Source organism: Sturnira hondurensis, unplaced genomic scaffold (assembly GCF_014824575.4).
Source record: "Sturnira hondurensis isolate 20B ecotype Veracruz unplaced genomic scaffold, ASM1482457v3 Scaffold0023817, whole genome shotgun sequence".
NCBI classification, from domain to species: Eukaryota; Metazoa; Chordata; class Mammalia; order Chiroptera; family Phyllostomidae; genus Sturnira; species Sturnira hondurensis.
In genome coordinates, this window is record NW_028096448.1 from 231,899 (window position 1) to 303,987 (window position 72,089).

Sequence of the window (72,089 nt, forward strand, 5' to 3'; positions counted from 1 at the left end):
CCTGCCAAAAAGCAATCAAGTCTAAACTACAAGAGGAGGATGTACTCAGTCCACACAGAGGGTGCACCTTGACTGCCTAGTTTGGGTGATAGAGAGGGCTGTGCCAATGGAACCTATAGGACACCTATTACATTTGGCCATGCTACCCAGGCACAGAGTCATAGCAGCTCTACCTAACACATAGAAATAAACACAGGGAAGCTGCCAAAATGAGGAGACAAAGAAACATGGTCCAAACGAAAAAACAGAACAAAACTCCAGGAAAAGAACTGAACAAAATAGAGATAAGCAATCTATCCAGTGCAGAGTTGGAAATGGTGGTTATGAGGATGTTCAAGGAACTTGGTGAGGACCTCAAAAGCATAAAAAAGATCCAGTCAGAAATGAAGGATAAACCAAGTGGAATTGAGAAAAATTTACAGGGAGACAGCAGTAGAGCAGATGAAGCCAAGAAGCAAAACACAACCAATCAAAAGAACAAGAAGAAAAAAGAATCCCAAGAAATGAGGATAGTGTAAGCAGCCTCTGGGACAACTTCAAGCATTCCAACATTCGCATCATAGGGATGCCAGAAGGAGAAAAGAAACAGCGAGAAATGGGAAATCTACTTAAAAACTAATGAAAGAAAAGTTCCTTAATTTGGTGAAGGAAGAAGACATGCAAATCCAGGAAGCACAGAACAAGATGGATACAAAGAGGGCCACACCAAGACACACCATAATTAAATGCCAACGGTTAAAATAAAGGGAGAATCTTAAAAGCAGCAGGAGAAAAACAGAGAGTTACCTACAAAGGAGTTCCCATAAGACTGTCAGCAGATTTCTCAAAAGAAACTTTGCAGGCTAGAAGGGTCTGGCATGAAGTGCTCAAAGTCATGAAAAGCAGGGGCCTACAGCCAAGATTGCTCTACCCAGCAAAGCTATCATTTAGAATTGGAAGGCAGAGCTTCCCAGACAGGAAAAAACTAAAGGAGTTCATCATCACCAAACCATTATTATGTGAAATGTTAAGGGGACTTATTTAAGAAAAAGAAGAAGATCAAAACTACGAATAATAAAATGGCAATAAATACATATCTACCGACAATTGAACCTGGGAAACAAAACTGAGCAAACAAGAAGAACAGACACAGAATCATGGATACAGGCAGAGTTTTGTACTAAAGGGTAAAGCACTATGTGATGGTGCCAGATGGGAGGTGTTGTGGGGAACGGGTGAAGAGGAGAGGGGATCGAGAAGTACAAATATTAGTTACAGAATGGCCATGGGGATGTAAAGTACAGTCTAGGAAATGGAGTAGCCAAAGAACCTATGCATGAACCGTGGACATGGGTTATGGTGTGGGGATTGCCTGAAGGAGCTGGGGTGCTGGGTGGAGTGGGGCAAGGAAGAAAATTGGGACAACTGTAATAGCATAATCAATAAAATATAGTAAATTTAAAGAAAGCTTAAAAGAGCTCAGGAAGATTTAGTGTAAAATGGATGTAACTTAGAGTACTAGGTATGATTTGGAAGGGTATTTTGGGGGGTCTGGGAACACTCAACATTTTTTCCATATAAATTCATGGTAATTGCTTCTTTAGTTTTCACTTATGAAAGATTTCATGGGAACATTGTAATTTCAGATAGTTGGGGGGAATCTGAAATTAGTGAATTTAATGACTGATAATCTTATAAAAAGAGAATGTAGTGGCAATGAAGGAGGACAGCTATGTGAAGAGGAGGCAAAGATTGGATTTATGCTCCTAAAGGACCTGCATTCCCAGGATCATCAGAAACTAAAAGAGCTAAGGAGAGATCCTCCCCTCCAGACTTTACAGAAGTCATGGCCCTGCTATCACTTTGATTTTGTACGTCCAGCCTCCAGGCCTGTGAGAGAATACATTTCTGTCATATTTTAAAGGTTTTATTTCTTTATTTTTAGAGAGAAGGGAAGGGAAGGAGAAACAGAGGGAGAGAAACATCAGTTCGTGAGCATTGATCATTGTTTCTTGCACATTCCCTGTAGACCAGGGACCTGGCCCACAACCCAGGAATGTGCCCTGACCAGGAATTGAATCCATGACCTTTTGGTTCACAGGAAGATGCCCAACCCACTGAGCCACACCTGTCAGGGGTTTTTCTGTCATGTTAAGTTACCCAGTTTGTGGTATTTTGTTACATTGGCAAACTAAACATTGATATTAAAATTGTTGTCTACCACTAAAAAGAAAAACCTAAATACTTTATTTCATTTCTACCTCTTTATAAGCAAAAAAAAAATCTCCACAAAAACGTGTATTAAATGTGTGCTTAAGAAATGTTTTTAACAAGAATGACGAGCAATAAAAAAGTTTGCATTTTTGCTGAAAATTACTTTTGAAAGGTTAGTTGTGGAAATCATTTGAGACCTAGGATGTTAAGCTTCTTCATTTGTTTCTGCCAGACCTTGGAGCCATTGTAATCTAGTGTCCCCTTAATCCAATTTCAGGATTTAAACTTTTTGGGGTCAACTAGATCAGGTAAAGCTGACTCAGGCTGCAGGTTTATTTTTGGTTCCCCCTTCCTCCTGTGGTGCAGCCCCTTGGTGTTTCAGTCCTATGTGCCTGGTGGTCTTCAGGCACCCTGAGCCTGGAGCCAGCTTCGGGGCAGAGTCCATAGAGTTGCTCAGTATCTCTTCAGGACCTTCTGATGCTCCCCTGGGTGAAAGAGCCCCCAAATGCCTGGTTCACATTGATGGATTTTTATTTCTGTCTGTTCCCTAGTTATTGCTCATTATTTTATTAGTTTTTTTCACACATATTTTCTTTTCAGGTTTTTACGTTGTATTGAGCCAGCGAGTTGGCCCCATGTATTTAGTCTACCATTACCAAAAGCACAATCAAAAAAGTTTAGAGGCCACTATCCGGGACTATGCCAATAATCTCTTAATGTCTCTCATCTTTCCTTACCTCTATTCCCACCTCTACTCTGCTGCAAATCAATGTTTTTAAAACATTCTATTAAGTCATTTTGTTGCTCAAAAAAAGAAAATAAAAAGTCAGCCCTGGCTGGTGTGACTGGGTGGATTGAGTGCCGCCGGCCTGAAAATAAGGTGGGTGCCAGTTCAATTCCCAGTCAGGGCACATGCCTGTATTGTAGGCCAAGTCCCCAGTTGGGGGTGTGCGAGAGACAACCACACAAGGATGTTTCTCTACCTCCCTTCCCCTCCCTCTAAAAATAGAATAAGTATAATCTTTAAAAAAAGTCCTCAGTGACTTTCATTGTGTAATGGCTTTGTTACTATAGCAACTTGGGTAACCTGGAATTTCCCAGAATTTTCTTTCCTATTTGTTTCTGGACCAGTATTGGCCAAAAGAGGTATTTTGGGTGCTACTTGGGGGGTAGAAATGAAGCAAGTACCAATTATTGTTTTTATTGTTTTTAATGGCTGGTGGCAGATGCCAGGTACATTGTCTCCAAGCGGCAGCTAGCTCACCAGTTGCCAAGGGGAAGCACCCATCTGAAGTTTATCCATCTATGAGATTGAATGGTGTTGTCCCCTCCCCACTCCCAGATTTATGTCCACCTGGAGTTTCATGGTGTAACCTAATTTGGAAACAGGTTCTTTGCAAATGTAGTTAGTTATTTATGTTAAGATGGGGTTTACTAGATCAGGGTGGGCCTAAATCCAATGGCTAGTATCTTTATAAGAAGGCCACATGAAGACACAGAGATACAAACACTAAGGGAGAACGTCAGAGATTGGAGACATGCCACTGTAGGCAAAGGAAGGCCAAGGATTGCCAGCCACCACCAGAAGCTAGAAAGGATTCTCACCTGGAACCTTCAGAGGGAGGAGCATGGCCCTGCCAGCACTTGCACTTGAGACTTCGCTCCAGAACTATGAGAGAATAACTTTCTGTTATTTTAAGCCACCCAGTTTGTTGTGCTTAGACATGCCAGCCCAAGGAAACTAATACACACCAGCTTCTGGCACATCCCCTCCTCCTGTTTCTTCAACCGCTGGACTGAGTGTGCGTGCAGCTCCAGGGGGAAGGGTTCCAGCTTCTCCTACGTGCCACCTACAGCATAGAGGTTGGAGGTGAGGAGAGGCAGACACAGTTCCAGTTAGTCTTTGCAGGTAACAGTTGTTTTCACTGGTCGCAGTTTGCCCTTGCTCTTGTCCGCATCCAACTCTCCTTCCCAACTGCCAGTAAAGGAACTATAGGCTCAGCACTAGACAAAGAGGCAACTGCCTGCATGGACTGCCTTGCCTTTATTCTCACAATAATTCTTATAATAATTGCTTTTAATTCTAATTAATTAATTGCTTTTAATTCATACGTCATTGATTCTTACAATAATTCCCCTATTACCTTATTGCATGCGCACATGGTGGTTCTGCTTTTCTAATCAGATTCTGACTATTTTCCAAATTAAGTAAAAATGAATTGAATGAAACCAACCTGCTATCCAGTTCCTTCCACTATAAGAATATATTCGATTACCAAGATTAAGAGCTAGTGTTTATTGAAGGCCTCCTAAGTGCTGGGTGCTGTGCTCAGGTTTTTATACTATCTCATTAAACTCTCTAAACAGCCCTGTGAAGAAGGTAGGGTTTCTAGACCTAGTTTATAAATGTTTACAAATATAACCGAGGCTTCCTCTCTTAGAGATGAAGTCATTCACCAAGTCAGAAGTCATAGCTGGAGTCTACTTATAAAACGGGGGTTCTCTACCCCTATGTAACACCCCTACTCCAAATTCATTAGAACTGAAAGAAATTGTGTCTTTTTGTGGAATCTTAAGGACCCTCACCCTTCCCCCAAAGACACACACAAAATGCATTTTCATGACCTCAAGACTTTTTCCTTAATCTCCCCTGTTTCTCAAGAACTTTCCTGCTGTCACCCCCCGTCTTGTGGAACAATGGAAACGAAATTTCAAGTCAGATACACTAAGGTTTGAATGTCAAATCTATCCATTACCTACTGCCAATTTTTTTAGATTTCCTAAGCCTCAATTTTATCTGTAAAGTCCCAATGATATTCATGTAAAATATTTAATAATGTCACTTACGTACATGTCTGGATCCACCTGCTGGCTTATGAATCTTAGGCTTTTAAAAACTATAGCCCACAGTAAGAATATGTTTTTGTATTGCAGCTCAAATCACACATATATACACAGATAACTGAAACAGGTTTCATGAGTAGTACTTGCCTTTATTAGTTGTAGTACATATTGATCTATTCTATTCTATTCCTTTAGTGGCTGGTCAATTCCTCACTAAGTTGGTTTCGTGAAGCACAAATGGTTCAACATTGAAAAAAGCCTTGGGTTCTATTATGTAAGGGGTCATATTTTGGTTTTTGTTTTGGGGTTTTTTTGTATTGCTATTGGCAGATACAGTTTCTGGCACAAAGTAGTTATTTGGTAAATAGTTGCCATAGGACTGGGTTTCCTTGAGGACAGGAGTCTTATCTTAGTTACCTTGTGTGTATCCAACATTCAGCATAACTCTTTCCACAATATTTAGAGAACAAATAGCTAAAACTTAGGCCTATTGCCAAGTTTTAGAGATCAAACATTTGGATCAATCAGTATCCGACAAGCACCTAACATGTGGCCATACAGAAACGCTGAATTCCTGGCCCCTTCACTTGATTATTTTAAAAGCAGTGTGGGATTGTTACCAAACAGAAGTCCAAGGCGAGGGGCAATATTTGGCCCACCTAGGGACGCCAAAAACTGCTACAGAACAACAGGGGCCCCTCCCAAGGATGGCATACTAATACCTACTGGGCTCGTCTGTCCGCTGCCAAAGGAAAGACGTCTCCCAATGCCAGAGATTTGTGAAAAGGAAAGGAAAGGTTTATTTAAAGCTATACAGACTTAAAGTAGTGACCCAATGTCCCCATTAGTATATCAAAGTCCTTTACGATAACAACAGACACCCACAGTGCTTCCTTCCCCCCTGCCTTAATTCAGGGTACCATATCTCAGGAAAAGAAGCACACATCTGTGTTTTAGGCCACTGGCACCGTCAGCTGTGTGGCCAGGCAGAATCTCCAATTAATCCGAAGTCATGTAGCACCTTCTCATGGTCTTTCACCTTTGTTCCAGGCAAAGTCTCTCCTGCTTCCCAGACCATGCAGCCAAGGGGAGCACCCCAAAGCCATGTGGGCCTCTTCTACCAAAGCTGCAGGGGGCAGCACTCTGACCAAAACTGCATGGCTCTCTCTCACCTGGGCAAGAGGGGGTCCTAAATCTGCCCAAAACCTCATGGCTCTCTTTCCAATGGCTGCTGCGTCTGCGTTTAAATCCCCACACCAGTCCTCCTTTGCAGCCCCATTTCTGACTCCTCCTACAATCAGTTACACCTGCCAGGACTCCCATGTTCTCCCAGCTTTACTGGGCTGCCATAGTGAGTCTGGGCAGGTGTGGCCCCATGGCGTGGAGCCAATCCCCTCGAAGTGCTCACGCAGGCACTGTAACCAGGGAGTGTTGCCTCCTAATTACATCCTGGGTGGAAGTCACTCCCTTCTCCCTGGCTCAAAGCATGGCCATAGCTATTTAACATATCTATGAAACCAGTTAAAGATTATAGATATGTTAAATGACCATTCTAGAGGTTAGCTGCAAAACTGTCGCTATGCAAAACAGCTCTCAATGGCCCTGCTCCATTTGTCCCTTCCCCCATCTGACACCTGGGGTGGGGGTGAGGGGATGGGAGGGGGGGTAATGATGTCTTAATACTTCCCTGGACACCCTGAGCTCTGGGCCCCATTCCAAATTCTTTTGGGGCCCCCCTCCTGGCTGCACCCTGTTACAGAATCACTGAGGGGGAACAAGTAATACACATTGCCCAACTGAGAAATTTAAAAAATGAATAAGACATATGGAGGCCATAATATCACCTTTATTAATAATAAAGATTAAATCAGAAAACATATAATAATGTGCAAGCCAGTCTAGCCTGTTAATTAAACCCTAATTTGAGGCATCGCTAAACTTAGGTGGCCCTCCCTGTGCTGAAAGCCTGTGCTGGTGAGGCACAAGACAGCTCAGGAAGAATGTGGCAAGAAACAAGCCCAGCAAACCCAGTTTATTTTTTCTAAATGTACCAATTAGATAAGTCACTCCTCTCATCAGCCACAGAGGGAATAAAAGAGCATAGTGTGACCAGACAAATTATTACCAATCGAGCTCCCTCCCTCGTGGAAGGAAATAGCAGAGAAGGGACAAATGTTCCCTTTGAAAAATCAGATTTTGGCAGAGATGGGAGGGAGATGGGGAGCACTGGGGGGGGGGGGGGCAGGACTGGGAATACAAGAAAGAAAACTGTACTTGAACAAGAGTTAAATAAAAAAAATTTTAAAAGAGAAATGAATAGAAAAAAAAGAAAAATCAGATTTTGGTACACAAACACACACACATACTGTGTATGTATATATAAAATAATAATAATATAAAACAACCCAAGGAATATCACAAAATGAATACCTAATGGATTTTTAAATATAGTTAGTACTAGTGNAGTTAAATAAAAAAAAATTTAAAAAGAGAAATGAATAGAAAAAAAAGAAAAATCAGATTTTGGTACACAAACACACACACATACTGTGTATGTATATATAAAATAATAATAATATAAAACAACCCAAGGAATATCACAAAATGAATACCTAATGGATTTTTAAATATAGTTAGTACTAGTGTTTCTCAAGTCTGACTGTTCATCCCAACCTGGAGGACATTAAACAATAACAGACCATTTACACCATACTCCTCACCTTCAGTATGCCCAGCCTGAGACCAGTGATCTGTTTTTAAAGCTACCTGGGTAATCCCAGCATACCGATAAGGCTGAGACAATTGCCTTAGATGAGCTAGGCAGACACATGAACGGGAATTGACAGGTTTCCTTGAGGAAGAAATTGGACAGACGTTGCGGGATAAGTATGATTGAGGTAGTCAGAAAGGAAGGAGCAGAGCAGAGCATTTTATTCAGGTGTGAAAACTGTAAGTAGAAGGACTACAGAAATAATTGTGGCTCAAGTTACCTCAAACCTTAGTCTTGAAAACCCTTACAGAATTTATCTTTAGAAAAATCATCTATGCTAATATAGCAAATGATAAGACATATGGCATGGTTTCGTGGAAAAGATCTTGGACTTTTGAGTTAGGAGACTCTGTTTCCTGGCTGCGTGAATTTGTCGCAGCCACATCTCCCCCCTGACATTTAATAATCATTTGTAAAGATAGGAGTTTGTACAGCATTCTGGGGGGATGGTTGCACAGTCTTCTCCATTTCAGGAAATGGCTCTGCCCTTCACCTAGAAACTATGGCTAAAAACCTGACATCATTTTTTATTTCTTTTTCTTACCAGTCCCCACACCTAATCCAGCAGCTAATCTTGATGATTTTCCTTCCAAAACATATCCCTAATTTGTCTGCTTTTCATTTTATTGATCACTACCCTAATCCAAGACAACCCCCTTTCTTTGGATTACTCTAGAGATTGGGAATCAATTAGGTGTGGGGTAGGGTCTGCAAACTTTTGTTTCTAACAGGTTCTCATTCTGTTGGTCCAGAGACCATTCATCGAGAATCACTCCTTCAGAACAATCACTCCTTCAGAACAATCCCACTCAACTGTGAGATTCACAAAAGTAGCATCTGATCTTTTAGTAACTATTGAGCTTGTGGCTGATCTCCACCAACTGTGATTCATTTGGTATGGGGATGACGGCTGGCCATTTGTAAGTTTTAAATCTCTGTTGGTGATTTGAAATGGCTGTCCAGGGTTGAGAAACACTACCAAGGTTTAGAGATATGGGTGAATTTGTTTGCTCCTTGTGACTTTTGCATTAGCTGCTCCCATCACCTGGTATTCTCTCCCTCTTAGGTCAAACCCCTTTTTGTCATTTAGGTCTCATTAAATGTCACTTTCTCTGGTATGCTTTCCTTGATCTCTAATCTAAAATAAAACCCCTATCATGAAAAAATACAATAAAAATGAACTATTAAAAAAATAAAGTAAGACCCCTATCTTTATCACACTGTCCAGCTTGTTTTCAACATAAGAATTAGCATTCCTGAGATTTTCCTATTTATGCATATTGGTTGTATCTTCCAACTACAATAAGAATCTCAAGCATAAATACCTTTGCTTGTCTTATTAGACTGCTGTATCTCTAGCACTTACAGCCGTGCTTGGCTCTATTAGACATTCAAAATATGTGAAGGGAAGAGAGATAAAAGCCTTTAAAATAAATTTTCCCAGTTCTTCTATGTTCTTTTCAACTCTTCAACTAGATTCTAATAAAACATTTTATTTATATAAAATTGAACCATCTATGAAAGAAGCATTATTTTTACAAATACATCTTAACTGCACTGAGATCACTCTATCTTCAGTCTTTTGCAAAGTCATGATCACTTAACAGTTCATATATAGTACATATTTATTTATAATACTGTTTCATAGGGAATACAGCTCACAGAGTTAAGGCAGCTGGGTATGGTCAGGATATATTAAATACAAGGACTGCTACACAGATTTCGTTCGCTTGTTATTGGAGAGAGGAGAGAGTAAAGGAATTTGTAAAAGACAAAGGTTTTGGAGGAAGCAGGAGTCATAGAAAAACATGACGGCTATATTTGGTTCCTTCTAAAAGAGGCCTACACATTTATTTTCTCCTCTTTAATGAATGAATGTAATCTGGCAGAATTGAGGACTTTTAATTTCAGGTAGAGACAGAATACTGGAGATTATTAGTGTCCTGTTTCAGTGTTTGTTCAAGCCAGCGCAACACAATCTTCAGCTGCGGGTCATCAGTAGCTTGGTCTCAAGGACGTAGCTTGGATTAAATTGACATCTGAGATAAATTAAGGGCAAAGCAGATGTCCTTAAGTCCACCGCGGACCAGTTCTGAAACACATTACCTATGAAAACATGGAACAACATCGTTGCAGGAAGAAGGAGGAGATTCCGTAAGCTGGATTCTCCAGGAGAAACTCTGGCCAGTTTCTTTGGCAGGGATGCGGGTACTTCCTCAAAACTCCCAAGTATACAACGTTCACCCTCAGGTATAGGGCTAGGTTCACATGCAACCAGTTTTTCAAGCAGCTGCCACCCCTTTCTTTCCTCTTCGTGCTTCGTCATTCACGGTCTAAAACAACGTCTTTGTTTGTGAATGATGGTTGAAATCAGTCTAGCACTTCGACACAGCCAACTGCGGAGCTTCTGAGAACACAAAACCCGCAGCCGTCAGACAGTGGTTGAGGCTTGAGAAACACCAAACCCAGAGCCGGGGATGAGGGAGGGAGAAGCAAAGCCGCTGAGAAGTGGCGCATCCTGGGAGTTGTAGTTCATGTGGGGCGACCTTCTCAAGCTTCCAACGGGCTCTGGACTGCATTTCCCAGCCGTCTTCGCGCCGCGGAGGCGGCAAGGGGTGGGGACTCTTGGTAAGGAGGTGCCGCAGGGGGAGGGGGCCTGGGACTGAGAAGCAGCGGTAGAGGCTGCCAGGAGACGTCTATCGTTAGTGACGGTCGCGGGAACCCTCGGGGCGCGTGGCACGACGGCCGCGTGATCGTCGCGCGTCTCTGTGCCTGCCCTCTCTGCTATTCGCAGGCCCGTGCTGTCCGCCATGGAAGCGCATCCGGCCGCCGTCGGGGTCTTCGGACGCCGGTTCCCCGGCTCCCGGGAGAGATGAGTGGGTAGGGGTTAGCCGCGGCACGCCTTCGCTCGCGCTCAGCCGACCCAGGCTAGAAGGGTCCATCGGCCGGTTGGCTGCCGTGTGTGCCCCACGCCGCCCCGCCCCCTGGGGGCGCTGCCTGCCCCTCGCCGCGCCGCCCCGCCCCCTGGGGCCGCTGCCGCGGGGCGCCCGCCTCCCATGCCGCCCGGGTGCCTCTCCGCGCCTGGTGCCCGCCGCTGAAGCCTGGGACCCGCCCGCCGGCCCACCCGCGCCTATCGCCCTGCTGCTCTGAACCGGCCGCCCCTCACCCCCCCCCCCCAAGATGTGGCACAACGTGGGGCTGACCCTGCTGGTGTTCGTGGCCACGCTGCTGATCGTCCTGCTGCTGATGGTGTGCGGTGAGTGGGGCATCTGCTGTAGGGCAATTGCACACCGCAGCACACATGCCAGGTTTACTGGTGTTGCTGACTTGCTTGTTCTGTTTGGTTAAAAAAAAGAATAAGGCGTAGATGGACAAGTTTTCTTAAAATCATCTGTTGTCTACTTACCTCTCAGGAGTGAGCTCAGAGGAGATGTACCCCTGACCCATGACAGGCCCTCTGGCATCCTGGAGAGGGAGAGAACAGGATCCAGGTCTGGGCATCTTCACTCGGGGTTAAACCAGATATTGCTTCACCGGCAGCGTCTCCTCTTGATTGCCATTCTTACCACAGTCTGCCCAGATTTTAACCTTGGCCTGTATTCGAAGGTGAACTGATTGGTTACTCCTTTCTCTTTTTTTTTTGCAGATTCTTACACGAAAGTAAAGAGGTTTTACTACCGTCATTTAATCAGGAATAGGGTCAGGGTTGGGTTTGAAGCACATGTGAAATTGCTTACTTGGAGTTCAGGCTTAACTAAATTCCCAGCAGAAATGTTGAGACTAGGTAGACCTTAAAAACACTGGCTATGTTAAACTTCCAGGGTCAGGTAACCCAACTCTTAGTTCTGTAATAATGGTGCTATTTTGTCTGCTGTGGGTTTTTTCCTTCTTGGAATGAGAAGACATAAAACTTTCTTCTCAAGGTAATATTAGCACAATTTTAGATCCTTTTGTTTTCTATATACATAGGAGTTAATAACCACAAGTGGTCTTTTAGCAGAGTGGCTGAGCAACCGTGAAAATTCGAAAAGTATTTTGAACCAGGCATCAGAGAATTTGTTTTTTCATAACTGCATTATTGAAGTATGGTTTCAGGTTAATGCAGTAATTGGTCAGAATTCAAAATAAATACTAGGGTGTATTCGTTACATGATTAATATACTAACTGCTCACTATCAGAGTTGTGTTTGGAGAAGATATGTGTTTGTGCATATGCACATATATGTATTCATGTTTATATATTTGTGCATATTCTTTTAATTTTCTTGCTTTACTAAGGCACCAGAGTAAAGCTTCTAACTTATAGCCTTTCTTTTCTGATGATAGAAAAATTGAAAAGACTTTTTCAATTGGTATTTAGGATTCTTGAAGTAAGGAAAACCAGATCTTTGCGATTGGTTTTGATATGAGGAAGGAGGAAAGCATATGCTTTCTTTTCAAATTTGATGTAAACTGCCTGGAGATGGCAATGTGATATGCAGACCGTATGACCTGTGACAACACCTTCGATATAGTATTTGCCAAACTTGCCTTTGGGACATCAAAGTTCCTAATTGCTACAAATATCAGATTTGCTCTCAGCTCTCAGTTGCTATTTTGACTTTACTCATTTTTTTCCTAAAGTGTCCTGTCTTTGGTTTCAGAAAACATGGAATTAGAAAAGATGTAGTAGTAAATAAAAGAACACATTATTTTTATTGGAATGGCCAAGTACTAATAACATTATGGAGAAGTAATCCAAGCCTTTTTTGCGGGGCGGGGGGCGGCTAATGATGGGGAAGCTTCATGTTTTGACTAGGTTGTCCCTGGGGTTTACACAGAGGAGGAAAGGATCCTAACAGGCTTGAGAGAGACACTAGAGTGCTGTGTTAGTTTGCTAGGGCTACCATAACAAATACCACAAACATTAAACAGGAGAATTTTTTTTTCTTACAGTTCTGGAGACCAGAAATCTGATATCCAAGTGTCAGTAGGGTTGATTTCTTCTGAGGCCTCTCTCCTTGGTTTATAGATACCACCTTCTCCCTGTGTGTTCACATGGTCTTTCCTCTGTGTCCTAATTTTTTCTAATAAATACACCACTTTTATTGGATTAGTGCCCCACCCTTATGAATTTGTTTAAGCTTAATTAACTCTCTAAAGACCTCTTGACCTGGCCTGCTTGGTGGCTCAGGTGGCTGGAGCATTGTCGCGTACACCAAAAGGTTGTGAGTCTGATTCCTGGCCAGGGCACATACCTAGGATGGTTGTTGGATCCTGGGTCAGGTTGCATAGGGGAGGCAACTGATGTTTCTCTGTCCCTCTCTCTAAAATCAATAACAACAACAACAAAGAAATTCCTCAGGTGAGAATTAAAAAAAATTAAAGGCCCTATCTCCAAGCGCAGTTGACAATGGAGGTTAGCAATCTATGACACAGGTATGCTCCATGGAAATCATGGCCAGTTTATTTTAGAACTCTTTCTGAGATCTTTTACACAGTGAATCGATTTTCAAATTTCAGATTACCAGGGAGGTCTTCCTTCTGCTGTATACATTGGTTGTGTCTGCTTTGTCAGTCTCTCCTTCATTTTAAAATGTTTTCTACTCACTAATTTTTTCAGCCCACTACACACTGAAGCTGACCTTGTCAAGGTCAGTAACAAATGGCTTCCATATTACTAGTTCTATGGTTACTTATTATTCCTAATTGTGCTTAATCTCTTATACAAGTGAGCATTCTTTCCATGAAGCATTTGTCTTGGCTTTTGTACATGTACATACTTTCATGATGTTCTTCCTATCCTACCACTGTGTCTAATTGTTTATCTCTTCCTGGCTTCTCATTCCCTAGAATTTCTCAGCTTTTTTTAAGTCTCAATTTATGATAGGAAATACATTTTACAGTATTCCTACTATATTCATAACTATATGAATGACATATGTCAGCCAGTTTATATATACATCTATCTACCTGTCAGCTCTCTATGAAATAAAAATTCTATGGACTAGTAGTACTTGCCCTTACCCCATGAAATGCATGCTATTTTTTATTATATTTTCATAATATACTGTGTCTAATACAAATATATATTTCTATTTTCAATTTATTTCCTTTCATTCTCTACCTATATGATATATTATTCATAGAGATTTAAGTATTAACTAGTGACTAAAATAGGTATCTTCAGCTTTCAGTTCTCCCTCCCATTTCAGGCACATGCATCAGAAATTTTTTTCTTAATATCTCCACTTGGAGATCTAATAAGCATCTCATACTTAATGAAGATAGTCTCTGACTTATAGTGGTTCAATTTAGGATTTTTGACCTATTGCATTTACAATGGTGTGAAAGCAATATGTATTCTAGAGACCGTAATTCAGATTTTGAATTTTGATCTTTTCCCGTGCTAGCAATGTGCAGTTGTATACTCTTGTGAAGTTGGGCAGCATGGCGAGCTGCAGCTCCCTAGAAGCCTCAAGATCATGAGGGTAAACAGCTGATCACAAGGGTAAACCAGTGATACTCCACAAGAGTACTCCGTTGCATTTTGGGATGTTGTGGCTTGGCATCCCATTCTGTCTGCAAAATGTCTATCTGTGTGTCCTGCTGCTAGTGAGAAGAAAAAAGCAATTACTCTTGAACATATTTAAGATAGGCCAGGCTAAACTGTGCTGTTCAGTAGGTTAAGTTAATTAAATGCATTTGCGAGTTAGGAGATTGTCAATTTACAGTGGGTTTGGGAAGGTGACCCCATTGTAAATTGGGGAGCATCTCTCCATCTAAACTAGCCCTCTTGATTTCCAGCAGTTGACTGTCCCTTTCCATCTCAGATGTTACCAGCAGTGAAGACCTTGGGTGTCATCCTTGGTCTTGCCCTTTGCTTTGCACTCCATCCATCTCCCCTTACAAATAGCCACTCCATCTGGAAGTCCAACTTTATCTCTCTCTTTTTTAAAAAGATTTGTTTGTTTGATTATTTATTTATTTTTAGAGAGGGGGGGAGAGAGGGAGAGAAACATCAATGTGTGGTTGCCTCTGGTGAACCCCCCACTGGGAATCTGGCATTGAACCCAGACATGTGCCCTGACTGAGAGTTGAACTGGCGACCCTTTGGTCTGAAGGCTGGCACTCAATCCACTGAGACATACCAGCCAGAGCCCAACTTTATGTCTTTAAAAAATCTGAAATATATTTTCTTCTTCATGTCTAACATCTCCATTTCTGGCTTACCTTATTTTCCTAACTAGTGTTTTTCTATTCCCTCTTTTCTTTATAATCTACTTTTCCCATACTGGTCAGACATTTTTTATTCAGAAAATGCTTTTTCAAAAGTTACGAACAAAAGAAAATTTCAAACCCAACGGTACTAAAAGACTTTTTAAAAAGGAGTTCCCCTTAGTTTTCAGTGTTATTATTTCCCTTAGGTATTTGCTTCCATATTCCTAAATAATTTGTTCATAGCTATTTCTTGACTATTGCAGTTTTACTCATTATTTACTAACCGTGGTAGAGGCCCCATTTCTTCCCTGCCTGCCAATTAATAATGATAATTTTGGGCTATTAATTGTCAAGATTTATATTTTGGCTGTGTAAATAGTACCTGCTGGTGAATGGTGTAATATGACTATACTTCCTTTCTTATATGGTTCTCCATTTTTTTAGGTTAACATTTTCATTTTTAATTGACACCATATTACTGTTTTGTATGTACACGTTGTCTCACTCTCCCATGTCCCAAATCTCACACACACACCTATCAGAAATATATGCCATGTTTTCAAAGAAATTGTTCTTTCCTCCCCATCTCCTCACCTTCCCAACTTAGTCCCAAAGCATCCTTCCTTCTCAACAGCTTTTATTCTCAGCCTACCCTTTACCCTCTCTGCTGGAAACTGTTCTCCAGATCTCACGTCACCATCCTTCTTAGTTTTCACACTTGTTTTGTTGGAGCATATTTCTTTAGTAGCTTTCTAAGACAGAATGAATGGAAAATAATTTCTTGAGCTAATGCCTGCCTAAAAATGTCTTTTTATAATTATTGGCATTCTGAAACGTGGTAATGATATGCCTTGGTATAATTTTTCATTTTTCTGAGTCCTTCGGTTCAGGTTTTAGTCTGCATTTCTGGAAACATTTTCTATTATATCTTTGACAATTTTTTGCCTCCATTTTATTCATTCTTTCTGAAACTTCTGTTAGTTGGGTGGTAGACCTCTTGGGCTGATTCTTTCGTTTTATCTTTTTACCTTTTTTTTTGGGGTCTTACCTTCTTCCTCTCCCTTTTTTGGAGGGGAGATATTTGGGGTTTATCTTCTACCTCCTAAGTTTTATTTTAGCTATTCAATTTTAGTTTTGGATGTCTTGTTTTCTGATTACTCCCCTTCTATAGCAGCTGTTCTAGCTTCATATATGTAACGTCTTACCACTATAAGTATAGTGGTTGTAATTGTTTTGTTGTTTTTAATAGTGTTTCTTTTCCCTGAAGTGCCTTCGTTTCTTCCGTGTATTTGCTTTTTTTGTTTTTGGTGTTTTTTGCTTGTTTGCTTTGGTGGTAAATTTTCAGTGTCAGCTCTGGGCTTATTGCAGGGTGATTGGGCTTCTTTAGAGGAATCCCCAGTTGTAAGTGTCTGGAGGTCTATTTCTCTGTGAGTATTTCATCTCTCCAGAGAGGAATACCCTCACTCCCCTACTGGGTGTTGTAAACTTGGCTACTTGCATGACTATTCTGTAAATGGACTTAAGTCCCATCCTTTTTTTCTTCCCACCCCTCACCTCTTCCCATCTCAAGTCTTGATCTTTTGTATGGTTCTTGATTGAATTTTGGATCCAATTAGTATCCCCCTCTCCTGCCATCCAGATTTTTGTTTCTTTTGCTTTGCTAGATCACTTACCACCCTGGGCCAGCCTGTATTATGTGGGTTCCTAAGAGTATATTTATTAAAGCTGTGGACAGTGAAACAAGGAAGGGCTCAGGACAGATGAAACAGCAGGGGAGAGATTAGGCAGGGCTGCTGCCAGCTCACTGGAAAGTCAAATGAAAGGGGGCCTTGGAGACAGGTTCAGGGAGTTAGCCCAAGTGCAAGCTGCTGCTAACCACTGCTCCCCTGGTTGAAAGTCTCCTGGGGACCGGTAGAGTTTAGGAGATGTGTGCCTGTGGGGGAAGAAAAGGGAGAAGGGAAAGACAGCGAGTGCACTGGGTCCTTAGTCCTGAGGGTGTAGGGATGAGGGTTTAGGAGAGGATCTCAATAGAATATTCATCAGTTATGCTGATGTGCCAAAATAAAATTTATTCCCTTAGTTTCATCTGCCCTTGGGTGTGGTTAGCAAAGGGCAGTGATTGGATGTCTGCTTTTTGTCTCCCTGAGCAGGGTGATTTAAACACTTTGCCCTCTGGTTGGGAGGGGAAATGTAAGCCACTCACTCTTTAGCGCCCTGGGTTATGGAAGACAGGGTTTACCAGATGGCTGCAAACTGCTGGGCCTTTTACCGTGCCTCAGTTTCCCTATTTCACTTGCCAAGTTTTCCTGGCTCCTTACTATCCTGCCTCAACTCCTTGTTTAAAACTTATTCTCCAGTGGTTTCCCATTTCTCTCTGAATACAGCCCAGGGATCTGGGTGACATAGCCCCTCCCCTAGCCTCCTCCCCACTACGCTGAGCATTCCACCGACAGGCCAGCCTTGTACTTTCCTGTCTTCCTCATTTCTCTCTCCAGGTTTTCATGACAACCAACCACCTAGGTAGTCCATCTGGTTACTGTATGTCGTTTACCCTTAGTTTAGCACTCTCTGAAAATAAGCTATTTCATGTGTCTGTTTCCCCAGTGAGAGTATAAGCTCCATGAAGGCAGGGACCTTGTTTTGCTTGTTCACTGCTGTATCCAGGATCTTGTGGTAGTGCTTGGTGTGTAATAGGCCTTCATGTATCTTCAGAAAGAATGAAGAAAGATTCCTGTATTAATTGTTAAGTTAAATTCCTATTACATGTAAGTTTTAAGTGTGGTACCGACCAGTGTTGTCTCGTGATGCAGTTGTCTCCTGTAAGAGTTCAGTAAAATACTCAATTAACTCTTACAGTTAGGTGCTGTGGTTGTGATCAAGGGTGTCCAAAAGTTAATGAGGCATCTCTTCCCTTGCAGACCTTTATATTCTGTTAGGAAAGACACCCTTACCTGGTTAACTGTAGTAAAGTCTGGGCTTCTGAGTGCCAGTTCACATACATGATTCTTCTCCTTTTTCTGGTGTTTTTTTAAAGCTCAGAATTTTTTCCTATCCTTGTTTTTGGTTTATGCACAAAACCCGAGACATTATTTTACCTTCCTCATTCAATATAATCTTTTGGCCATGTTGTACACCCATTCATCTCCAAAATATTTTGAGTACATCTTGTAAGTATAGTTCTAAGATATTCTACTACTAAATGACAAGTTCTGGAAGAGGATACAGCATAGTCACTACTTTCAACAATTAATTACAAGACTGTGAGAACAGGTTCCCTAATGTCGGTACATTGTACTTTTACATGGAATTCATCAACTTGTGTGTGTATGCTCGTTCCCTTTATCACCTTCCTCTCAAACAGAAATAGGCTTTTTCTTTGCCCATGTCTCCAAGAGTTATCAGCAAGCACTGAGTTAATCTCCATGGGATAAAAAATACATATTTGGTGTTGCTGGTTCCTGGCACTGAGCTTCCCCAAAACCCTTGGAATTTCTTGAGTAATAGGAGCATCTTTTGTTATTCATAGCAGGTCCTTTGGGAACAAGCCGGAGTGTATGCTAATGAGAGGTGTCTCAGGGTGGGGCTTCTAGATAGTTTCAGGATAGGGGTTGATCATTAAAAAAACAAACAAGATTAGAGAATGGGAAATTTTAGCTTCAAGCCTCACCTCCAAGGAGGGTGGGGGCCTGGAGATTGGATTATAAGAAGTTTTAAATGTTGAGTATATGAGCATATCTAAAATCACGTTATTGACCTTGCTTTTCTTGTGGCCTTCACCATCTCAGTAAATGGCAGCTTTGTCATTTGGTTGTCAGTGAGGCCTCTCTACCCTCTCTGAGATATCAGCTTCTCTCACAAATGCCCCCTTCTGCTTACTCTGCTTTATTTTTTTCTATAATTCTTCATTATTATTGGGCAAATATGTTGCATTAAGAATGGTGTTTGGCCCTGGCTGGTGTAGCTCAGTGGATTGAGCAGGGGCCTGCGAACCACACGGTTGCAGTTCAGTTCCCAGTCAGGGCATATGCCTGGGTTGCAGGCCAGGTCCCAGCAGGGGACTCACAAGAGGCAACGGTACATTGATATTTCTCTCCATCTCTCCTTCCCTTCCCCTCTAAAGTTAAATAAATAAAATCTTTTAAAAAAGAAAAGAAAAAAAGAATGGTGTTGGGAAATGATAGGTGCTCAATGAATATTTAAATGAATGAATAAATGAATAAATTTCCAGCTCTTGAGGAAGAATTGGCTAGGATGGGGTTTATAGATGGGAGCAGGAGGCATCCAGATTGTGGTGCCCTGTGTATCACTTGCAGAGTTTAGTCGCCAGTAGGTGATTTTGCAAGTAATCAAATCTGGGAAATTTGGTGATAGACTGTATTTCTGCTTATCTATGTCAAATTAGGTACAGGTGAATAAGTACGAATTCATTAATGTTTGAAAAATGAATTTTCAAAGATTAAATCTGGTTTTAGAAATGTGAATATCCTTAGTTTAACATGGTTTTACTTAGAATAATATACATTTCAAAATAATGGTTGAATAAAATAAGATGTGTTGATCACTGAAAAGTGTGAACAGAAATTTGAACACAATTTGATGAGTTTTAGCAAATGTGTACAGTAGTGTGAGCATCACCACAGTCTGGATACAGAACATTTTCATCACTACTGAAAGTTCTCCCATGTCCTTTCATAGTCAATTCTCAAGCCCCTGTCAAAGACTGAACTGGTTTCCATGACCATTTTGCCTTTTCTAGAATTTATTATAAATAGAATCATATGATATAGTTTTGTATTTGACTTCTTTCATTTAGCATAGTGCTTTTGAAATCCATCTATGTTGTGTATATCCATCTATGTTGTGAAAAGTGATTCATTTTCTTTTTGCTGGCTAATATCCCATTGTATGGATAAAATGTTACCAGAAAGCAGACCTGGCCCTGAGCAGGTCTTCCTAGAGCCAGCTGATAATGTGTGGGTTCTTGACTTGGTGCAGGAAAGGTTTTACTGCATGAGTCTAGGTGATTTTTAGAGGATGTTTATTAAAGCTGGGGACAGTGAAACAAGGAAGGGCTTAGGATATTGGAAGCAAGAGGAGAGCCTACACCGGGCTGCCTTGGCCCTCTGGTAATGTTATAGGAAAGAAATGGTGAGCTCTGGTGGGTCTGGTTTGGCTCACTGGGGAGTCAGAAAAAGGGAGCCTTGGAGACAGGTTCAGAGGGTTCACTTGGGACAAACTGCCAGGGCCCATTGCTGTTCTGGTTGCAAGCCACCGGGGTTCCTTAGAGTTTCGGAGATGCATGTCTGTGGGGGAAGATGATGGGGAAAGGAAAGGTGCGGGCATACTCCTGGGAGAATGTGTCTGGGTACCCTAGTTTTGGGGGGTTTTAAAGCCTGGGAGTCTTGGGGAGGTCTTAAGGAAGGATCTCAATAGAATATCAGCTTTATGCTGATGTCTCAAAATGAGATTTTATTTCCTTAACTTCATCTGTCCTTGGGTGTGGTTGGCAGATGGCATTAATTGGATTTCTATTTGTCTCCCTGAGTAGGGTGTTCTGTCTGGTGAAGAGAGGTGCAAACCATTTACTCTTCAGTGCCCTTGGGTATGGTAGATAGGATTTTCTAGATGACTGCAAATTTCTTGTTTAACTATGTCTCAGTTTCCCTATTCTACTCGCCAAGGGATTTTCCTAGCTTTTTACTACCCTGCCTCTATACCACAATTTGTTTATTCATTTACTTATTGATGGATATTAGGATAATTTTAATTTCTCTTGGGTAACTTTATAAGAAACTGACAAACATTTTGCATTGCCAACATCCATGTTGTAAACTGTTCAGACATTTTTGCCCATTGAAAAAAATATTACCTTGTTTTTGTATTATCAAAGCTGTAATTCTTTATGTATATTGAAGACAGTCTTATTAGATACATGTTTATAATTTTTTCTTCAAATATGCATCTTGTGCCTTTGTATTTTTATTTTTTTAATTTATTTTTATTTATTTTTTTAAAGATTTTATTTATTTATCTTAGAGGGGAAGGGAAGGAGAGAGAGAGAGAAACATCAATGTATGGTTGCCTCTCATGTGTCCCCTGCTGGAAACCAGGAACTGGCCTGCAACCTAGGCATGTGCCCTGACTGGGAATTGAACCTCGATCGTGTGGTTCGCAGGCCCGCACTCAATCCACTGAGCTACAACAGCCAGGGCTTTATTTTTAAATATCTTTAGAAAAGTCAATTTTTCATGTTAATTAAATCCCACTTACCAGTTTTTTCTTTTGTATTTAGTTTCTTTTGAGTCATATCTAAGAAATAATTACTTACCCAAGGTCACAAGATTCTTTTTCTACAAATTTTTTTTAGGAGTTTTGTATTGTAGATTTTGGCTCTAGGTCTGTGATCTACTTTGAGGTAATTTTTGTGTAGGGTTTGAGTTAAAGATTTTTTTTACACATAATGATATCCGACTGTTTTATCATCATTTATCGAAAAGGCAGTTATGGAAAATCTGTTGACTAAATGTATAGGGATGTTTCGGCTGTTTTAGGTTCTTTGTATTTCCTTGTAAGCTTCAGAATCAGCTTGTCAAAATTGACATTGACCCTGTAGGTCAAGTTGAGGAGAATTGACTTATTAATGTTGGGTCCATGACCATATTATGTCTTCATTTTTTAAGGACTTTAATTTCTCTTAACAGCATTTTGCCTATTTTGATATGTAATTTAGTTCTTGCACTAGTTTAGTCTAATTTAACTGTAAAGGTTTCATATTTTTGATGCTGTTGTAAATGGTATTCTTTTAATATTTGCTGCTAATATATGGAAACACAAATGATTGTTATATATTGACAGTATATTTGGCAAAACTGCCAATTCAGCTCATCAGTCATGTATTCATTTATTTGCATATTGCCTTTATATTCTGCAAATTTGCCCAATTTCACTGTTCTAGTAAGATTGGGGAAGGGACATGGAGAGGGTTTCTTTTTTGTTTTGTTTTGTAAATTCCACAGGATTTTTTACCCAGAAGCACATGTGAATTGCAAATAAAGATTGTTTTACCTATACTTTTCAATTTGTATGTCTTTTAGTTTTTGCCTCATTATACCGCCAGGATAGTTTTGAAAGAAAGAGTTGTTAACTGATGGTCCTTAGCACAAATTCAGTGCCAGCAGGAATCCCCACTTTAAGGTACTGGGTTGAAAGAAACTTTATTAAATGCAAACAGCTCCATTGTGATTCAGCATGGCCGTGGAACAGCCCAGCAGTGTTACAGTTCAATTTGAGGCAGTATGGCTATGGAACAGCATGGCTGTGAGGTGGCCCTGGAGTGAGGTCCCTCTCTGGTCAGACAGCTCTGTTCTAGTCTGCTCCACCTGCTCTGGTCCTGACTGTTCCACTTTGCCCTGGGTGGGTGAGACATCAGGAAACGCAATCTTCTTTGGTAGAAAGGGAAAGGGCGTGTGCTCTTGGAGCCAGAAGGGAGCTGATTTATATAGACAATAAGTCCCTGGTACTTAATTTGTGTTTCCCCATGCAAATGAGGACTTCAAATCCTTATAGTTTGATTGGTCCAAAAGGCACTGTTCTGATTTGTCAGAATGGAGTTGCTCTTGTTACAGAACAGTTCCAGGGTGGGTGGGGGGACAATATACTGTTACTGAATGGACCCACCCTTGTGCTCCAGGGTTCCCCCCACCCCATTCTAGGTTCACTTTGTCCACCGCCAGGGAAAGACATCTCTTAATGCCAAAGATTGGTGAAAAGGAAAGGGATTATTTATTTAAAGAGTTATACAAACTTAAGAGTAATAACTTAATGTCTTCATTGGGATCCCAGAATCCTTTAGAATATCCACAAATGCACAGCCCTTCTTTCTCCCTCTGCTCAGTCTGGGGTACTGTATCTCAGAAAAAGAAATAGAAGTCCGTGGTTCTTCTCTGCCCAACCTGTGTGGTCCCAAAAAGATGCCACATGGCTACTGCACCTGGGTTTAAATCCCAGCACCAATCTTCCTCAGCTGCACCATTTCTGACTCCTCCCACAATTGGCCACAGCTGCCAGCATTCCCATATTTTTCTAGCCTTATTGGGCTTCCATAGTAAGTCTGGGCAGGTGTTGGCCTGTGGAGTGGAGCCTGTCATCTCCAAGCTCTTCTCAATGGCCCTGCTCCATGTGTCCCATCCCCCAGCTCAGACTTTTAGGGGTGAGGACATCCTATATATATATATATATATATATTCCTAATATTTCCTAGATACTGAATTCTGGACCCCATTACAAATACCTATTTGCACCCCCCCTCCCTTGGCTGCACCCTGTTACACTCATTGTTCAGTGAAGTTGTTAATGGTAGGGTTATAGCTGTGCCACTCTGATTGGACAGGGAAAGAAAGCCTCAGTTCTGTTCATTGAAATACAGTTCCTGAAACTCCTTTATAGGGGCTGGCTCAGATGACAGGAGCACAATGTGGGGACGTAGCTCGGTGCACCTGAAATGTGGTTTGCACGCGAGGCCCCTGTGTAGAAATAGCTGCTAGGCTGTTTTTTCAATTTGAGACCATTAGCCATCAGGAGCCCTTCTTAGTAGGTGTTAGTAGGTGTCTTACTTCTCACAGTCCATAGGGATGAAAGCAGACTTTCCTCCCCAATCTTCTGAAGAGAAACATGTAGTCTTTCACCACTAAGTAGAGTGTTAGCTGTAGAGTTTTTTTTTTCTTTTCTTTTTGTAGATATTCTTTATCAGATTGAAGAAGAAAAGTTTCCTTCCATTCCTACTTTACTGAGACTTCTTTAAATGTCAGAAATGGATGTGGGATTTTTTAGATGCGCTTTTCTGTATCTATTGAGATGATCATATGATTTTTCTTTCTTTCAATTAATTCTATTTATTTATTAATTTAAGTTTATAACAACAGAAATATATTTCTTGATAGTCTGGAGGCCAGGAAGTCTAAGATCAAGGCACCAGCGTGGTGTGTTCTGGTGAGAGAGAGCCCTTTGCCTGGGTGCTCACAGGGTGAATAGGGCCTTGTGGTTTTTCTTTGTTAAATATGATGAATTACCTTAATTTTGAATGTTAAAGCAACCCTACATTTCTTAGATAAAACCCGTTTGTTCATGATTAATTATCATCTTTATATATTGCAGAAATTGATTTACTAAATTTTAAAGGTTTTTCTATTTACATTCATGAGGAATACTTGTATTTTTTAATGCCTTTGTCTGGTTTTAAGGATCATAGAGACCTCATCAAATTTTATTTTTTGGAAGAGTTTGCATAGAATTGGTATACCACTTTTCTCTTGCTACCTAACAAATTGTCACAAACTTCGCAGCCTGAAATAACATATAGTTATTAGTTGACAGTTTCTGTGGGTCAGGAATGTGAGTATGGCTCGTCTGGGTCCTACCTCCCATACCTCCACCTCATAAATCTGCAGTCAGGGTGTTGGCCTGGCTCATGTGGTTGCTGGTGGCATTCAGTTTCTTATGACTGTAGAACTCTTGGTGACTTGCATCTTAAGCCAACAGGAGAATCTCTCTGACACCAGGAAAGGGCCTACTCTCTTTTAAAGACTTTCACTTAATTAATTGAATAGGCTCACCTAGGATAATTTCCCTTTTGAGTAACTGAGAACCAATTGGTGGAGACCTTTTACAAAATACCTTCACCTTTACCATATAACATAACCTAATAAAGGGAATAATCTTTTTACCTCTATTGGTTGGTAGCCAGTCACAGGTTCTGCTCATACTCAAGGGTATAGATCACACGAGGTTTATCAAAGCTTTGACTCATCGAGGTTATGGAGAAGTCTACTACAGTTTGTAGACTTTCTTAAATGTTTGGTAGAATTAATCTGGGCCAGGACTTCTTTTCTGGGGAAGGTTTTTTATTTGTTTGTTTTTCCACATCCAAGCACATGACATGTCCATTGATTTTATTTTTATCCTTACCTGAGGACATTTTTTATTGCTTTTAGAGCAAGAGGAAGGGACAGAGAGAGAAACATCGATGTGAGAGAGAAACATTCATTGGTTGCCTCCTGTATGCACCCCAACCAAACCCGCAACCTAGGTATGTGCCCTGACCAGGAATCGAACCTGCGACCTTTTGTGTATGGGACAATGCGCCAACATTCACCAGGGCATGTGTTCATTAATTTGAGAGAGAGAGAAAGAGACTGGGATAATAAGCCTGAGGCAGCCTTGAGTAAGTAGTATAAGAATAAACTTTGTGTTTCATGTACTCACAGCTATAAACCTACTTTTGCCCTACCCTGTATATATGTAGTATATAATTTTTCCATTCAGACTTCCTGGAATTTTTAGTATCATCCCTTTTTCAGACTTAGCACTCTCTGGTAGGTAGTCTGTTATAGAAATATTAGATATTACTGATTCTAGGTACTGTGATATGGAAATCCCCCTCTCCCACTCCTCCTCCCATCTCTCTCCCCCCAAATTATAGCTATGTAATTATTTAGTCATTTTACTTGGAGGATAGCTCCAAGTAAAACTTTTTTCAATGTAGTAAACATTATAGCAGTTCTTAGCAACACTACAATTTATCTCTTAACATTGCATCCCCCTCCCCCTATCATTACAGTAACCATTGTAAAAACCAAGCACAGTGGGTATTTGTTCTTTTTGGCTGTCCAGTAGATGAACTTTGTGTCTATATTAGGGGAATTCTCTATCTCATGATTTTTTGTGAGAAACAGTGTCATTAAACACACAAACCACGTCCACCCTCAACTTCACACACCTGACACCCAGGGACAATTCGGAAAAATAAGCATACTTTTCAAGTTTTCTTATCTCCATATTTAGGGGTAAAAATTAAGAGGTGTGGAGCCAACTGGTTTAGCTGGTGGTGGGGGGCACTGGCGAGTGTGGAGGTGGTGCCTTAACTCGATGCTGTGCACTCTGGAGTTTCTCTCACTGGCCATCATGTTCTGAATTTTGACTTTTCTATTAATTCCTTACATTGTTTGCTTGCTGCAGTGATTAAATTTTTTTCATTTGTTTTATTAAAATTGGGAGAGCGTTTGTGATCTAGCTGAATGCTCTTATTTCTCCTAAAACTTAGTGCTTTGTTTTGTTTTGTAGATTTCCTTGTTTTGTAGATTTCCACTGTAGGAGACTTCACTTTGTCTTAATCATCCCCAAAGTATATTATATTGTGGTGGGAACCCTAGTGGTGACAGCCCTTCACCATGGTTTCTTTTCAGTCAAAAAGCCTTTGTTAACCACCCTTACTTTTCTTTGTGGTTGTTTTGTGCCTTGTAGCCACTTTTGGAATCTTTGATCTTTATGAGGTTCTCATCTTTGAGCTTGACTATAATTTCCCTCATGGTAAATTCGCTTTCATAATTTCTGTTTAGCACAGTACCTTGGGCAAATGAATTATTTTAACATTTAGATTGGGTTCTCAAAACTAACTTTAGAATTAAAAGTTTCCCTTTAGTACATGTTGAAATCACTTGGCTTTATTAATTTAAGCCACTTAATGGCATTGGGCTATTTAAAGTGTATAAGTTGGCAGAGTATTTACTTACGGTTTACTTAATTGTTTCTGACTTTTTTCTACTGATTTACCTGATTATCAAAACCACATGTGTTTAGCCCTGACCAGTGTGGCTCAGTGAGTTGGGGTGTTGTCCTACAAAGTGAGAGGTCACCAGTTTGGTTCCCGGTCAGGGCACATGCCTGAATTGTGAAGCAGGTCCCCAACTGGGGGCATGTGAGAGGCAACCCAATATGGGTTTCTCTCCCCGTCTTTCTTCCTTCCTTTCCCTCTCTCTAAAAGCAAATAAATGAAATCTTTAAAAAAATATGTGTCCATTATGGAAAATTTTCTTAAGTATAAAGAAGTATTAAATATACAGTGTAGGTCTCCACAGTGATCTACAGATTCAGGTGCAATTCCTTTCAAAATGTTTGCTGCCTTTTTTTGTTGAAATTGACAACATAATTCTAAAAGTCACATGGAAATGAAAGGCACTCGAGATAGCAAAAAAAAAACATTGTTGAAAGAACAAAGTTGATGGGCTTATCCTCAATTTTAAAAGTTAATACAAAGCTACTGTAGTTAAGATGGTGTGGTACTGACAATAAGGGTAGACATACAGATAGATGGAATGGAATTTATTTTAAAAACGGACGAAGTAATTAAAGACATTTCTCCAAAGAAGACAAACAAATGGCCAATAAACACATGAAAAGATGTTCAAATCTTTAGTCATTAGGGAAATGTAAATACAAGCCACAGTGATAAACAGTTTATATCCACTGGGGTGACTATAACAAAAAAGGTGGACAATAAAATATCTTGGGGAAGATGTAGAGAAATTGGGACTTTTTTTCTTACTTTTTTTTTGCTGTTAGGAATGTAAAATGGTGCAGCTGCCCTGAAAAACAGTAGTTTCACAAACGGTTAAGCATAAAGTTACCATATGACCTGGCAGTTCTCCTCATAGATATATACCAAAAAGAAATGAAAACATGTCCATATAAAAACTTATACACAAATAGTCATTGCAGCCAAAAAAGGTGGAAATTTTGGTTTTTATAATAGCCAGCAAGTAGAGACTAGCCAGATGTTCATTAATTGGTGAATGTTTAAACAAAACGTAATTTTTCCATACAATGGAATATTATTCAGTAATAAAAAGGAATGAAACAATACATGTGACAACATGGATGAAGAACCTTGGAGATATATACGAAGTGAAAGAAGCCAGACACAAAAGACTATATATTGTGATTTCATTTACAGGCATACATAGAGATATCACAGGTTTGATTTCAGACCACTGCATTAAAGTGAGTATTGCATTAAAGCAAGTGACACGAATTTTTTCGTTTTCCAGTACATATAAAATTGTATATATACAATGTCTATATGTCTATATGTCTATGTCTATATTTTTACTATGTCTATATGTCTATAGACATATGTCTATATGTCTATGTCTATATTTTTCTATGTCTATGTCTATGTCTATATGTCTATTAGACATATGTCTATATGTCTATGTCTATATTTTTCAATTAAGGTATATAGATTGTTTTATTAGACATAATGTCTAATAAACAATCTATATACCTTTAGAAATATAAAACAATCTATATACCTTAATTGGAAAATACTTCATCGCTAAGAAATGCTGACCGTCATCTGAGGCTGCTGAGTGACAGGGTAGGGGTTACTGAAGGTTGGGGTGGCTATGGCAATGTGGTTCTTTTTTTTTTTTAAATCTTCACCCGAGGACATGTTTCAGAGAGAGAGAGAGAGAAAGAGAGACAGACACACACACACACACACACACACACACTCACACTGATTCAGAGAAACATCAATCTGCTCCTTGACCAGGGATTGACCCTGCAACCTAGGTTATGTGCCCTGACCAGGAATCTACCTACAGCCTTGCAGTGCATGGAATGACACTCCAACCAACTGAGCCATGTGGCTACAGCTGTAGCAATTTCTTAAGATTAATAAAATAAAAACAATAAAATTTGCCACATCAATTGATTCCTCTTATCATGAACAATTTCTTTATAGCATCTGATGCTGTTTGATGGCTTTAAACCCACAGCAGAACTTCTTTCAAAATGGAAGTCAGTCCTCTCAGACCTGCTGCTGCTTTATGAACTAAGTTCATGTAATATTCTGAATTCTTTGTTGTCTTTTCAACAATCATCACAGCATCTTCACCAGGAATAGATTTCGTCTCAAGAAACCACTTTCTTTGCTTATCTCTAAATCAGTTCCTCATCCATTAAAGGTTTACCCTGAGACTACAACAACTCAGTCACATCTGCAAGTTCTGCTTCTAATTCTCGTTCTCTTGCTGTTTCCACCACATCTGCAGTTACTTCCTCCACATCTGCAGTTACTTCCTCCACTGACGTTTTGGACCCCTCAAAGTCATCCATGAGGGTTGAAATCAACTTTTTCCAAACGCTTGTTAATGTGGATATTTTGTCCTCTTTCCGTGAATCGTAAATGTTCTTAATGGCATCTAGAATAGTGAATCCTTTCCAGAAGGTTTTTGATTTACTTTGCCCAGATTCATCAGAGAATCTCCATCCGTGGCAGCTATAGGCTTACAAAATCTATTTTTAAAAAAAAATTATTTATTTATCTTTAGAGGGAAGAGAAAGAGAGAAGTATCAATGTATGGTTGCCTCTTGTGAGTCCCCTGCTGGAAACTGGTCTGCAACCCAGGCATGTGCCCTGACTGGGAATCGAACCTCGATCATGTGGTTCCCAGGCCCACGCTCAATCCACTGAGCTACACCAGCCAGGGCTACAAAATCTATTTCTTAACTAACAAGATGTGAAAGTCAAAATTGCTCCTGGATCCACTGGCTGCAGAATGGATATTAATGTTAGCAGGCAAAACATTAATCTTGCAAATCTCCTTCAGAGTTCTTGGATGACCAGTGCATTGTCAATGAGCAGTAATATTTTAAAAGGAACCTTTTTTTCCTGAGAAGTAGGTCTCAACAGTGGGCTTGGAATATTTAGTAATCCATGTTTTAAACAGATGTGCTATCATTCAGACTTTGTTGTCCATTTATAGAGCACAGCAGAGTAAGATTTAGCATATTGTTAAAGACCTTAGAATTTTTGGAATGCTAAATGCACATTGGCTTCAACCTGAACTCGCCAGTTGCATTAGCCCATAACAAGAAAACCAGTCTGTCCTTTGAAGCTTTGAAGCCAGGCATTGACTTCTTTCTAGCTCTGAAAGTCCCAGATGGCATCTTTTTCCAATATAAAGCTCTTTGTCTACATTGGAAATCTGTTGTTTGGTGTAGTCACGTTCATTATTTAGCTTAGGTAGATCTGGATAACTTGCTATGGCTTCTATATCAGCACTTGCTGCTTCATGTTTTATGTTGTGGAGACAGCTTCTTTTCTTAAACCTCCTGAACCAACCTCTCCTAGATTCTGCTTTTCTTCTGCAGCTTACCTCTCTCAACCTTCATAGAATTGAGGTTAAGGCTTTGCTCTGGATTTAGGGTTTAACTTAAGAGAATGTTGTTCTGGCTTGATCTTCCATCCAAACCACTAAAACATTCTCAAGGCTGTTATGGCTTCTTATTTGTGTGTTCAGTGGGGTAGCATTTTTACTTTCCTTCAAGAACTCTTTCTTTGTATTTACAGCTTGGCTAGCTGGCACAATAGGCATAGCTTTTGGCCTGTGTTGGCGTTTGACATGTCTTCCTCACTAAGCTTAATCACTTTTAGCTTCTGATATAAAGTGAGGGCTGTGACACTGGCTGGGTTAGCTGAGTTGGTGATAGAGTGTTGTCTTGATATGCCAAGGTTGTGGGTTCAATCCCCAGTCAGAGCACGTACAAGAATCAACCAATGACTGCATAAATAAGAGAGGAACAACAAATCAATGTTTCTCTCTCCTCTTGTATTAAAATGAATAAATAAAAAATAGATGTGCTGTTCTTCCTTTCACTTGAATACTTACAGGCTATTGTAGGATTATTAATTGGCCTAATTTAAGTATTGTGTCTCAGCAAATAGGGAGGCCTGAGAAAAGGGAGGTGGGGAAACAGCTGATTGGTGGAGCAGTGAGGAACACACACACATTTATTGATTAAATTTGCCATCTTATATAGGCATAGTTCATGACTCCCCAAAACAATTACAATAGTAACATCAAAGATCACTTGATTACAGAGCACCATAATAAGTATTAGCCTAAAATATTGGGAGAATTATCAAAATATGACATGGAGACATGAAGTGAGCAAATGGTGTTAGAAAATGGTACCAATAAACTTGCTTGGTGCAGGGTTGCCACACACCTTTAATTTGTAAAAAAATGTAACATCTGCAAAGCACGATAAAGTGAAGTGTGCGTGTGTGTGGGTTGCTCACTGTAGGCAAGTCTGTGGGGATGGAAAGTACACTAGTGGCTGCCAGGAGGTGAGGGGAGGAGGAGGTAGGGAGTAACGGCTAATGGAGTTAGAAAACGGTGGTGGTTGTGCAGCCTCGTGAATGTGCTAAAACCTGCTGAATCATACACTTTAAAGGGGCATACTGTATGGTTTGGGACTGTATCTCAATTAATTTTTTAAAAAAGCTAATTAGCAACAAAGTAGATCCCACTGCCCAGGGAACAACCACAGCTGCTGTCCACTGAGCATTTACAAATGCCAGGCACCTCAGCCCTTTCCATAGCGTCTCGGTTTCTCCTCACAGTGATAGTCGTTTAAATCTGCAATCAGGACTAAGACTCCTGACTCCTTCTCCAGTGTTCTTTCCACTAACATTGTGCCTATTTTTACAAAGAATTTTGGGTGAAGAGAGAGTGTGCTAGTTTGGAATATTATTGAAGTACTTACTATTTTACAAAGTTAGGTGCCTTACCCAAGCATGTAGTTAGTTGACCAAAATATGTGTATTTGTGGTATGGTTCAGTTAGCATGAAAGCTTAAAGGAATGCAAAAACTTGAGAAATTGATGAAATTAGTCTGAAAGTCTTTTAGTACCAAAGAGTTTGTTAACCTTTAATTTTTTCAGAGACTGTAAGAAAAAAACAAGTAAAATTAGAAACTTCCTTAAACCTGGCCATTCATCCTAACCTATTATAATGCTGGAGTTAGAGAAGTCGTTTGGATTTTATTTATTTATTTATTATTGTGTCCATGTGTCCTTTATACCTATTCATGTGAGTCCCTCCCCTTTTCCCCTATGATTCTCTCCCCTCTCCTCTCTGGACCCTGTCAGCCTGTTCCGTATTTGAGTGTCATTGGTCATATTTTGCTTGCTTGTTTGTTTTGTTGTTTAGATTCCTGTTAACGGTGATATAATACGCTATTTGTCTTTCACCGCCTGGCTTATTTCGCTCAACATAATGTTCTCCAGTTCCATCCATGATGTTGCAAAGGGTAGGACTTCCTTCTTTCTTTCTGCAGCATTGAATTCCGTTGTGTAAATGTACCATAGTTTTTTGATCCAGTCATTGACCCGATGGGCATCTAGGTTGCTTCCAACTCTTGGCTATGGTGAATTGTGCTGCTATGAACATCAGGGTGCATAGGTTCTTTTGGATTGGTGTTTCAGGGTTCTTAGGATACACTCCTAATAGTGGAATTGCTGGGTCAAAAGGCACGTTCATTTTTAGTTTTCTTAGAAAGTTCCACACTGTTTTCCATAGTGGTTGTGTCAGTCTGCAATCCCACCAACAGTGAACTAAGGTCCCCTTTTCCCCGAAACCTCTCCAGCACTGTTTGTTTCTTTGTTTATCATAGCCATTCTGACTGGAGTTAAGTGGTATCTCATTGTGGTTTTAATTTGCATCTCTCTGATAGCTAGCAATATTGAGCATCTTTTCATGTGTCTCTGGATCCTCTGTATGTCCTCCTTGGAGAAATGTCTGTTCAAGTTCTTTGCCCATTTTTTAATTGGGTTGCTTGTCTTCTTTGAGTGGAGTCGAGTGAGTTCTTTTTATATTTTGGAGATTAAACCTTTGTCTGAAGTATTATTGGCAAATATGTTTTCCCAAACAGTTGCTTCTCTTTTAATCTTGATACTGTTTTCCTTAGCCATGCAGAAGCTTTTAATTTTGATGAGATCCGATTTGTTCATTCTTTCCTTTATGTCCCTTGCTCTAGGGGACATATAAGTAAAAATCTTGCTGCGTGGAATATCTGAGATTTTCCTGCCAATGTTCTCCTCTAGGGCTTTAATGGTTTCACGTTATATTTAAGTCTTTTATCCATCTTGAATTAATTTTGGTGTATGGTGTAAGTTGGTGCTCAAGTTTCATTTTTTTGCATTTAGCTGTCCAGTTCTCCCAACACCATTTGTTGAAGAGGCTATCTTGACTCCATTTTATGTTATTGTCCCCTTTGTAAATTATTAATTGACTGTAGAGATTTGGGTTTATTTCTGGGCTCTCTGTTTTATTCCATTGGTCTATGTGCCTGTTTTTATGCCAGCACCAGGCTGTTTTGATTACAGTGGCCTTGTAATACAGTTTGATTATCAGGTATTGTTATCCCTCCTACTTTGTTCTTCTTTCTCAAAATTGCGGCTGCGATTCAGGGTCTTTTATGGTTCCATATAAATTTTTGAAGTGTTTGTTCTATGTCTGTGAAATACACCATTGGTATTTTAATAGGTATTGCATTGAATCTATAAATTACTTTGGTAGTATGGCCATTTTGATGATGTTAATTCTTCCAATCCATGGGCATAGTATATGTTTCCATTTGTTTGTGTCTTCCTTGATTTCTTCAGTGTTGTATAGTTTTCTGCATATAGGTCTTTACCTCCTTGGTTAGGTTTATTCCCAGATATTTAATTTTTGTTTTTGCTATATCGAATGGGATTTTTTTCCTGATTTCTGCTTCTGCTGTTTCATTGTTGGTATACAAAAATGCCTTTGATTTCTGGATATTGATTTTGTATCCCGCTGTTTTGCCAAGTTCATTTATTAGTTCGAGCAGTGTTTTGGTAGAGGCTATATAGGCTTTTCCATGTACACTATCATGTCATTAATATGACATGACCAGCCAAAACAATGACAGTTTTGTTTCCTCCTTTCCGATTTGGATGCCTTTTATTTCCTTTTCTTGTCTGATCGCTGTGGCTAGAACTTCTAATATGATATTGAATAGAAGTGGTGATAGTGGACAACCTTGTCTTGTTCCTGATCTTAGTGGAAAAGATTTTAGTTTTTGCCCATTGAGTATGATGTTGGCTGTAGGTCTTTCATATATGGCCTTTATTATATTGAGTAATGTTCCCTCTATTCCCATTTTTCTGAGTACCTTTATGATAAATGGGTGTTGTACCTTATCAAAAGCTTTTTCCGCATCTATTAATATGATCATGTGGTTTTTGTCTTTGCTTTTGTTTATGCGATGTATTATATTTACTGATTTATGAATATTGAACCATCTTTGCATCCCTGGGATGAATCCCACTTGGTCATAGTGTATGATCTTTTTGATGTATTGTTGGATGCGATTTGCCAATATTTTATTGAGGATTTTAGTGTCTGTGTTCATCAGCGAAATTGACTTGAAGTTTTCTTTCTTTGTTGTGTCTCTATCTGGCTTTGGAATTAGGATGATGCTGGCTTCATAAAAAGAGTTGGGGAGTTTTCCTTCCTTTTGGGTTTTTTGGAATAGTCTGTGAAGAATAGGGGTTAGCTCTTCCTTAAAAGCTTTGTAGAATTCTCCTGTGAAACCATCTGGTCCAGGGCTTTTGTATGATGGGAGTTTTTTTACTACTTCTTCAATTTCATCTGCTCTTATTGGCCTGTTCAGGTTTTCTGCTTCTTTTTTATTGAGTTTTGGGAGATTATATTTTTCCAGAAATTTGTCCATTTCACCTAGGTTTTCAAATTTATTGGCATACACTTCTGTGTAGTAATTTCTTACAATCTCTTCTATTTCTGTGGTATCAGTTGTAATCTCTCTTCTTTCATTTCTGATTGTGTTTATTTGTATCCTCTCTGTTCTTTTCTTGATGAGCCTACTTAAAGGCTTGTCTATCTTTTAAAAAAACCAACTCCTAGATTCATTGATCCTTAGAATTGTGCTTTTAGTCTCTATGTCATTTAATTCTGCTCTGATCTTGCTTGTTTCCTTCCTTCTACTTGCTCTGGGCTGTCTTTGTTGTTGTTCCTAGAGTTCCTGCAGGCGTCGGGTTAGGTTGTTTGTTTGAAATGTTTCTATTTTCTTTAGGTAAGCCTGTATTGCTATGAACTTCCCTCTCAGGACTGCCATCATTGTGTCCCATAAGTTTTGGGTTGTTGTGAATTCATTTTCATTAGTTTCGAGAACTTTTTTTATTTCTTCCCTAATTTCAATCTTGAACCATTCATTGTTTAATAGCATACCATTCAGTTTCCATGCTTTTGGGTGTTTTTGGTTTTTTCCTGTGGGGTTAGTTTCCAATTTCAGTCCCTTGTGATCAGAGAAAATGCTTGGTATGATTTCTATTTTCCTGAATTTGTTGAGACTCGTTTTGTGTCCTATCATGTGGTATATCTTTGAAACTGTTCCATGTGCATGCACTTGAAAAGAATGTGGATTTAGCTTCTTTGGGATGGAGGGCTCTATATATATAAATTAGATCCATTTTTTCTAGAGTGTCGTTTAATGTTGCTATACCTTTGTTGATATTTTGTTTGGAAGATCTGTTCATTTTAGACAGTGGGGTGTTAAAATCCCCTACTATAATTGTGTTGCTCTCAGTATCTTTCTCTCAAGAAAGATATAAAGAAAAAAAAAGAAAAAAAAATCCGCTAGGATTTTCTTTATATATTTGGGTGCTCCTATGTTGGATGCATATATATTTATGATGTTAATGTCTTCTTGGTGGATTCTTCCCTTGAGTATTATGAAGTGACCTCTGGGTCTCTCTTTATGGCCCTGTTTTTGAAGTCTATTTTGTCTGATATGAGAATTGCTATAATGGCTTTTTTTTCTTATCCATTTGCTTGGAAAATGTGTTTCCATCCTTTCACTTTTAGTCTGTAATGGTCTTTTGACCTGAGGTGGGTCTCTTGTAGGCAGCATATGTGTGGATCATGCTTTCTTAACCATTCAGCTGTTCTATGTCTTTTAATTGGTGCATTTAATCCATTTACGTTTAAGTTTATTATTGAAAGGTACTTATTCATTGCCATTTGTGTACCTGTGTTCCTCTCCGTCTCTCTCTTTTCCTTCCTTTCCTTAAAGCAGCCCTTTTAGTAATTCTTGTAGAGCTGGTTTGGTGGAGGCGTTTTCTTTTAGACTTCTTTTGTCTTGGAAGCTCTTTATTTGGCCTTCTATCTTGATTGAGAGCCTTGCTGGATAAAGTACCCTTGGTTGTAGGCCTGTGTTTCTCATTACTTGGAATATTTCCTGCCATTGTTTTCTTGCTTGGAATGTTTCCATTGAGAAGTCAGTAGCCAACCTTATTGGGACCTCCTTGTATGTTACTTCCTTTTTCTCCCCTGGCTGCCTTTAGGATTCTCCCTTTGCCTTGGAGTTTTGCCATTTTAATGATGATGTGTCTTGCAGTAGGCCTCTTTGGGTTCCACCTGATTGGGACTCTCTGCGATTCCTGGATTCGTGTGAATTTCTCTCTCCTCAGCTTAGGAAAATTTTCCATTATTACTCTTTCAGGTAGGTTTTCTATCCCTTGTTCTTCTTCTTCTCCTTCTGGTATTCCTATTATTCGGATATTATTACGTTTCATATTGTCTTGTATTTCTCTTAGACTCTCCTCATTTTTTCTGATTCTCTTTTCCATTACCTGGTTCGTCTGGGAGATTCTTTCCACCCTGTCTTCGAGCTCGCTTATGTGGTCTTCCGCCTCATCAGTCCTACTATTCATACCTTCTACTGTGTTCTTCAGTTCAGAAATTGTATTCTCCATTTACTCTTGGCCTTTACTGATGTTTTCTATTTCCTTTTTCATGTTGGTATAGTTTGCGGAGTTCATTGTAGCTCCCCTGTAGTTTCTGATAGCTTGTTGTAAGCTCTTTGAATTTCCTGATAACCAGTGCTTTGAATTCAATATCTGATAGCTGACTTGCCTCTATTTCATCTAACATTCTTTCTGAGACTTCCTCCTTTTCTTTCATTTGGGGATTGTTTCTTTGTCTTCCCATTGTTTTGTGATGCTCTTCTTGTTGGCCTCAGCTTCTTAAATTGATCCGTTCTGGTTTCCTGAGTTTGTGGTGTGAACTTCTGTGGTGGGATACCTGTGAAATTCAGTGGTGCAGTCTCTTGTAGGTATCTTGGTGTTCTCTGCTTCCTCTACTTCTCTTGTTGGTTTCCAGCTGGTCAAACCTTTTCTTCTGTTCTCACTAGCTTCAACAGCCTGAGGGGCTGTTAGTGTGGCTTTTCTCATGCCTTGGTGAGCTCAAGTGGTCTCGCCAGTGCCCCCCCAAGATCCAGACTGGCGCCACTCTCCCTCGCCCTACTGAGAGCGGATTTTTCTCCCAGGCTTTCCAGCCCTGGTCTGGCGTGAGGGTGTGTGCTCCCAGCCAGGCTCTTCTGTTCACATAGGCTTGGGTGTGGACCTTTGCCTGTGGTGTGGCTGAACACACAGGGCAGCTCACAGTTCTCCCAAACCAACAGCCACAGCCTGACTCCCGGTGCTTCCCAGCCTGCACCAGCTGAGTAGGGATGAAGCTGGCGACTGGTTCTCTTCCAGGGGCCCAGCCAGCAGCCCGAGACTCCCCGAGACTGTTCACCAGCCGGTGCAGGTCCCGGGCCACAGGAATCGCCCCGGCGACTCTCAATTCCCCAAGCCGAGAGCCGGCGCAGGCCCCACGAGGCCAGGAAGGCACAGGCGACTGGTGGTTGCTCAAGCCCAGAGGCGCAGGTGACTGGTGGTTGCTCAAGGCGAGGGCCAGCGGAGGGCCGGCGCAGTCCCCGTGAGAGCCGGGAGGTGTGGGCGACTGGTGGTTGCTCAAGCCGAGGGCCGGGGCTTGACTCCCAGTGCCTCCCAGTCTAGTCGGCTGAGTAGGGATGGAGCTGGTCTGCACCCGGTTAGTAGGGATGGAGCTGGCAACCGACTCACTTCCAGAGGTCCTGCCTGCAGCCCGAGGCTCCCCGAGACTGTTCGAGAGCTGGCACAAGCCCTGGGAAGCAGGGAATGCTCAGGCAAGGGAATGCTCAGGCAACTCTCAGTTCTCCCAAGCCAGCAACCTGACTCCATGAGTTATCAGAGCTTTCTGGTTTGCTACTGAATGCTCACTCCTCTCTCTGCCACTACTGACAGACCAATCTCTTATGTTGTTTTCCAATCTGCGCCCTGCCAGATGTGGGGGGTGCCGGTGACCAGTTCTCTCCCAGAGTCGGTGTTGCCCACCCTCGGCTCTCAGAGACTGGGACGGCCGGCCAGGGCCCTGGCGAGGCCTGGCAGAGGGCCCGCCACCGCCTCTGCGCTGCTCCCTTGTACCTTGTTGATCCGTGGTCGCCTCCTCTCCTCAACCTCATTCAGTGTCCGCTACACTCTCTGGAGTCCTGCCTTCTTATATGCTGGGTCCCCGTTGGGTATCTGCTGTGCTCCTCCGCAGATCAGCCAGGTCCTTCTCCGGTGCGTGGAGGGAAGCGAAATCCTTTGTCCTACTCCGCTGCCATCTTCCTCCTCTGGATTTTATTTTTATAAAATGCCAGTTATCAGATTATGCTGTGGCCTATTGTTTTTCTATGAAATTAGAGCATTTGGAGAAAGCATGCTATTGTGAAAAAATTAGTTACAATGGTTGATTTTATTTAATTTATGCTCTTAACATTAGAGCAACCAGTTCAGGTTTTGGCCAGTGTGCTCTTTTATTGTTTTTTCTTATTAACAGGCTTCTAAAATTTTGTAAACTTCTGCAAAAACAAGCAAAGTTTGATTAGTAATTTTTTTAAGGACAGTTATTTAAACTTTTTGATAATGTTGACATGAAAATACTGTATTTTTAAAATCTTGAACTTAAGGTGCCAGTGCTCTGGGTTTATTCTTTCATCATATAATTAAAGAAAATATATGACTTTTCTGTGAGAATTTGTTTTTTCTAGGAACTTATGAGTAGCTTGATCCGAATGAGAAGTTTTCATCATAGAGCAGTTGATCTTGCCATTTAATGTCTTTTGTGTTCTTAGTGAAGAAAACTTGCTTTTAGTAAATATTAGTATTGAAATATGAATTTCCAAGTAATTAGTAAAGGGATTCTTTCTTCTCAAGAAAAATGCTCTAAAAATTTTGATTTTATCCCTGATCCGTGTGGTTGGTCATTGTCCTGCAACGTGAAAGATGGCTGGTTCGATTTCTGGTCAAGGCACGTGCCTAGGTGGTGGGTTCAGTCACTGGTTGGGATGTATACAAGAAGCAACCCATCAGTGTTTCTCTCCTTCTTTCTCCCTCCCTTTCCCTTTAAAACATTGATTTTAATATATATAATAAGTAATTTTACTTAGGTATCATAAACTCATTGTAATTTTAATGTAGAAACCAAGCTTAGATTCTAAATTCTGTAAAGGCAGAAACTTTTTCCATGCCTTTATGAATCTAGAGTTTATCCTTATGCCTTGTTCACAGTCCATAGTAAATGCTTAGTAAGTATTTTTATGTAAATATATATGCTTGAAATCACATATGTATTTATATTATACATATTGCATTGTAATATACTTCCAGAAGTTAACTGGAATATTGTCAACTGATAACTGTGTGTAATAATTATTCTTAAATGTTTTTGTCTTTGTTTAGGTTGGTATTTTGTATGGCACCTTTTTTTATCGAAATTCAAGTTTCTGCGGGAACTGGTGGGAGACACGGGATCCCAGGAAGGAGATCACGAGCCTTCCGGGTCTGAAGCAGAAGAGGATGCTTCGTCGTCTCCACACAGAATCAGATCTGCTCGCCAAAGGAGGGCACCTGCTGATGAAGGCCGCTGACCCCAACTGCCATCCTGTGTCAGTGAAAGGTGAAGGGTGATCTGGAGCCTCTGTCTTTAGTGACTTGGGTTTGCAATTGCTAAAATATTGAAGAACATTTGTTCTTGGATTTCAAGTCCAATTGAGAAAAAAAAAGATTTACAAGTAAGCCATATGAAAATAAAGGGAATTGAAACCAAACCAGACTGTTACAAAGTTCATCTTAGAGATGATCTTTTGCTTTACTAACTTTTACTTATATACAGTGGCTCTTGGGTTTATTTTTCTTTTTGTACTTGTGTGAATCTATTAAACATTGCAGGCTTGACAACTGCATTTTATTAGTTCTATAATGTACTTTGTCCCCCACACACATTGGAATTGGGACACAACTCCCAGTTATCTAAGCTTGTGCCTGTGTGGACTTACAGCTTGTCATAGTGTCATCACTGTGTTGTTGATATCAAATGTGTCAGATTTAATTGGCATTTTAAAATGTCTTCTAAAAGATTACACTTTGATTCAGCACTGAAATGAAAAATTATTGTGTATGCAGAAAAGCAAGGAAACAGAGCAATGAAGCAAATATCTGTTGCTGAAGGAATGACTGCAATTCCATATTTTATTGTAAAGCAGCATCAAAATGTTCTTTGCGGGCCCTAAGACGGGGAGATACTCACAAGTAGATGAAGCTGCACTACATTTTGTCACTGAGGCACATGCAAAAGAATTGCCTGTCACACGCTGAGTGAAGCAGTTGAAGTTGGGAGAAATTGCCAAGACCCTTGGAGTAGATGAAACACAATTCAAAGCAATGAGTGCCATCAATTCATGTGTTGAGCAGGACTGTTGTTAAGGTGTCAGACACTGTTTCGTCCCAAGGTTCCTTCTGACATGATGCAGTGATAGAACACTCTTTCGAGAAATGGTGTATCACCAGTGCTCTTGACACCAAGGGTTAGGTTGTGGGGAAGAATGCAGGTATTGATGACTGATTCACGAAGGGATTCGGCAGAGCTGGGCCTCGGAATAGGAAGTTAGAATTATAACTTAACCAGTCGATTTCATAACACTTTATGTATACACAAGACTGACGTGATAAAAATCTGTTTAACTCGAAAAGCTCTGTTTCAATAAATATAAACATTCTATATACATGATATGAAAGCATTAAGTCATAGTTTAACTGCCTGTGTTTTTTCTTAGTGATACATATGGTATCTCAGATTGATTAAAAAGTAGTTTATAAATTTATTTTTTCCTAGAATAGCAATTATTGCTAACTTAATTCTGACTCTCATAATGTTGTTAAAATAGTTACTCTTTATGAGAGACTTTTTTTTGGCAGCCTACTTAAGACTTTAGTAACTTAGGAATCTAAGAACTTTCTTCTATGTTAGGCAAAGTAGGATTAGTTAACCCCTTTTGTATGGGAGGACTTCATACTCAAGGCACGTGTTGTGGAAAAAATACTTCCTCACAAACAGCAATTCAGCGACAAGATCTCAGGGAAACTGGGTGTTGAGAAGAATAGAGAGTGGGTGAAAATGCCTGCTTCACTGTCAAATGACTCTTGCCAGGTTCCCCTGTTTGTCTTCACTGAACTTTGGACCGAGTGTTTACTGGAGAAGAGATATAGATTAAAGAACCTTCCTGTTTAGTGTTCCCTGCTTTGTACAAGAGTGAATTGCAAAGCCAGCTTATTTTGTTCATTCAAGTTCTTTTTATGTTTTTAAACTTTGCTTCTAAAGAACTAGTCATCACAGAGAATCACCTTTACTATGGTGTGTAATTGTGTCTGGTACCTCAAACTTCATGGTGATAGTTTTGTTTGTTACTAATTAACAGTTCACTTGCTCTGTCCCAAGTGGTACTTCTGATGCACACCTCTACTGTAGTTGTAGCCCTTTGCGTATACAAAAAGGGACTTTACAGAGCATAACTTCACTTTTCAATATTTGCTACAGGAAGACCCCCAGCAGCTGAGAGCGGGGCATAATCTTTCTGTCTTCATTTCCTTATTGGATGCAATTTTCTATTTTTGTGTGACTTGTAGGGATTAAAAAAACAATGACAGAAATTCCAAGCTTTAATTTTAGTGCTTCCTACTAGCTAAATATCACATTAAAATGATCATTATTTAGGGGGGAAAAAACCTAAAAAGCTTCTTGGTACTGGTAGGATTAAGTTAGATCTTTCATTGTCTAGTATTTTGAACTGTGGATTCTGCTTTATAATGGATATCTTAGGTTTAGGTAACAATAGTCACTGACAAACTTTGGTAGCTGGAGAGCTCTCCCAGCTACCAAATACTGACATATTGTATCAGTATTAAAGAATGAAGGGTGATGTAACCCCCCAAAAACCTGTAAGCGCCATCCACAAATTAAATTAATCCATGTAAAGGTGCGTGTGTTCATATTATTTATTATTATTTATTCCTCAAGGATGTCTTTTTTAAATGGAATTTTAAGAAATGTTCTGCTTTACTTATTTGGGAAACATACTCATTACTATGCTTGGGAAGCATATCAATGGATCATACCTTACCATGTTTTAACTCAGGAGAGTTAAAAGAAATCACTGATGCCAATATGAAAATTCTATAAACTAATTCCTTTGTTTAAAACTTTTTTCTTACTCTGTACTCCTTCCAAGATGCTCACCCTGGTACATATTTAAAAGGCAAGAGAAACAGTTTCTAACACAGAATTATTTGTGTGATACAGTGTTTCTGTGTCTTTTGTTTTTGTTTTCTGTTTTAGAGCTTTTGTAACTGAACTTAACATCATTAAGGGCATTTTCAGTTTCTCAGTAGAAGATGGACTTGTCTGTGGATGATTTAAAACTTTAGAAGGCTCTGAGCATTAAAAACAAGTAGGAGTCATGTCCAAATGCTCATTAACAGTGATGTTCAAGTGTGCCATTTTTGAGGAGTGATTCTAAAATTGAGGACTGGTATGTTGTTTCATTTCCTTCCTGACTCTCCATTCTAAAGTCTTTCTCTTTGCTTCTGAAACTCTTGTGAAATTTGCTGTTATCAAATGTGTTGGCAGCATTACTCTGATTTAAATGCCAAAAAAAACCCAAAACAAAACAACACTAAATACTTGTGTAGTGCTGTTATATGAGGTTTTTAATATTTACATCAAGTTAAAAATAGAATTCATCCAGTGGATTTTATAGTATTGTTTTCATGGTGGAAACATAAGTATGCTATTTGGTGAATAGCCAGTTCACAGGTGTGCTGACCCATTTCTTTAGATGTTATTAGGTGGAATTATAGCTTCAAACTGTTATTTTGTTGCAAGTTAGGAAAATATTAAATAATGGTTTCAAAAATATGGCATTTTAAATAAAAATGTGTTAAGTGATTTGAAAGTAGTGCTTTTTTACTTTTAAGAGCAACATTTTTTGAAATTATTTTAAGTCAACAATACAGTATTTTTTGAAGTCAGTTTTTTCTGAAAAGTTCTGTTTTAATGTAATGTGTAACCAATGTAACTTTAGATTTTAACTGATAAAATTTTATATTTGAAGTTGACTTTAATAAGCCATGAATAGTACTCAAAGATTACAGACTCAAGCAGCTAATGGAATAGTGTTTTGTTACCGTGTCTAGAATTAAAGCACCTTGTATTATCTGCATCTAAAGTATCATAGCTTTTAACTTAAAGCGTAAAGAGTAACATTTTAATAGAAGTTACATTTTCCATTTGTTAATGTGTGCTGCCTGTTTTATGACCAATGTTTAGCATGACCCTCCAAGTTAGTTCTGTGCATAACCACTCACCAAATACTGCTGCTGTGGTTTCTAAAGGAAACATCCTGTGCTGTGCTGTGGTGCATTGTCATCTGGCTGCTCAATAAATAGGTTTATAAGGAATTAAAATTGTGTATGTTAATGGTATCTTTGTATAATAAGATGTAACATTAGAGATGAGGAATGTGTGTAAGTGATCATTCATTGTTTTTGTTTTAAAACTGGTCAATACTATATCTAAACTTTCTGTGGTTTGTTTATATGATGTTTTAACTTTTACTTTAAGCTGCATAGAATAAATTAACATGAAAACAAATGAGGCTGTGTATATTTCATTCATAGAATATAATTGTGAAGGGAGGGATCGGAAAGCAGCCATTTTCCCCAACAGTCCATCTTTCACCTCATTTTTTTCTTTTCTTTTTTAAAAATTATTGTTCAAGTACAGTTTTCTGCCTTTTTTCAAACTCCAAAAGTCTCTAGGAATGAAAGACAAGACAGCAATCGTATTCTGAGTGCCATGAAAGTAATTGATTAAGAACCTGAAGGACATACGGTATTAGAACTAAATTACATTTACCATGTTTGGCCTTTTTGTTTCTTTTTACACTTTGTCCAGTATTTTGATATTCTGTATAATAGATCATGTCTTCTATTTTGGTTAGCATTAACCACTGGGAGGACTGTATGAGAACAGCGGCCAAAGCCGAGAAAAAAGGTTGAGGAATGCCTTTGACGAGTGTGAGACAGGAAGGCACTAGTTGCAGTGGCCGGGGGCCAACTTCTGCTTTTTCTCCCTCAGTGCTCAAGCTGCCAAGAACGTAGGGTGGGAATCAGTGGATTGTGCCAGCATCGGGTTTGTGAGGTGGGAGTGTCCCGATCAGGGCAAAGTCACTAGAGGTTGCACTGGGATTTGGGCTGGATTGTAAGAGAAGTCTGATCATTAAGACACTGATAAATTGGATGAATGGGAAGGGGTAGAGATTAAGATAAAAATGAGTGCGATGACTGTGTATAATGGACAGAAGGAAGTTTGGAGTGGAGTCTGGGGTTTTAGAGGTGAAACAGTTCTGAGCAGTAACTAGCCATAGAGCAGGGAAATCAGAACTGTGACTCGTTCTAGGGTATTATGTGGGTTGTCAGCATGGCCTCTGATACAAGCTAGAGTTGGAGAAAATGACCATGACCTGGGGACCAGGTCAGGGACTTGGAAGACTGATCTCAAGGCCTGGGTTATCAAGTGTGACCCTTCAGGGAAGAGTTTCCTGAAAATGAAAGAAATGTTCTTGGGGAGCCCTGAGAATATTTTCTCTTAAACCTGCCCACCCAACCCCCACCTCCACAGCTCTATAGGCCAGTGTATGATTGTTAGGTAAAAAGTACTTCAATTATAAAAATGATATTTATGGAGAACTTTGTTGGGGGTGGGTGGGCAGAGAAAACAGAAGAACAGCAAGAGCTGTAAGAATTTTAAAGGAATAAGTAGGAGTCTTCCTGGCAGAGAATGAGAAGAGAATTCCAGACAGAAGAAAGAGCATATGCAAAGTCAGAGTCATGGGAAGGTGACTGGTCTGGAGAACTAGTTGGTTGGTTATTGGATAGCAGGTTATTCCTGGAATAGTGGTTATGGGGAGCAGTGATTTGAGGCTGGAAAAGTAGAGAAGATCTAGGTCACAAAAGCCATGCAATAGCAAAGGCTCTGAGGTGCATACCATTTGTGATGGAGAGCACTGAAATATTTAAAACTGAGTGAGAACATTGATTCACTTGTGTACCATACTGAGTGGTTATCCTTGCAGGCACCTGGACCAGTTGTAGATGGCTTAGCAAGGTCGTGCTAACTGCAGCCAGGAGGATTAGCTTGTAGGCTCATTGGAAATAGAGTGTGTTTCACTCTAGTCCAAACAAGAAAATAGCTAGTGGCAGGCTGGAAATGACTGACAACCATGGGACATTTGAAGACATGAAAAATCCACAAGATAGGAGATTGAATTGTGAAGGCAAGTGAAGGAGAAGTATAGGTGAAGGATGATTTTAACATTTAAGTTGGAAATTGATAACACTGAGGAATGAAAGTAGAAGTAGGTTTGAGGTTGGTCACAGGGAGACTGAAGATGAGAGTCCAGTTTGGGGTATGCCATGAGGGGCATAGGTAAAAATAGATTTGGTGAGCATCTGTATGTGAATGCAGTTGAAACTATTGGCCAGAAAAAAAAAAGGATTTGCTGGGAGAGGCTAGAATTAAAGACTCAAGGAGTGACCCCTGAGAGGCATCAAAATTTAAGAGGGTGATAAAAGAAAAACAGGCCATTAATGACATTGAGGACTTGAAAGAGAACCAGGGACATAAGTGGAAGAAAGTAAGGTGCTAGAAGCAAAAGAACGAACTTGAAGGGCTAAGTGTTCTGGAAAAAGTCTAGCCATTGTTAATATAACAAGAACAGTTTGTGCAACATGTATGTAACCTGGCAGCCAAGGAGAGTGAACTGGAATTCATGTGCATGAACAATGTTGACTTTATTGTAGCCACTGGGGGCAATAGATGCTGTTGAGTGAGCATGTGTTGTACTGTGTGGACATCACATTGAAAATAACTAAGCAAATAAAGCAACAAATCTGCAGTAAGCTTGAACATTCCTCCACAGAAACTATTTGGGTGATTCAGAAGGCCACATCTATGGGCAGCTGGTGATTGGCAGCTTCATCATGACAACATGCTTGCTCATGCTCGTGCAGAGTGTTTTTGCAAAACACCAAATCACCCAGGTGACTCAGCCCCACTACAGCCCAGATTTGGTGCCCTGTGACTTCTGACTTTCCACAGACTAAAATCACCATTAACAGTGAAGAGATTTGACCATCGATGTGCTTCAGGAATATACAACAGGGCAGCTGATGGTAACTGGGAGAACTGTGTGAGGTCCCAAGGTGCCTACTTTGAAGGGGACTGAGGCATCATTGTCCTGTGTACAGTGTTTCTTGTATCTTGTATTTTCTTCAGTAAATGTCTCTATTTTTCATATTATGTGGCTGGATACCTTCTGGACAGACTTCAGGTGTTGAAGGATGATGGTCAGATCTGACTTTCAGAAATGTGGCAGTGAGGGCAATTGAATAGATGTTGATGGAAGTCAATTTGTCAGGGTTTGGTGATTGATTAGGTATGGGAGGTAAAGGACAAGGATGCATCATTGATGGATGGCTGATGGACATGAGGGTGGGACATATTTGAGAATAAGTCCAGGTGCATGTTAGACTTGTGGAAAGGGCCAATCTAGGTCTGAGAATAAAGGTCAGGAAAACTGAATCCCTACCTGAGTTCTGTCACTTGGTAGTTGGCAATTGATTTAACCTCACTGTTTCTTGGTCTGCTAAATGGGAGTGATAATATCTAGGTTTGCTTTAAGGAATAAATTTTTAATATATCTGTCAAACAGCAAATTCCTTACTACAGAGTAGGCAGTCCATAACTTAGTCTCCCTCCTTTCTTTCCTTACTTCTTATTCGCCTGTGTCACCATAGAACCCTTCTTAATGACAGCTTATCCAGAAGTTGCTCGGTCCATTGAAAAGGTCAGTTGAACAGGGAAGTCGTAGAAAGGTATATATTCATCCTGCACTGAGGTTAGGCCATGGCTTTTATTTAAAAAACTGAATATAGATCCATTAGAGTTCAATCTTACTTTCTTTGTAAAAGTCAGACATAATTCTGTGATTTCCTATTCTAAAATTGGAACAAGAATCTTGCAGAGCAAAGATTTTTTGGGGGGGTATTTTTCCATCTTTTACAGTTGCCTCACTCATTCCTAGATGTGCAGGAATTTTTAGCATCTTGCCTTTATCAAATTTTCCCAAAACCTTCAACTAAGTTTTCATAGAAACAGCAATCTTTTTTTCAGACTCATACTTCATTGTAATATTTAATTATGTATTTACAATATCAAAGACCACTGAGGTAAACCAATTTGGGGACTATTTCGATTAAACAAGTCACTTGATGAGGACAGAAAATACGTGAGCATCGAGCGAGTAGCCCTGTACCCTTGGTTATGCTCCCCATCCAGGCAGGTACTGTGCATCTTATTTCCTAGAGCAAGTGGAAGCCTCAGCCTGGAGTCCACTCAGCCTTGTACAGAACTTGCCCAGCCAATACATTAGAGGACAGAACGCTTCCCGTGCATTGGGTCCTATTTTCCTATCTTTCCAGTGAATTAACACTGTCAATTATTTCTTTTGCATATTTGGTCACTATCAGTTGGCTCATTCTCAAAAACATTAAAAAGTTTCATTAGAGAGAATCATAGGGGAAAAGGGAATGGACTCACATGAACAAGTATAAAAGACACATGGACAATCACTAAGGGTGGGGGGTGGAAAGGGGAGGGAGGCGGGGAGCATGGGGTGGGGGGCGGGCAGGGTTGGGAATATAAGACAGAAACCTGTACTTGAACAAGAATTAAATAAAAATTATATTTTAAAAAAAGTTTCATTAAATATAGTCTGTCTTGAAAGAAAGAGGGAAAGNATGGACAATCGCTAAGGGTGGGGGTGGAAAGGGGAGGGAGGCGGGGAGCATGGGGTGGGGGGCGGGCAGGGTTGGGTGGGAATATAAGACAGAAACCTGTACTTGAACAAGAATTAAATAAAAATTATATTTAAAAAAAAGTTTCATTAAATATAGTCTGTCTTGAAAGAAAGAGGGAAAGAAAGAAAAGACTTCCTTCTCTACCCTCTAAGCTGCCGGTGACTCTTCTCTCTTCACTTCACACCAGACTTCTCTAAGTGGTTATCTCTATGGCCCCTGACATAAAATCTGAAGGACATTTTCCAGTCCTCAACTTTACCTGCCCTCATGGTTGCTCATCCCTTCCCTAAGCATTCTTATCCTTTGGAGGTAATGATACCAACTTCTGGCTTTACTGGTTTTACTCCTGTCCATCGGGCCACGCCTTCATCTCACTTTGCAGGCTGATCCTGCAATTAAATATCAGAATTTTCTGGGAGGCAGTCCTATTTGTGATTTCAATACCCTCTCTTCACCAGTGGGGCCCCGTTTCTGTCTCTTAAGATAGTGATTTTCTCAGTATCTCCTCTTGATTTTCTTGCACACCCATCAAACTCAACATCTACAAAGGCAAGTTTATAACCCCTTCTGAACCTGATGTTCTTCCAATGACCTTGTATGGTTGCTGGAACACTTGGTCTTGTTGATTTTACTTCCAAAAGAGCTTTTGAACTCGCCTACTTTTCTCCATTTTTTTTATTACCACCTGCAAGCAATGTCGTATAGTGGTCAAGAGGGTGCCCTCTGGAATTAGCCTTTGGGATGCTTCAATTTTCATTTGTAAAATGGGTGTAAAAACAGAATCTATCTCACAGGGTTTTTGTAAGAATCGAATGGATTAAACACACACACAACATTCAGAATAGTGCCCAGGATACTGAGCATTCCTTACCATTCTGTTCACCTGCACTATCCTAGTAGTGACTATCTCACATCTGTTACAGCCCCTCTCCAGTCTTTTCTCCTCATTCTTTATTATTTTTTTTTAATTTGAGAAAGAGAAAGACAGACAGACAGACATTTGGTTTATTGTACCACTTATGTATGCATCCATTGGTTGATTCTTGTACGTGCCCAGACCAAGGTTCGGACCCGCAACCTTGGCATATCTGAATGATACTCTAACCAAATGAGCAACCCGGCCAGGATCAGAATGATCTTTTTGAAACTCAAATAGGATCTTATCATCTCTTTGCTTTTAACATATGAATGGTTTACAATTGCTACTAGAAAAAGGTAAATAAAATCCTTAACACACCCAGGGACACGCCACAAGATTGCACTTCCCAGCCTCTCGGCATCACTGGTAGCCCAGAACCTGCCTCCACTTCCAGCACTGTGAGCCACCCAGTCACACAGACGTGCAGTGCCCACTCGCACTCCCCATCCCCACCTCTTCCCCGGCGAACTCTGCCTCCCCTGCCCTCATCTCCGAGTCATTCATCAGATTTCAGCTCACAAGTCACATTCTCAGGGGAACTTTCCTGAACCTCCCACCACCCCCTTTTCCAGGCATAGGACAGTCTTCATTTAGTGATGAGATTCCAGACAAGAATTAAACATTTGTGGATGGATTTATTTGATTAAATACTATCATACCCATTATATTGAATTAGTATTTCGCTGTAAGGTAGAACTTGTACCAAATAATATTCTAACCCACAAGCTACATTATTCATGTTTCAGTTACAATCTGAGTCTAGAATCAGAGGCCTAATTCTTGCCTTATCAGCATTTCTTGAAAATGGTTATCGTTTTTTCTTTTATCAACAAATGCAAAAGTGTAGGTTAATGAAATACTTACTCTGCAAGCCCCTAAGTCCTCCTGTGTATTCTGTGTCCATTAACCCTTCCTCCGATCTGGAAAGGTCAACAGATTCTGTCAGACACATTCTGGCAGATCCCAGCAGATCCCAGCAGATCCCAGCAGATCCCAGCAGATCCCGGCAGAACTACAGCTCTTGACCACAAGATGGCGACAGATTTCTAGAGTTAGCAGGTCAAACAGTTTCTATTCTGGTCAGGAGTGGGTTCCTTTAAAGGAGTGTTGTACGGTTTGGTAATTAAATAGCACCCTATTTTGCATGATAGGTGTTTTACCTAACCCTCTTTACTGAAAGCGGCTAGGGTGAGCATATGAATCACTGATCAAACTGGAACGCTTTGAGAGGGAAGGGGAGGGGCCGGACCATTCATCACTGGGCCTGGAGGACAGATACAGACCAGGCTGTTCTGGTCACACAGGAATGTTCCTCCTGCAGCTGAGAGGAGCCAGGTGAAAATACATGTCATCCCTCCGATTTCCGCTGGGGAGGCCTTGAAGTCAGAACAAGGAGTGCTCACAAACAGCATTTGAGCTTCACCTCCAGAGTATGACTCCAGAAAACAGATAATTTTAGAAAATGAGTGATGAAAGGATGATAGCTCCAAAGATCCGTACGTTTACTTGTGGGAGTTAGGAATCTCTTCCTCTGGCGGGACATCATGGAAATAATAATAATGCCTTCAATTTGCAAAATCCCTTTTCATATGTTGTGTTCCTCGGACCCCACAGCTTTGTGAGGTGTAGGAAGGCAGGGAAAATGTTACCCCTACTTTACAGGTAGAGACATCGAGGTTCAAAGAGGTCAAGTACTGGGCGGAGGATATGATTAAGTGCCAAACCCTGGGACTCTGTGTGTTGCTTAGAGATGGAAAATGCATTTCTTTTTTACTCAAAGCATCCAAGTCCCCTTATGTCATTCAGCACAAGGGAAAATAAGTACGTGTTCAAATACAAACACAAGACGTAGCCCTAACTTATATGAGCATACATGTCAGGATAAACTAATTGAGAAAGTCATAGTGTTTATTTTCTTTGGTTTCTTCCTCACTCCCCTAACAGAGCAGCTGGCCCGTGTGTTCTGTAGCACTGTTTCTCCCTCCCTTCAGGACAGGCTCTGCTGGGTTGGGCTCACTGGGGTTCTAAGTCTGATTTTCCAACAGGGAAAAGGGCTTGCAAAGGCTTGGGAAGAAAGGGACATTTAGGGACAGTGACTCAGCGGCTTGTGAAGAATGCTGTTGGATTCCTAAGGATTGAAAGCAGAAACTTGGACCCTGCTCACACATAGCCCTGGGAGATGGCAGGTCACTGATGGGGTACCTTGCTGATACTGAGATGTGAACCCCAAGGTCCAGCTTTGGAGACTGCAGCTGGGTTTTCTGTGAACACATTGGGCCCAGCGAGTGATGCTCTGAGTGGACCTCAGGAGATTTGGGTGACAGGCTTCTCAAAGGCAGCCCTGGTGGACTTTCGCTAAGTTCTCTGGATTGTGTCCGACCCTTCGGACTCTTAGGAAGGGAGGTGTTTTATGACTGTGATATTGAATGTCTCACCAACCTCAGTAAATAGACTCCGTGTCACAGTTAATTTGATTTAGACACAAAACAAAATACCCGAATCTCTCACCAAGTGTTGTTAATTTGTGATTACAAATTAATGATTACATGTAAAAACAAGCTCTTAGTGCTCTTCCTGGACCAAAGAGAAAAACAGAAAGAAACTGAAGGTCCTGGCCTTTGTCACCTTCTTCCCCATCTCACACCTTGGGTCCTCTAGAGTTGAGCAAGGGGTCTCTGCTGCTGCAAATGCCCATCACCTTGACCCTTTCTCACTTTTAATTTCCCCTCCCCTTCCCTGTACCGCTCCTGTGCCCCGGGCTCCTGCAGCCTTGTGCTGGCACCTCTGACAGAGCACTTCTCATTTATATGTCTTGTTAGTAGTGTTCTCAGCACGCAGAATCACCTGGATGCTTGCTAAATGTAGATTTTTCTCCTTATTTCAGTTGACTGAGTCAGAATTTCAGGGGGTCAAAATAAATATCTCTATTTTTAATATGTGTTCTCCCAGGTGATTACTATCCTTTTTTAAAAACCTCTTGTGCTGGGACGAATAATGTCCCTCCAAAATTCATGTGCACCCTGAACCTGTAAATGAGATATTTGGAAATAGAATCTTTGCAGATGCAATCACGTTAGAATGAGGTCATGCTGGATTACTTTGGGCCCTGACCTAGTGACTGATGTCGTTGTAAAGAGAGCAAAGTTCAGACACACCCAGACACAGAGGCAACACCACGTGAAGGTGGAGGCAGAAAATGGAAGGATGCACCCACAAGAGGAAGACCGCCACCACGGACTGCTGGCAGCCAGCGGTAGCATGGGCGGTGGGGGCGTGGCTGGGAAAATTCTCTCTCAGCTTCCCAAAAGGAATCAAGCTTCCCAAACTTTGATCTTGGACTTGTAGCCTCCAGAGCTGTGAGAGAATACATATCTGTTGTTTTAAACCTCCCAGTTGGTGATACATTTTACAGCAGCCCTAGGAAACTAGCAACATCCTCCCCCGGCAACCCCCCACTGCTCTTTTCCTGCCTTCTATTGTCTTAGGTTATCTTTATTTCCCCTTTCCCTCTACAGGAAGTTATACTTCCTATTCCAAGTATTTTAGTGTTATAGTGCACATATGTACATTTTTTAGTGGTCCAGTGGATGATCTCTTCCGGATGTTTCCTACCTCTTGTATCTTTGGGAAGCTGAGCCTGCTTCTTTCTATAAAAGTGAAAAATCTCGCTGCTTGCTGTGCAGCTGTCCTGTGCGAGCGAGTTACGTGGGTGATGGCTCCTGGCAACCTAGGAGGGGGCCCCAGGGAGCGCTGGCTGTTCTCAGTAGTGGTGGCTGCAGCGGTCTGATGGCCCAGGCAGTTCTGGAGCGCGTTCTAGGGTGGTGTGTCGGATGCCATGGCTCACGCAAGTGGAGCAGGCTGCGAGGGCAGCAGTGTCCACTAAGCCAGCTCAGCAAACCTGAAACTCGGGGCTGGTCTTTCCTGAGGCTGCCCGTTTTACCGATATTTTAATAAAACTCTTTCCTGCTTAAATCACCACAGTTAGTTTCTGTTGCCAGCAACTAGAAGGCCTGACTGTCATGAGTGGACATCTTTTTCTTTTTTCTTCTTAAATAAAGATGCTTGTTCAACAAAATCCAAAGACAGACAATAGTGTCCTGTCCTCAATGCCAGGACCTTATGAGGTAGTAACTGCTCCATCCTATCCATTGTTTGTCTTATTAGAGTTGAGGAAATTTTTTACACCCTAATTTTAACTAAGTCATTAATTATTCATTATCATAATTATGACAGCATCTGGAGTTTATGCTTCTTTAGTTTATATCAACACATTTGCTGATTTCTTGGCTCTCTGTTGTTTCTTCCTTTTTAAAATGATTTTATTTGTTTCTTTTTTAGAGAGTGGAAGAGGGGAACAGAGGGAAAGAAACATTAACATTAATGTGTGGTTGCCTCTCACACGCCCCCTACTGGGGACCTGACCCCAAATCCAGGCATGTGCCCTGAGTGAGATTTGAACCCACGACCCTTCTGTTTACAGGCTGGTGCTCAATCCACTAAGCCATACCAGTCAGGGTTCTATTGTTTCTTGAGATTCAGTTCTTCTGGTTTCAGTTTCCTTTTCACCAAGTACCTCCTTTAGAAGTTCTTCTGGTGAAGGTTTTCATGGTGTGCACTTTCAGTCTTAGGACATATTTTTTCCTTACCTGCCCTTGTTAGATGATCTGGATATAGAATTTTATTTTTTTTCTTTTCATTATTTAACTGATAGCATTTACTACGGTTGAAAGTGGGTATACAAGTAATGCCATTCTATGCCATTCCAAGGTATACGTTTAGACACAGTCCCCCCCCCAAAAAAGCAGATATATATTTATCTACTAAAGATGAACATAAGCATTACACCTATCCCAGGGTATACAGACACAAATGAAAGGCAGGTATATGTTCAATACAAGATTTATACAATGTTAATTGCACTACTTGTAATAGTCCTGAATTTGAGCATCAATAGTAGAATAGGTAAAATTGTAGTTTTTAATTACAATTAAGAATTACAATTTTAATTGTAATTAAACAATGGAATTATACAATGGAGTAATAGAATACAGCTTGAAAATGAACTAATTACAACTAAGTTAAACAATATAGAAAAACTCACAAAGTAATACAGAAAAAAAGAAGCCTGGCAGGGAAAGTTATATATATTATGATTTCACTCATGTAAAGTTCAAAAGAAAGCAAAATAAATTTATGGCATCACTTCATTCATATAAAATTGAACTGCCCTCCTCCAAGAAAATAATGGTTTCTCTTGGAAGAGGGTAGTAGTCACAATGGAGACTTCTGTGCTTCTAATAATCTTTTCTTGATTTGGGGGCCGGTGACATAAGTGTCTTCATTTCATTAAAACTTATACACTGGTATATTTAAATTTTATTTTTTTACTTTCCTGCACACATATGTAAAATACAACATATTTCAATACAAGTTTAAAACAGACAAAAAAAAACAAGTCTGAGCAAATTTAAAGCTTGTGTTCTTAACCTCTGGATATATGTCCATACTTTACTTTTTAAAATATTTTATTTATTTACTTTTAGAGAGAAGGGAAGGGAGAAAGAAGGAGAGGGAGAGAAACATCAACGTGTGGTTGCCTCTTGTGTGGCCCCCACTGGGGACCTGGCCAGCAACTCAGGCATGTGCCTGGCTGAGAATCAAATCAGTGACCCTTTGGTTTGCAGGCTGGCACTCAATCCACTGAGCCACACCAGTTACAGCTACATTCATACTTTAAAAATAATCCAGACTTCAGGCCAAGATGGAGGCATAGGTGGAAACACTGTGCCCCCTCCTACAACTAAATTTAAAGACAGCGAAGTTTTAGAAACAAAAACGCAGCCATAACAGTGAAAATTGAGCTGTACAGAAGTCTGACAACAACGAACCATTCAGTCAGACCGATAAACCAAGCAAAGGAGCAAACAGTGAGATAGACCACTCAGACTAGGGCCCCAGCGACGGGAATTAGAGCCTGAAAGCACCAACTGGAAAGACTTTCTCAGGGTCCAGGGGCCAAGAGAGGTTCCCAGGCTCACAGAGAGTTTGTTGGAGAGACCCACAGGGTCCTGGAAAGTACACTGGTCCACATACCCAGGAACCAGCACCAGAGGGGCCCAATTTGCTTATGAAACACCACAGAAGGGACAGAAATCTGAGAGCAAGCAAAGCAGAGCAAAGTGCCATTTTTTTCCTCTCTGACCCCACCCCCACATACAGCGTCACAACCCAGCCACTGGGTCACCGCACCCTGGTGAACACCTAAGGCTCTGCCCCTCATACATAACAGGTGCGAACAGAACAAACATTATGACTCAAGAACAGCTCAAAGCCCCAGAGCCTATAATTCTAAGTGACCAAGAAATAGCCAACCTTTCAGATGCACAGTTCAAAATACTGGTGATCAGGATGTTCACAGAATTGGTTGATTTTAGCCACAAATTAGAGGAACATATGAACGCTAAACTGATTGAAATGAAGGGAAATACACAAGAAACCAATAATGATGGAAAGGAAACTAGGAATCACATCAAGGGAGTGGACCAGAAGGAAGGAAGAAACAACCAAAAAGAAAAGAAGGAAAAAGCAAGAATTCAAAAAAATGAGGAGAGGCTTAGGAACTTCCAGGATATCTTTAAACATTCCAACATCTCAATTATAGGGGTACCAGAATGGGAAGAGGAACAGCCAAGAGTGGAAAACTTATTTGAACAAATAATAAAGGAGAACTTCCCCAATCTGGCAAAGGAAATAGACTTTCAGGAAATCCAGGAAGCTCAGAGAGTCCCAAAGAAGTTGGACCCAAGAAGGAACACACCAAGGCACATCATAATTACATTAGGCAAGACCAAAATGGAGAGAATTCTAGAAGCAGCAAGAGATAAGGGAACGGTCACCTACAAAGGAGTGCCCATCAGACTGTCAGCAGATTTCTCAAAAGAGACCTTACAGGCAAGAAGAGGCTGGAAAGAAGTATTCCAAGTCATGAAATCCAAAGACCTACAGCCAAGATTGCTCTATCCAGCAAAGCTTTCATTTAGAATGGAAGGGCAGATAAAGTGCTTCTCAGATAAGGTCAAATTCAAGGAGTTCATCAAGCCCTTATCAAACAAAATGTTAAAGGGACTTATCTAAGAAAAAGAAGATAAAAAATATGAACAGTGAAAGGACAGCAAACTCACAGTTATTAAACCACACCTAAAACAAAAGCAAACTAAGAGGACAGCTAGATCGGGAGCAGAAACATAGAAATGAAGATCACATGGAGGGTTAGCAACAGGGGAGTGGGAGGAGAAGAGGGGAGAAGGTACAGAGAATAAGTAGCATAGACAATAGGTAGAAAATAGACAGGGGGGAGGGCAGGAATACTATGGGAAAGACAGAATCTAAAGTACTTGTGAGACATGGACATGAACAAAAGGGGGGGAATGGTGGGGGAGGGGTTGCAGGGTGGAGGGGAATGAAGGGGGGAATGGGACAACTGTAATGGCATAATCAATAAAATATATTTAAAAATAATAATCTAGAGTACAATAATCCTGGCACACACATGCACAATATATATACAAACATAATCTTATATTATATAATTTTATTTTATTATTTTACTTTATAAAATAATATAGTGTGTATTTTATAATATACACTATAATATAATACAGACTATAATATTATACTACATAATATAATGCAGACTATACATATGCATTATATGTATATATGTAATAACATAATACATATTATATATGTATCCATAATATATCTAGTGCACATGTGTGCTAGGATATAAAATCAAGTTGGGTTTTCCATTCTGTTCAATTGATCTTCGTGTCCTTGGTCATCTCTCTGTCATTAGAATACTGTCTTGATTCCTGTAGCCTCTTTAAACAATATATATTTTTATTGATTATGCTATTACAGTTATCCCAATATTTCCACATTTCCCCCCTTCATCCAGTACCCCCATTACCTCCAGCAATCCCCTCTTAGTTTATGTCCATGGGTCATGTATATAAGTCCTTTGGTTACTCCATTTCCTATACTGTTCTTCAACATCTCCCTGTCTATTTTGTACCTATCAACTTTTACTTTTTAATCCCTGCATCATTTCCCCCATTCTCCCTGCTCCCCCTCCCAAATGATAACCCTTTAAATGATAAACTCTCCATATTTATGATTCTGTTTCTGTTCTGCTTATTTTCTTACTTTGTTTAGATTCCATTGTGGATAGCTATAAATTTATTGCTATTATATTGTTCAACATTTTCATATTCTTTTTCTTAAATAAATCCCTGTAACATTTTATATACTAATGGCTTGGTATGATAAACTGCTTTAGCTTTACTTTGTCTGCAAAGCTCTAAATCTGCCCTTAGATTCTAAATGATAGTTTGTGATAGTTTGCTGGATAGAGTACCTAGGTTGTAGGTTCTTGCTTTTCAACATTTTGAATACTTTTGCCAGTCCCTGCTAGCTTGCAAAATTTATTTTGAGAAATCAGCTGACGGTCTTATGAAAACTCATTTGTAGGTAACTCTCTGCTTTTCTCTTGCCGCTTTGAAGATTCTCCCTTTATCTTTAACCTTTGGCATTTTAATTCAGATGTGTCTTGATGTGGTCCTCTTTGGGTCCATCTTGTTTGGGACTCTGTGTTTCCTGGACCTGTATGTCTATTTCTTTCATCCAATTAGGGAACTTTTCTTTCATTATTTTTTCAAACAAGGTTTTAATTTCTTGCTGTTTCTTTTTTCCTTCTGGCGCCCCTATGATTCAGATGCTGGTACATTTGAAGATGTCCCAGAGGCTCCTTAGACTGTCCTTGCTTTTTTTTACAATTCTTTTTTCTTCTTGCTGTTCTGATTGAATGGTTTTTTCTTCCTTATATTCCAAGTTGTTGACTTGATTTTTCGTTTCATCTCCTTCACCATTGGTTCCTTGTAGATTTTTCCTTATTTCATTTTAGCTTTTCTTTATTAACTTCATTTCTGCCTGGCTCCTTTTTATGCCAGTGAAGTACCTATTGAGTTCCTGGAGCATCCTGATAACTAGTGTTTTGAACTCTGCATCTGATAGGTGGCTCGTCCCCATTTCATTTAGTTCTTTTTCTGGAGTTTTTTCTGTTTCTTTCATTTAGGCCATGTTTCCTGGTCTCCTTATTTTGGCAGCTTTCCTGTGTTTGTTTCTGTGTATCAGGTAGAGCCACTTTGACTCCTGTCTTAGTAGCATGGCCTATTGTAGAAAATTGCACCTGTAAGTTGTATGGTAGGTGATCATCAAGGCAGGGCAAACTGTGCCACTGCTCTGTGGCTCTGTGGGGGATGGCTCAGAGAGAGGACAATGCCATTACCTGGCCTCTGAAGTTTTGCTTAGGAGGAAGCTGTCTCCCAGCAACACACTAATGCCAGTCACTTCACTTTCATCCCATCTGCCACTGGTGCCCTTCCAGCTCTTGCTCTGGTGTTGAATCCCACAGGGAATGGTTTCTGCATAACTCTTAAGTCTGTTGTGGACCCTTTAAGGGGAGTCTCACATCAGTTCTCCGAATTCTTTCACCACCCCAACCCCCACTGTTTTTTACAGCCGGAAGTTACGGAGACTTAACTTCCTGGGGCTGGAACGCTGGGCTGGATGGTCTGGTGTGGGGCTGGGATTCCTCACTGCCAAGTTACCCCTCCTGATTTTTGTGCACCACATGTGGGTGTGGGACCACCTGTTCCATGTCTCTGCACCCCTCCACACCTCTCCATTCCTCCTACCCATCTGCATTAACATGGCCCCTTTGAATCCGTGGTTGTCAGACTTCCATACCGCTCAATTCTCTGACACTTCTGGGTAATGCCAGTTTTGTAGTCTAGTGGTAATTTTTTCTGTAGTTGTGTGAGGAGGCAAGGCGTGTTTACCTATACCTCCATCTGGACTGGAAGTCTGGGGTCCCCAAACTGCAGAGTTCAAAACACTGGGCCACCAAACCCCAGTGCTTCCTCAACTCCCTCTTACTACTCTAGTTTCAATTTCTGTTTTTTCCTGGCCCTTGGTCATCTCCCATTCTTTCTTTTTCAGCTGGATTATGAAATACTAAATTAAAAAAAAAACTGTTACATCGAACTTTTCTGTGTTTGCAGTAAAAAGGGAGGCCTGTCTGTATCACCTTAGTGTGTTATGTTGCTGAAACAGATCCCTAATAATGGGTATTGTGTTTGAACATTAACAACCTAATACAGCACTTCTGGCCCCACATGAAATGGGCCCACGTCTGCATCACTCCTGACGTTCTGTACAGTTGCCACCTCAGGTGCTGTTTCAGCACTGCCAATTCCCATTAAATCTCAGATTTTGTTCCAAATGTATTAGCCAGTTGTCTGCCCATGGGAATCACAATCTTCTGGGTAGTTGCTTTTTAAACTGTAACAAAAGTCATTGGTTGAAATTCCTAAGTACCATTATTAAACCTATGGGGCATGCTTTGAGTGGCCTTAATGTGTGTGAAAAAAATTATATTGCAAAGCTTGGTGAAAGAGTCCCGTAAGAGTATATGGTAACTTATGCTTTTAAATTTATTTTGTAATTGCTTTTTTTTTGTTGTTAGTTCTTTTGCTTGTTGCCATTTCTGTATGTCTTTGCTTGTGTATGTGAAGAGATGACATCTCTGGAAGAAATTGCTTAGGCAACAGACAAGAATTAAGGAATAGCTTAGAATTTTCCTAGGAGGGAAAAATATTTTCTGTGCCATAAAGATAATCCTAGGAAAACTTAGGTAATATGTAAATTTGGTAAAGTGTCAAGGTGTGACTACAAAATTATGCTACTTTGGGGTCATGCTATGGAAAAAAAGCTTTTCATAGTCGCACATTATAATTTTATAATATATATTATTATTTTTATTATAAATAATATATATTTTCTATATTGTTATTTTTATTTCTTTTTAGTCATAAGAAGTTTATGCTGTTAGCTATTCATGAAGAAGTATCTATTTCTAAATGATAGTTCAGACATCTGGAAATCTTTCACACATTAAAAAATGTGACTTCAAAAAGTCTGCTTTTTTTGTTTTTTCTCTTTATTCATTTTTAAATTTATTTTTTAACATGCTTAATTAAATAGGAATGCTGTTTTTGGTAACAGAGAGCCAGGTGATTCAGACCAACCCTTTTGCTACAAATGAAGGTAAAGCAATGCTGGATAAAATATAAAATTTAGTTTTAAAATCATCAAAGAACTAATAAAGCTGTGAGAAATTGCTGGTCAAGGTCTGGGAGAAGACGAAAATCAAGAGAATGAACTTAATATTTGGAGCTACTCTTGGCCTGGGGAACAGTTGTAGATCTTGAAAGGAGAACTGAAATACTGAGCTGTGCTTTTAAAAACCTCTTGAGGCTAGGGAGGGAAAGCTGCAGTCCAGGGCCTGCTGAGGTCGGGGGTCTGGGACGCACTGCAGTTTGGGATGGAAATGCTGAAGAAATGCCCCTAAAAACAAAATTGGACTAGAGCTACATGAGCCCTCGTGTGAACCGCAGCCTCTCTTCGGGATGTGGGAAAGGCCTAGGAAATCTAAGCCTTAACATCAGAATAGGGTTAGTCTGGATTCTTAGTAGTGTCCCCATGACTATGGTATGAGCAACACAGGTCCTCTCTGTAGCAGGATATGTCACCCTAGTCCTCTATTTCTACAAATAGTTTTTCAAGTACAAATATGTAGTGTACAATAAAAAATTAGCATGGAAATATTTTTTAACCTAAAAAATGTGTGTGTGTTTATCAGTCCAAAAGCCTACATCTTATTTGATCACCAAATGTCAAATACTTGAGGGAGTCATTTCGCTCAATTCAGGAACAAGACAAGGATGCCTGTTATCTTACAATTATCTCTGCAATTATCTTACATTGCATTGGAATGTTTGCTAAGGCAATTAAACAAGAGAAAACTATTAGGCTTGTAAAAACTGGAAAGGAAGAGGCAAACTTTGTTGATAATATAATTGTGTACCTGGAAAAACCAAAAGAATCAATGCAAAAGTGCTACAAATCTTATGATAATAAAGTTGCAGGACATAAAATTATCATACTAAAATTGTTAGTCTTCATATACATAAACTATAAGCAGTTGGAAGGTATAATAGAAGAGAAGACTCTGTATACAGTGACAAATTGAAGTACCTAGACATAGAACTAATAAAAAACATGAAAAAATAAAAGAGAAACTGTAAGACACTCCTGAAAGATAAAAAAATGGCTTTGAACATATTGAAAAAGTGTAACATATTCTTGAGTAGGAAAACTCATCATTATAAAAATGTTATTTCTCCCCAAATGAACATAAATTTAATACAACCTTAATAAAAAAATTTCTCAAAAATCTCCCCAAAGTTACACAGATGAATTATAAAGTTTATATGAAAGAATAGAAAAACTGAGACTAGCCAGAAAATATTTGGAAAGAATATTTAATGCTTGGTTAATCCTATTAGACTATAGTAAAGCTCAGCATCTGGGGACACTCATAGATCTCAGCACCCAGCCCACCTTCTTTCAAGATGCCTGCTGTTGATGAAATTCTGTGCAAACTCAGCTTGGAGGGTGATCAATCTATACCCCCAAATGAGAACATGTCAGTCAAAGCCTACACCATCTTTGATGCCGACCGGGATGCCTTGGACACTCGAAATGCCATCAGGCAAAATGTCAACATTTCGACCAACCACAACAATGAACAGCGTCAGGGTATTGTCTTTGCCTACCAGAAAAGGACCAAAAGGGAACGTGCATCAGCACTGAAGTCAACCTTGTCCAGCCACCTGGAGAGGGCGATTTGAACCTATTGAAAACCCCCACTCAGTATGATGCTTCTGAGCTGAGGGACTTCATGAAGGAGCTGGGGACTGATGAGGACTCTCTCACTGAGATCATCTGCTAAAGGATCAAATAAGAGCGTAGAGGAAATGATAGAGTCTACAAGACAATGTACAAGACTGATCTGGAGAAGGACTATTTTCCAACATATCTGGTGACTTCTGAAAGCTGGTAGTTGCCCTTGAAAAGGGTAGAAGAACAGAGGATGGCTCTGTCATTCATTATGAAGTGATTGGCCAAGATGCCCACGACCTTTATGGTTCTGGAGTGAAGAGGAAAGGAACTGATGTTCCCAAGTAGATCAGCCTGATGGCTGAGTAGAATGTGTGTCATGGCCAGAAAGTATTTGGAAGGTACAAGGACTATAGCCCTCAAGTCATGTTGGAGAGCATCAAGAAGGAAGTCAATAGAGACCTGGAAAATGCTTTCCTGAACCTGGTCCAGTGCATCCAGAACAAGCCCCTGTATTTTGCTGACCAACTGTATTGACTCCATGAAGGGCAAGAGGACATGCAACAAGGTCTTAATCAGAATCATGATCTCTGCAGTGAAGTGGAAATGGTGAAAATCAGATCTGAATTCAAGAAGTGTGGCAAGTCCCTGTACTACTACATCCAGCAAGACACCAGGTGTAACTACCAGAAAGTGTTGCATACCTGTGTGGTGTGGATGAGTGAGGCCCGAGGGGGCTCGAGCATCCAGGAGCAGTACTTCTGTGCTTCCAGCTAACGATTCTAGAAAATCAGCTTATGACCATGAGCCCCCTGTGCCCACCCCTGTAAGGAATATGTTAGCATTGCTCCTGGCCTGAGCTCATTTCAGTTGCCTAAGCATTGCCTGGGTTTCCTCTCTAGCTTCTCCTTTTAGCCAAAGAAATGAATATTCCAAGGAGTTGGAAGTGAAATCTATGACACGAGACAATTTGTCTCTTGTGAATTGTGTTGTAAATAGATGAATTAGCTGAATTTTTACTTTAGAAAACATAAAAAATATAGTAAAATATTTAAAATCTTCTAAATTAAAGTGCCAACTTACTGGCTTAGGAAAAGGCTTATAAACCCACAGATCAGGATAGGTCCCCAGAAATATAACTAAGGAAAATTTAGCATATGACAACAAAGGCATTACAAGTACAGGTGAACATTAACTTTGAATGATATTGGGCAAAAAGGACAGCTATAAAGAAAAGAAAAAACAAAGCTTTTTTTTTCATAATGCATTAGAGAACTAAATGAAGATAAAACAAAAACAGAAAAACATACTACTAGAAGAAAACATGGGTGAATCTTGTTTTTATAACCCAAGCATGGACATTTCATAAGAAAAATCAGAAGATAATTACAAATTGGGAAAAATTTTGCAACTTACAAGTATATCAGAAAATATTAATATACTTGCTGCAATAAAGATTTCCTAAAAATTGAGAAGAAAAAGACCCACAACCTGATTTTAAAAATAAGCAAAGTTATGAATACACAGTTCACAGAAAAGCTATGCTATTAGCTTTCAGTCACAATAAGAGAAATACATGTTAGAACTACTGAGATACTGGCTCTCTACATAACAGATTGAAAAATAAAATCTCAAAAGTTCGACAGTGTAAATTTTGGCAAGGCATTGTGTGGAAACAGGCACTTCTAGATCCTGCAGGTGGGGACACCACATGGCGCAATTTCTGTGAAGTGAAATTGGCAATATCTAGCAAAAGTACATGTGCACTCATTCTTTAATCCAGCAGTCATATTTCTAGGATTCTATCTCAAATATTCAACGGCAAATATGTAAAGACAAATGCAGAAGGCTATTTACTGTGGCCTTGTTTTTTGTAACAAAGGCTAGAAACAATACAAATGTTTCTTAGTAGATAATTGGTTAAACTATAGCATATCTGCCAAGTGAAGTACTATGCAGTTGTACAAAGAAACAAAGAGGCAACTCCCATTTCCAGATATGATAAAGTAGTTAGCAGAAAACTGCTGCTTCCACTGAAAGAATGGAAAAAAGATGGATATCATTAGAATTGATATATTTGAAGTTTTCAGAGAGCTGTTGACACAGCCCAGAGTTGAAGGGTCAGGATACTAGACAGAAGGGAATCTCACTGAAGTGAGCCCAACGTTCTGAAAGCTGCTTTTTTCCTTTGGGGACTTGGTAATTCTTGGCATTGAGAAAGATGCCGAGAAACTCGGGAGAGGACAGTCACTAGGAGGCAGAGAAGCAGCACAGCTGTCAGCAGTTTCACAAGTCTGAGGCTATAAAACTTGGAGTGTGGGGTTTCCAAATCAGCCAGAACTCGAGAAGCCAAGGTTCCAGAAAAAAGGGGAGGTTCAGAGACACTAGGCTGACATTCGATGTTTTCTCTTTGAAGTCCTTGGTAATTCTTAGTCATGTAACATGAAAGACTAAGAAGCTAAGAAAACCATCTGGAAAGCACAGTGGAATTTTTGGCAGTATCATGTTGTGGAAATCAGGAATCGACTAGACAGCAGCACTTAAATGTCCCAGGCTTTTAGCTGGGACCCTTAAGAAGGGGCACGTTAGGGTAGATCACGCCTTACAATAACTCAGTCTTGAGTCATCTCAGTCCCTGATTGGGTTATGATCAACTGTCCCTGCTCCAGCTGTCTGCCAGCCCACAACGTGAATCCTCAGCCAGAGCCTCGACACTCTTTCAACTCAGATTCTTAGTATCCAGAGAAGAGGGCCAATAGAAAAAAGCACAACAGAAATATACTCGTCATTTCCCAGAGCATTGTAGTTGTCACACAGAGACTTTTAAATAATAGTAATTAATGTAATCAAGATAATGAACAAGAATATGTTACTCGAGAACTGGAATCTATATTTTTTAATAAAAATCAAATAGAAATCCTAGATCTGAAAAATATACTAATCAAAATTAGAAATCAATAAATTGGGTTTAATGGCAGGTTGAGTGCAGCTGGAGATAGGGCAGTAGAAAACATCTTGTCTGGAATACAAAAAGAAAAAGAATGAAAAATAAAGAAAACAGTGTAAGAGATATATAAGACATGGTCTATCACATGAAATATTCTAACATGTAATTGGAATTGAAGAAGGGAAGAAGAAATGTGACAGAAGCAATATTTGAAGAGATAATAAGAGAGAATTTTCCAAAAGGGATAAAAAAATTTGAGTCACAATCAAAAATTACAAAGACTGCTAAGTAGGATAAAGGCAATAAAAACTACGCATAGGCACATCATAATGAAATTGCTAAAAATGAAAGACAAAGAGAAAATTATAAAAGCAAGCAGAGAAAGAAGATACACCACTTTCAAACAGGCAGCAATAAGACCAAGAGCTCAGTTCTCAGTAGAAATTATGGAAACCAAATGATGGAATAACACCTTTAAAATATTGAAGAAATAACAGCCAGTCTAGAATTCTACACCTGATGAAAATATTCTTCCAAAATGAGGACTAAATAAAGGTATTTGGAGAAAAACAAAAATTGAGAATGTATATCATGTAAGTCACCAGTAGACTTATATTAGAAGAAACTTTAAATGGAGTTTTTAACATCTGTATCACAATTGTGGTGGGGGTTACACAAATTCATACATGCATTAAGATTCATGAAACTATATACCATAAGTCAAAATCATATTTTTTTAAAAGGAGTTTGTTAGACATAAGGAAAATAGTCCCAGGTCTAAATCTAGAAATGCAGGAAGGAATAAAGAACGATAGAATAGATCAACATACGGGTGAATGTAAATGAATATTGACTGATTATCATTGAAGATTGATAGGGCATCGACTATTACTCTGAAAATAATCAAACATTGTTCCTGTTTTTTCCTTTCAAACTGCATTTCAGGGTAATAAAGTAGTTGATGTGGGAGAAGTATTCATTATGGAAGAATTACAACTAATAAACAGAAAAAAGGTTGAATTAGATAACCATAATTGCAGCCCTCATAAAATAGTTTCAAAAAGGAACTAAAAATAACTATATTTAATTTTTTGAAGTATTTTTATTGATTATGCTATTACAGTTTTCCAAGTTTCCCCCCCTCTTAGTTCCCCCATCAGCGCCTCCAGCATTTTCCCACCTTAGTTCATGTCCATGGGTTGTACATATAAGTTCTTTGAGTCCTCTGTTTCCTATGCCATTTTTATCTCTTCCCGTCTATTTTATGCCTACCAGTTATGCTTCTTCTCTGTACCTTTTCCCTCCAATTGCTTCCTTCCCCCTCCCCACTGAAATTCCTCCGCATTATGTCCATTTCTCTGATTCTGTTCCTGTTCTAGTTGTTTGCTTAGTTTTTGTTTTCATTGTTTTTTTTTTCTTTTTAGGTTCATTTGTTGATAGTTGTGAGTTTGTTGTCATTTTATTGTTCATAGTTTTTAATCTTTTTCTTAGATAAGTCCCTTTAACATTTCATATAATAAGGGCTTGGTGATGATGAACTCCTTTAACTTGACCTTATCCGGGAAGCACTTTATCTGCCCTTCCATTCTAAATGAGAGCTTTGCTGATTAGTGTATTCTTGGATGTAGGTCCTGGCCTTTCATGACTTCCAGTACTTCTTTCTAGTCCCTTCTTGCCTGCAAGGTTTTTTTTTTTGAGAAATCAGCTGATAGCCTAATGGGAACTCCTTTGTAGGTAACTCTCTCCTTCCCTTTTGCTTATTTTAGGATTTTCTCTTTATCTTCAATCTTGGGTAACTTAATAATGACATGCCTTGGTGTGCTCATCTTTGGATCTAACTTCTTTGGGACTCTCTGGGCTTCCTGGACTTCCTGGAAGTCTATTTCCTTTACCAGGTCAGGGAAGTTTTCCTTCATTATTTGTTCAAATAAATTTTTAATTTGTTGTTATTCTTTTCCTTCTGGCACCCCTATAATTCAGATATTGGAATTTTTCAGGTTGTCCCAGAGATTCCTCAGCCTCTCTTCATTTTTTTGTATTCTTGTTTCTTTATTCTGTTCCAGTTGGATGTTTATTTTTTCCTTTTGTTCCAAATTGTTGCTTTGAGTCCTGGTTTCCTTCCCATCACTGTTGGTTCCATGAATATTTTGCTTTATTTTATTTGTCGTATCTTTCATTTGTTTTTTCGTTTTCTGACCAAGCTCAATCAGGTCTGTGAGCATTTTGATTACCAGGATTTTAAATTCTCCATCAGATAGGTTGGCTATGTCCTCATCACTTAGTTCTCTTTCTGAAGTTTTGCACTGTTCTTTCATTTGGGCCATATTTCTTTGTCTTGGTGCCTCTGATAAGTTTCAGGGGGGTGGCCTTAGGTATTCACCTGGGCAGGGCATCCTCTTTGCTGCGCTGCTGCACTGCCTGTCGGGAAGGGTCCAGAGAGGAAATAGTGCGGCTCACGGCTCATCCCTAGAGCACTTTCCAACGAACCTTTGTGTGAGATTGGGAGTTTCTCCCACTGTGGCAACCGCTGTAGTCCACATTCCCCTTAAGTCAGCCCTGCCCACAGAGTCCACCACCTCACTGCAGCCAGCCCCTCCTGCCCGGTCTGCCTCCTGTCCATGTTTTTTCTCAGCCTGCTGGCCCCGCCCAGTCCTTGGTCTGCCACCTCACTGGTCTGGTTGTTCTGATTGTTTTTTTCCTTTAATTTCTTCATTGTCAGAGTTCCATACAGTTTGATTTTCTGGCACTTCTGGTTGATTATTGATTTTAGATTGATTGTTATCCTCCTTTTGGTTGTGTGAAGAAGTGAAGGGTTTCTACCTGTGCCTCCATCTTGGCCTCCATCTATAAAAAATAACTATATTTTAGGTTCATAATAAAACCACCTTGAAATTACAGAATTGAAAAATTAAATAACTAAAATTAAGATTTTAATATAGCAGTGAAGATATAGCTGAAAAGAGAATTAGCAAACTGAACAATAGAAGAATGAAAAATAAAGCACAATGAGAGAAAAAGATGATTATAATTCAAAACTTAAACATCCCTCCAGAGTGTAAGAGGTGAATATGACCAAGTGAAAAGATCTGGCATCCATTTAATTGGTTCCCAAGAGAGAGGGAAGAGAGAAAATGGATCATAGCAACATTTTAAAAGATAATGGCTGTCAGGTCATGTAGCCCTAGGGTCTGAGGATGACATTCAGAGTTTGTTGGAGAAAATGACTGCAGATTTCCTGAGAAGACAGAATGAATGAATTTGGGGTGATGCTGCTTTCAGAGCAACACAAGCAGAGACTTAAAGACATTAGCTAGGTGCTTTGTATTCTGAATGTTTTTCAGGTTTTACTTCTAGTCTGTTGTGGTGTCCTCTGTTTTCCACTCTTTGGTTTTCCTAATTTTTAGAATAAATTCCCCTTTATTTAAGCTTTTTTTATTTAAAGTGATTTAAAAAGCAATTTCTTTCTTTGCTGCATTGCATTGGTTGGACAAGTCATTCTTCTCTTGTTTTAGACCTTTTTGGAAATAGCATTATTGTGCTATTTGCATTTGTTTTCAGATTATGAAAACATCTTTCTATTTCAATCTACAAAAAGCTTTTGTATGTTAGGAGTGGGTGTGAAATTTTATTAAATATCTTTTTAATATTTATATAGATGGCCATATGGATTTATTTACTTCAATTTATTTTTTGATGATTTATACTAACAGATTCACTACTGTTATACTGGCTCTACCTACTTGGACTAAAGTTACTCATTATTCTTTTTTTTAAAATATATTTTATTGATTATACCATTACAGTTGTTCTATTCCCCCCCTTCATTCCCCTCCACCCGCACCCTCTCTCCCCCACCATTCTCCCCCCCTTAGTTTATAACCACGTGTCTCAAGTTCTTTGGATTCTATATTTCCCCCACTATTCTCGCCCTCCCCCCTATCTATTTTCTACCTACCATCTATGCTATTTTCTGTGCCTTCTCCCCCCTTCTCTCCCTCCCCCCCCCATTTCTAACCCTCCATGTGTTCTTCATTTCTATGGTTCCACTCCTGATCTAGCTGTCCTCTTGGTTTGCTTTTGTTTTAGGTGTGGTTGTTAATAACTGTGAGTTTGCTGTCCTTTCACTGTTCATATTTTTCATCTTCTTTTTCTTATATAAGTCCCTTTAGCATTTCATATAATAAGGGCTTGGTGATGATGAACTCCTTGAACTTGACCTTATCTGAGAAGCACTTTATCTGTCCTTCCATTCTAAATGAAAGTTTTGCTGGATAAAGCAATCTTGGCTGTAGGTCTTTGGATTTCATGACTTGGAATACTTCTTTCCAGCCCCTTCTTGCCTGTAAGGTCTCTTTTGAGAAATCCGCTGACAGTCTGATGGGTACTCCTTTGTAGGTGACTGTCCCCTTATCCCTTGATGCTTCTAGGATTCTCTCCTTCATTTTGGTCTTGGCTAATGTAATTATGATGTGCCTTGGTGTGTTCCTTCTTGGGTCCAACTTCTTTGGCACTCTCTGAGCTTCCTGGATTTCCTGGAAGTCTATTTCCTTTGCCAGACTGGGGAAGTTCTCCTTTATTATTTGTTCAAATACGTTTTCCACTCGTGGCTGTTTCTTTCCCCCTTCTGGTACCCCTATAATTCGGATGTTGGAACGTTTAAAGATGTCCTGGAGGTTCCTAAGCCTCTCCTCATTTTTTTGAATTCTCATTTCTTCATTCCTTTCTGGTGGGATGTTTTGTTCTTCCTTCTGGTCCATTCCATTGATTTGAGTCCCAGTTTCCTTTCCATCACTATTGGTTTCCTGTGCATCTCCCTTCATTTCAATTAGTTTAACCTTCATATGTTCCTCTAATTTGTGACTATAATCTACCAGTTCTGTGAGCATCCTGATAAATAGTGTCTTGAATTGTGCTTCTGAGAGGCTGGCAATTTCTCGGTCGCTTAGAGTTATTGGCTCTGGGACTTTGAGTTCTTCTTGCGCCATCCTTCGGGTTGTTCGTGCCTGTTCCATAGCAGGATCAGAGCCCTAAAGTGTTCACTAGAACAGGGCAACTAAGTCGCTGGGTTGTGACGCTGTATGTGGGGGTGGGGTCAAAGAGGGACTATGGCGTCCTGTCCGCCGCCTGCCGCCATGGCCCTCACTGGTGCCGCAGTTGCTGCCGTCACTGGGCCCACACGTTTCGTCCCACTGCACGCGAGTGTGCCACTGCCGTCAGCCCTCGCCCCCTGGGGCTTGCGTGGTCTGTCTCACTGTGTGCGAATATGCACCCGCGGTCTGCCCCGCACCCCAACTGGTTCCCGTCTGCCTGCGCGCCTGGGTTGGGGGCCCTGTCCTGCCCGACCCTGCTCGCTGCTGGCTCCGCCCCTCTTACCGTCCCCGCTGAACGGTTAGATGTAGTCAGATTTCCGTATAATTCAATTTTTCTGTCCTTTGGTTGTGTCTTTGTTTCTCCAAACCTTTGTTGTATTCAAACTTGGTTGTGGGAGAAGGCACAGTGTTTCCACCTATGCCTCCATCTTGGCGGAAGTCTCTACTCATTATTCTTTGAATGCACTGAGGTATATTATTCTTTTAATTTACATGTCTACATATTGAATTTACAGTTTATGTAATTTACATTTTTACATATTTAATTTAATATTCTGTTTAGAATCTTTGCATATATTTTGGGCTAATTCTATATTTGATTTTTTTCTTGTTTTTGGTATCAAAATTATGCAATCTTTTTCTGTATTCTTATTCATTTAGTTCATGTAAGGATTATTTATATCTTTCTCAAGACTTTGATAGAGTTTCTTTAAAATCCATAGGAATCTAGTGTCTTATTTTGGGGTTAGTTCTCTGAAAGTTGTTCAATATTTTTCCCATGGGTTATTTCCCATTCAGGTTTTTGTCACTTCATAATTTTGCTCTGATGACTTAAAATTTCTGAGAACTGTCCTATTCGCCAGTTTTAAACACATTGTTGGAGAATTGTGCATAGTAGTCTTTCCTCTGCACCATTACAATGTCTCTTTTCATTTGTAATGTTACAGATTCATGCTGTTTTCCCACCGGACACTGTTGCCAGAGACTTGTCATTCTTGTTGGACTTTCAAAAATGAAAATCTTGATTTTACTTATTAATTCTACTTTTGTTTGTTTTCTAATTCACCACTTTTTGCTGTTATCACTACTAATCCTTTTTATTCTTTTTAGTTTATTTTTATTTTTCTTTATTTTTGAGTGAAAATTAGTTTGTTTAGTTTAGTTCCTTGTTTTCCAATTGCTTTGTTTGGAAGTTTCTTTAAATTTAAATATGAATATGAAGATAGAAGCTTTCTCAAAAGCACTAAAAACATTTCCAAATTTCAACTATGATACTGTATTAATTATATTATCTCATTTGAGGAATCAATATGAGAGAGTTCACATGAAAATATGAAGTTAGATTTATAAAAAAGAAAATAAAATTGTAGTTAGTTACATAAATTGAAAAGATGTCTTTCTAGGAAAACATTAAGAAATGTGAACAACCATGTTTCTCTTCTGTTATTCCTGCTTAAGCCTAATATTATTCAAGTTCAAATTTCCTAAAACTGCAAATTCAATAAGGGTATGTTTCCCCAAGGAACAGTTTTTCTTTAGAAACTCCAACCCACTTAACCAAAATTTTTATTATTAATATTAATTGGCAACTCTCATTCGTTTTGGACCAACCAGTTCTGCAGTTCAATGAACTTTGTTCAGAAACTTTTAAATTTTTTATAATGGAGAGAAGTGACTTTAATCGAAGAGAGCTTGTTCCAAATTTCCAAAATGAAATTTGAGCTTACACAAAGAAAGCCTCAGACAGAAAGGCTAATTTTTCATAAACTGCTGAAAACAGGACACAGAATGGATGTCTGTCTGTGACCTTAGCATCTTTGGTGCCTGCCGCAAAACTGAACCGCCATTCTTTATTGTTCTGTGACTTAACCCTGATATATGAATACTTATGTAAAAGAGAGGCACACAGTTGGGCAATTCTTCATGAGTTTAAATTGTTTACAGTTTCTTTTGTAGCTATAATTCACAATTTAAACATTCCTCTAAGTGCATTTGTTTGTATGTTACACAAGCTTAACACTAGGACTTTTGACAAGTTCCTATGTGCTATTACACTATGAAATGTCTACTTAGCATAGAAAAGAAGGCGGTGAGTGGATGGATAATATGACCTTATGCACCAAGAACATGTTCAAAGAACACAAGATGTACTGTGGGAACCTGGGGGAAAAATAATTCTTTCAAAAACTGAAAGAAGAGTTTGAAAGAGATGCTCCAGTATTGTGGAAGATGCACAGGAAAAAGAGCCTGGGCTTAGGATTAGCCAGAGGTATGAGGTGATTACTGAATAATGAAGAAGAATTAGGTTAGTGAAGAAACATGGTGATTGTACACCAGGTGGGAAAAACACTGTAAGCAAAGTTAGGTGTGAAATGACTGATGTGTGAGGAGGGGCTTCATGCATGGCTGAAACAAGTGTGGGTAGAATGTGAGGCAGGTGATGAGGCTCTGGTCATGGAGGACCTTGTATACTACACTGAGGAAAGCAGTAGGGTACCCCTGAAAGGCAGCGTAATCACAATGGAATTAGAGGAAGGGCAATGAAATTCAGGATG

At 39.9% G+C, this 72,089-nt stretch overlaps 1 protein-coding gene and 1 pseudogene across 2 annotated transcripts; both read left to right on the forward strand.

The window, feature by feature from the left end:
- The first annotated feature begins 10,458 nt into the window (after positions 1-10,458).
- On the forward strand, positions 10,459-43,509 carry SMIM13 (small integral membrane protein 13). Of its 2 annotated transcripts, XR_005065281.1 has the most exons (3): positions 10,459-11,063; positions 11,221-11,413; positions 39,264-39,347. XR_005065281.1 is itself a non-coding variant. In XM_037037880.1 (2 exons), the coding sequence occupies exons 1-2, from the start codon at positions 10,988-10,990 to the stop codon at positions 39,449-39,451; spliced, it is 264 nt and encodes an 87-aa protein (XP_036893775.1). In that variant the 5' UTR covers positions 10,475-10,987; the 3' UTR covers positions 39,452-43,509. The 2 variants fall into 2 exon arrangements, 1 of the variants encoding a protein (XP_036893775.1); XM_037037880.1 differs by lacking the exon at positions 11,221-11,413 and having other exon boundaries at positions 10,475-11,063; positions 39,264-43,509.
- Positions 43,510-61,214: 17,705 nt separating this feature from the next.
- Positions 61,215-62,447, forward strand: LOC118981229 (annexin A2-like; annotated as a pseudogene).
- Positions 62,448-72,089: the final 9,642 nt, after the last annotated feature.

What these genes read in the sequence shown, in the direction of transcription:
- SMIM13 (XM_037037880.1), top strand. Translation starts at nt 10,988, where the DNA reads ATGTGGCACAACGTGGGGCTGACCCTGCTGGTGTTCGTGGCCACGCTG. An exon ending in CCTGCTGCTGATGGTGTGCG is followed by an intron (nt 11,064 to 39,263) that starts GTGAGTGGGGCA and finishes GTCTTTGTTTAG; the next exon opens with GTTGGTATTTTGTATGGCAC.